The sequence below is a fragment of the Notamacropus eugenii genome, chromosome 4, assembly GCF_028372415.1.
Source record: "Notamacropus eugenii isolate mMacEug1 chromosome 4, mMacEug1.pri_v2, whole genome shotgun sequence".
NCBI classification, from domain to species: domain Eukaryota; kingdom Metazoa; phylum Chordata; class Mammalia; order Diprotodontia; family Macropodidae; genus Notamacropus; species Notamacropus eugenii.
Genome location: NC_092875.1, coordinates 82,174,106 through 82,246,194, shown reverse-complemented (window position 1 = coordinate 82,246,194; position 72,089 = coordinate 82,174,106). Strand labels below are relative to the sequence as shown.

The 72,089-nt window shown below is 38.9% G+C and overlaps 1 protein-coding gene and 1 pseudogene across 4 annotated transcripts; one reads left to right on the top strand and one right to left on the bottom strand.

Moving 5' to 3' along the window:
- The window catches only part of LOC140498188 (guanine nucleotide exchange factor C9orf72 homolog), a 1,094-nt pseudogene extending 911 nt beyond the window's left edge, over positions 1-183 (top strand).
- A 16,096-nt stretch (positions 184-16,279) lies between these two features.
- On the bottom strand, positions 16,280-65,149 carry LOC140500195 (myelin-oligodendrocyte glycoprotein-like). 4 transcript variants are annotated; one of them, XR_011965636.1, is made up of 10 exons: positions 64,968-65,149; positions 63,526-63,696; positions 50,381-50,464; positions 44,120-44,317; positions 34,627-34,719; positions 33,906-34,247; positions 30,877-30,984; positions 22,154-22,281; positions 21,409-21,546; positions 16,280-17,219 (listed from the first exon to the last, which is right to left on the bottom strand). XR_011965636.1 is itself a non-coding variant. In XM_072602541.1 (10 exons), the coding sequence occupies exons 5-9, from the start codon at positions 34,712-34,714 to the stop codon at positions 21,410-21,412; spliced, it is 792 nt and encodes a 263-aa protein (XP_072458642.1). In that variant the 5' UTR covers positions 34,715-34,719; positions 44,120-44,317; positions 50,381-50,464; positions 63,526-63,696; positions 64,968-65,140; the 3' UTR covers positions 16,280-17,219; position 21,409. The 4 variants fall into 4 exon arrangements, 3 of the variants coding, with proteins under 3 accessions (XP_072458642.1, XP_072458644.1, XP_072458643.1); XM_072602541.1 differs by having other exon boundaries at positions 22,165-22,281; positions 64,968-65,140; XM_072602543.1 differs by lacking the exons at positions 50,381-50,464; positions 63,526-63,696; positions 64,968-65,149 and adding an exon at positions 47,139-50,355 and having other exon boundaries at positions 22,165-22,281.
- Positions 65,150-72,089: the final 6,940 nt, after the last annotated feature.

Below are 72,089 nucleotides of genomic sequence, written 5' to 3'. Positions count from 1 at the left end.
GATATTCAGAAGGGAAAAAAGCCATTTAAATCTCTCTAAAACTTGAAGATGGATCTTGATTCAATAGCAGAGGACAGAATAACGGCTTTAACTGAGAAAATCAAACCAGGCCTACATTCGTTTATCTTTGGAAGACCTTTCTACATTAGCGTAAAAGAATGGGATGTACTAATGACATTTTAAAAGATGCACCTTTTAAGTATAAGTGAGAACTGCTCAGAGAAAATTAGTGTTATGAAAAACATCATTCTTTTGGTCATGCTTCCAAAGCTCTGCTCTGCACTTTGAAAGTTATTATATTGTAATCTTCATGACACAAAGTATTTTATAATTACTTTAACAGTTACATCATTACAAATGAGTCCTTTTTTGACTTGTACTTTTTTTGGAATAGCCTTTTGTTTATAACTGCAACAAATATTCTTTAATGTTAGGGTGATATGCAAATTTGACTGTAACCACTACTTTAACTGAAGATCATAGCTGAACCTTACAAATATTTGATTAAAATTCATCTCAGAGGACTATGTGTTAACTTTCCAAAAGTTTTTCAATAGCTTTCCAAACTATTTTTCTCTGGGAAAGTTGTTAGGTTGTATAGGATACTTTGTGTCCTATAAATGAACCATTTGAAAATCAGAGACGTTTACCAGAATCATTTATATAACAAAAAGGAAAGGTGAACATGATTAAAACTTTAGAAATAAAAATACTGATCAAATAACTAATAAACTATATAATGGTTAGATTCTACTTTAAAAGTGAGTCCTTCAGTTTTACTGAAAAGCTAAATAATAGTCAGACTCCATGACTGTCGAGGGCTACCCTACATTTTTCATTTTATCATCCAGGCTAATTGAACTGTGAATAAAATACAGATATTTGACAATTAAATTTAAGCTGCTCTTATGAATTTTTTAATAAAGCACTTTCCTTTATTAAGAGCCAGACTGAAAATATTTGTGCCTTTACCTCCTTGAAAGTCCAGTATAGGCTGCACTCGCATAGACCACTCCACTATCTGTTACAACAAATGGAAAAATTCTGAGTGCTGTGGATAAGTTCACTTATCTTGGTAGTATACTTTCCAGGGATGTACAAGTTGACAATGAGGTTGATACATGCATTGCCAGAGGCAGCTCAGTGTTTGAGAGGCTCCAAAGAAAATTTGGGGAAGGAAGAGGTATTAGACTGACTACCATACTGAAGGTCTACAGAGCTATTGTGTTGACCTCATTGTTGTAGGCCTGTGAAACCTGGACATTCTACCAGCGCCATGCCAGGAAACTGAATCACTTCCATTTGAACTGTCTTAGGAAGATTCTGAGGATCACCTAGCAGGATAAGGTGCCAGACACTGAAGTCGTTGCTCCAGCTGAACTGCCAAGCATTCAAACTAAGCTTCAGAGAGTCCAACTCTGATGGGCTGGCCACATTGTTCAAATGCAAAATGTAAGCTTGCTGAGAAGACTATCTTATGGAGAACTCGCATGGAGCAGGTGATCTCATGGTAGTCAGAAGAAGTGATACAAGGAGACTCTCAAGATCTCTCTCAAGAACTTTGGATTTGACTGTGAAATCTTGGAGGCACTGGCACAGGGCCTTTCAGCATGGTGTGCCCACATTGAGGTAGCACAAAGTAAACATAGGATGCACAAGTTTGGTGTATCCACCCCAAATATTCACACAAACAATGTGTACCTGACTTGTGGTAGATCATTCCAAGCTCATATTGGTCTGCTCAGCCACAGTTGGACACACTGCAACTTCATTTATCATGGTGATGTCATTTTGGTCCTCTTTGAAAATGAAGGACAACAACCAACCAACCAACCAACCATGGTCAGACAGTTGGACTTGTCTGTTGAATTAAGGCAGAGGAAGCCATGTCTATTGAGCTTTGATTTCTCTGTATTTTCTTTGAAATTCAATGTGCTGACTCCCTTGAACTAGATGAATGATATATGTGCTCAGTTAAAGGAATGATACATGTGCTTGATTAAAGTGATTGTTAACCCCTCAAAAGTTTCCTTTCCTTTTATGAATGTAGATGTAAGAACCTGTGGTAGCAAGCCCCCTCTGTATGTTATGGTACTTACTGATACAACAACCACTTACTGATACAACTACCTCTTTAGTGAGTTCAGCAGTCACCTGAAGGACAATCCTGTGATCCTACTTATGTAGACAGATGCGATTCTTAATTGGTGCAAAAACTTCTGAAAGACGATAGATAGGATGATCCAGGATTAGAAGAAATAATAGTGACTGGAAATGCCCCTGGAGCCTCTTGTGAGTAACTGATCAGTGGAAATATGATATATACACAGATAATACAAAGTGAAGCAGGAAGGACATAGAGGAAACATGAAGGATGGAGAATAAAAAGGGCAAAAGGCACTGAGGTGGGAGAGCAGAAGATACACGGTACAAGGACAGAGAATAGACTGATTTGGTGGGACAATAAAATATGCAGAGAATAAGAGGATGTCAGCCTAGAAAGTGTCTGATTGTGGAGGTTAATTCGATGCCACAGAAAAGGGGGAGGACAGTTTGGTCCCTAATCGATACCTCACCCAGAGATGGCCTTCTAGCCCACTGGAGGTCACTAGTTTGGCTGACTTGGGAAACCAGTTATGAACAGCAGAAAAATCACCTCTATACCATTCCCAAAAAGGAACCATCCAGCATTTACATGAATATTTCTCTGGAGGAAAGAAACTACTACCACCAGAGGCAGCCTATTTTACTTCTGGATATCTCTAATTCTTAGGAAACAGGTTTATTTTTCATTGATTGAACTGAAAACAGCCTCTGCCACTTTCCCCACTACTCCTATTTCTGACTTTCTTGGCCTGAGGTCAAACATAACTTCTCATTTCTTCTGTCATATTTGAGGATGCCCAACACTCCCACACAAGTTTCTTTTCTTCCAAGCAAAATTTAATTCAAGTCAAATTTTTTGACATTCATTCATATTTTTTCACATTATTTTTTATTTTTAACATTTGTTATTTATTTAATTTTTAATTTATGAAATAAAACAAGATTTTATAAAATAATAAAATAAAAAAGATGATTACACATGAAACTGTAAATCTGTTATGCATAATTTGCTGTTTCTTTCAAATATATAATGAAGCTATCATGTAAATTTCTTTTTCTCTTTTTTTTCTTCCCTCCCGCATCACAGAGATGGCTACTGTTACACACAAATAAGTGCGTATATATATATATATATATATATGTATATATATATATATATATATATATATACACACACACACACATATATATACATACATATATGTACGCACACATATATACATATATACATATATGTACGCACACATATATATACATATACATGTAAAATTATTCTAGATATAGTTTTATCAGTTCTTTCTTTTAATGCAGACAGGATCTTCCTTTATATCTTTGTAATTTGGATATTTATAATATTCAAAATGACTTATTTGCTCTAAGTTATCCTTTTTAATTTTTTTAAATTATAGAATAAAATAAGCACTTCCATAACATAATATAATAAAAAGTATGACTGTACATGAAACTGCAAATCTGCTATGTATAACTTGCTGTTCCTCTCAAATACACCATCAAATTATCGTATAAATTTCTTTTTTTCTTCCTTTCCCCTCCTGTAGAGATGACTACCATCAGACACAAATGAGCATATATATGTAAAATTATTCTATACATACCTCTATTTATCAGTTCTTTCTCTGGCTGCAGATAGAGTCTTTCTGCATACATCCTTTGTAGCTAATCTGAATATTTGTAATAGACAAAACAACTTACTTACTTGAAGTCTTTCTTAAACAAAGTTGCTATACCACGTTCTCTTCATTTCACTCCTTTCACTCTTCATTGCTTCACGTAACTCCATCCTTTTTCTAAAGTCAAAGAAGCTATCCTTTCTTACAGCATAGTAGATTTCCATCACAATCATACACCACAACTTCTTCGGTCATTCCCTAATTCATTTTCCATTCACACTCAGTTATGATTGCTATTCATGAACTTTCTTCCATCTTATTTTTACTTTCTATTTTCCTTCTCAAATCCTCTTTTCACCCTATTCCTGTTACCATATCTTCTCCCTTTACTCTCTTACTCCTTATTTTACTCCCCTTTCTAAAAGTCCTTTGCTTTTTATATAAGGAAATCATTAAAGACTAATTATAAGGCACAGATTAAAATCAAACTGTTTTATTCTGATATATGAAAATGTTAGCAGTCATTATTAGTAATAATATTTTTTAAATTGTTAACATTGTTAATGGAGTTTGAAGGAAAGTTTGGGGGGGAGGAGCCAAGATGGCAAAGTAGAAGGATGGACCTACTCTAGCTCTACTCCCATAGCCCATAAAATACCTGTAAAAAATAAAAAAAATTACTCTAAACAAATACTAGAGGAGCAGAAGCTACAAAATGACAGAGTGAAAGAGATTTCCAGCCCAAGGTAGCCTGGAAGGCCTACAGGAAAGGTCTATCACACTGGATTGGTGCAGAGCACAGCCCAGCCTTGACCTCACCACCCAACATGGACAGGACTGGAGCAAACTTCAGGACATGGAATCAGGGGAAGGAGCTGTGGTTCCAAGATTTCTCTCTCTTTTTTTTTTTCATGAAAGCTACTTTATTTTCAAAAAAATGCTAGCCATCATCTGAACCTTCAGGAAGTGGTAAACTTTTTATTCCCTTGATGCTGCTGGTTTCTGGCTGAGTAGAGTGGAGGTTACTGAAGGATGGGATGACAATTTCTTTTTTTTCCTCTTTTTAAATCTTTTATTTATTTATATATTTATGTATTTATTTATTTATTCATTCATTCATTCATTCATTTATCTATCTATTTAGTTAGTTAGTTAGTTAGTTTTAGTTTTTTGCATTCATTTCCACAAGATTTTGAGTTCCAAATTTTCTCCCTGTCTGTCACCTCTCCCCTCCCCAAGACATGGCATATTCTGATTACCCCTTACCCCAATATGCTCTCCCTTCTATCGCATCCCTCCCTTCCCTTATCCCCATCTTCTCTCTTTTCTTGTAAGGCAGGATAGAATTCTATATCCCATTACCTGTATTTCTTATTTCTCAGTTGCATGCAAAAACAATTCACAACATTCACTCCTAAAACTTCGAGTTCCAACTTCTCCCCCTTTCTCTCTCCCCACCCATCTCCACTGAGAAGACAAGCAATTCAATATAGGCTATACATGAATAGTTATGCAAAAGACTTCCATAATAGTCATGCTGTGAAAGGCTAACAATATTTCCCTCTAGCCTATCCTGCCCTCCATTTATTCTATTCTCTCTTTTGACCCTGTCCCTCCCCAAAAATGTTTATTTCTAATTACTCCCTCCTCCCATTTGCCCTCCCTTCTATCATCCCACATACACCCCACTTATTCCTTTCTCCCTTACTTTCCTGCAGTGTAAGATAAAATTTCATAGCAAATTTAGTGGGCATGTTATTCCCTCCTTGAGCCAAATGTGATGAGAGTAAGCTTAATTTTTTCCTTTTCAACTCCTTGCTTTTCCCCTCCATTCAAAAAGCTTTTTCTTGCCTCTTTTATGAGAGATAATTTGCCTTATTCCGTTTCTCTCTTTCTCCCCCCAACATATTCCTCTCTCACCTTTTAATTTTATTTTTTTAGATACCTTCCCTTCCTATTCAACTCAACCTGTGCCCTCTTTCTGTATATATGTATATAATCTCTCCAACTACCCAAATATTGAGAAAAGTTTCAAGAGTTACAAATATTATCTTTCCATATAGGAATGTAAACAGTTCAACTTTAGTAAGTCCCTTATGATATCTCTTTCCTGTTTACCTTTTCATGCTTCTCTAGATTATTGTGATTGAAAGTCAGATTTTTTTATTCAGTTTTGGTCTTTTCATCAAGAATGCTTGAAAGTACTCTATTTCATTGAATGACCATTTTTCCCCCTAAAGTATTATTCTCAGTTTTGCTGGTTAGGTGGAAATCAAAGTTTTAGGAAGGAATGTTGAGAATTGCTTTTGCATGCAACTGGAAAATAGGAAATACAGGTAATGGGGTATAGAAGTCTATCTTGCCCTAGAGGAAAAGAGAGAAGATGGGGATAAGGGAAGGGAGGGATGTGATAGAAGGGAGGGTAGATTGGGGGAAGAGGTAATCAGAACACACTGTGTCTTGGGGTGGGGAGAAAGGAGAGACGGGGAGAAAATTAGGAACTTAAAATCTTTTGGAAATGAATGTTCAAAACTAAAAATAAATTAAATAATAAGAAAGAGAGTTATAAAGTATACATTAAAAAAAGACAGTTTGGGGCTGAATTGTGTACGATGAAGTGATTTAAGAAAACCTAAATTGAGTAGAAAAAGGTTAAAAGGAATGCCTCATAGAAATGGAACATGAAAGGAAGAACTAATACATAGGAGGCATGTCGGGGTGGAAGGCTAATAATATTGGAATCTTACTCTCATCTGTGTTGACAAGGAAACTGCATATATATCTGCAGAGGTTTAGATATCTTCTGAACTTCTAGAGAACTGAGAAAACTGAGAGATAGGGTGACAGAGGGATTTTAGAAGGGTATATTCATCAAAGTTTTTCTTAAAACAATATGACCATTTCTATAAACATTCTCTTGGTTCTGTTCATTTCACTCTTCACTATTTCATGTAAGTCCATATTTTTCTAAAATCATTGAGCTCATCATTTCCTATAGCACAATAGTATTCCATCACAATCAGGTACCACAACTTGTTCGGCCATTGCTCACTTGATGGACATCCCCTCCATTTCTAGTTCTTTACCACCACAAAGAAAGGTGCTCTAAATATTTTACAGTATATAGACTCTTTTTTCCCTAATTTTTATTTGGAAATAGACCTAGTGGTGGTATTGCTGGGTCAAAGGGAATGGGCAATTGAATAACTCTTTGGGCATGATTCCAGATAGCTTTCCAAAATGCTTGGATCATTTAACAGTTCCGCCAATAATGAATTAATGTTCCAATTTTTCCAGATCCCCTACAACATTTTTCTCTTTCCCCTTCAGTCATTTTAGCCAATCTGATAGGTATAAAATGACATCTCAAGATAGTTTTAATGTGCATTTTTCTAATCAATAGTGATTTACAGGGTTTTTTCATATGGCTATGAATTGTTTTGATTTCTTTATTGGAAAACTGCCTGTTCATATCCTTTGACCTTTTATCAATTGGGGAATGACTCTTATTTTTACAGATTTGACAGTTCTTTATACATTTGAGATATGTGTATGTGTTCATCCTTTGTTGCCGAAAAAGATCATGCCATCAGAGAAATGATGACATGACTTGCACTTGACTTTGTTTTGAGGGAGAGAGGGCTGTGCAGGTCACCAGTCTCACTTCTCCTCCAGAGCCATCTGAATCCAGTGACCATATATTCATCAGGATGACTGGAGATGTCCCAGGATAAGGCAATTGAAGTTAAGTGACTTGCCCAAGGTCACACAGCTAGTGAGTGTCTGAGGTAAGATTTGAACTCAGGTCTTCTTGACTCTTGCACTGGTGATCTATCTACTGCACCACCTAGCTGCCCATTTGAGATATGAGACCTTTATCTGAGAAACTATGTATTCATCCCCTCCAAAAATTTTCTGGTTTCCTTTTGATCTTGACTACATTTGTTCTATTTGTACAAACCCTTTTCTAATGTAATCAAAATTGTCTGTTTTATACCTTACTTTATCTCTAATTCTTGTTAATTCATAAATTGTTCAACTATCCATAAGTCTGTTGGGTAACATGCTCCATGTTCTTCTAATTTTCTTGTAATATCTCTCTATATATTTTATATCTAAATCATATATCCAAGTAGACCTTATCTGGGTAAATACTATAAGATATTGGTCTATGCCCTGTTTCTACCATACTACTTTCTAGCTTTCCCAACAAATTTTAGCAAATAATTAATTCTTATCACAAAATCTTAAAGTTTTTACATTTCTCAATACAAAGTAATTATTTATTTATGGCTGTTAAACTGTATATCTATTCTGTTCCATTGAATGAACTTTATATTTCTTAGCCTGTATCAAATATTTACTGAATTATAGTATAAAATCTGGTACTCTAAACCTCTTTCCTTTACATTTTTTCATTAGTTCCATTGATATTTTTTACTTTCAGACTTTCCAAATGAATTTAGATATTATTTTTCTAATTCAGTAAAGTAATTTTTAAAATAATTTTATTTTATAATTTTATTTTTTAATTTTAATTGTATTTATATTTTTAACTAATTCAATAAATTATTTGAAATAATATGCAAAGAAGGGGTCCTACCAAATTCCTTTTATAAAAAAAATATGATACTTATAGCTAAACCAGAAAGAGTAAAAACACAGGAAGAAAAATATTAATCAGTTTCATTTATAAATATGTATATAAAATTCTAAATAAAATGCTAACTAAAAGAATATAGTAATATATAACAAAGATTATACATTATGCCCAAGTATAGTTTATACCAGGAATGCAGGGATGGTTTAACATGAGAAAAATATTAATATAACTGATTATATCAGTAATAAAAGTTCAAAAATCATGATTATGTCAATAGATGCAGAAAAAGTTTTTGATAAAGTTCAGCACTCAATTCTATTAAAGTACTTGAAAGTATATATATAAAGGGATTTTCCATTAACTCAAGGAAAAGTATTTGTCTAAAACCACCAGCAAGTATTATTTGTAACGGGTATAAGTTAGAAGCCTTCCCAATAAGACCAGATGTGAACAAGGATACCACTTTTATCAATATTATTCAATTTTGGCTTGAAAATCCTAGCACTAGCAATAATAAAAAAAAAATAGAAACAGAAGGAATCATAATAGAGAATGAGATAATAAAAATATTTTTTTTTCAGAAAAAAAATGATGGTGTACTTGGAGAATCCCAAAGACTCATTAGTTAAGAGAAAGATCCAAGATGGCAAAGTAAAGGCAGGAGATCACCTGATCTCCCTCCACACCCCCCCAAATATATTTTTTAAATTATTCTAAATAAATTCTAGAGCAGTAAAACCCACCAAAAGATTGAGTGAAACACATTTCCAGCCCAAGACAACTTGGAAGGTCAGCATGAAATGTCTGCTGCACCAGGGTGAGAGAGGAACACAGTCCCGTCTGGGACTGTACCAGCACAGCTCCAGCCCCAGAAAACCAGGAACATGTCTTGAGAGTGACTGAATTGGCAGTGGAAGCAGCTGTTTCTGGAATTCTCAGCCCACAGATGGTAAGAGGGTGAAACAATTGGTAAGCATGAGATTACAGGAGATTTTTTTGCTAGCACTGAGACAAGACTCTGTTGCTTTCCACATACTCAGATCCAGGTTGCAGTGCTAGGTGGCAGTCCCAGAATGAGGAGAAACACTAGCATATCAGAGCTTGTGACCAGACTGGAAGGGAGAAGCTATTCACAGTTTCAAGGCAGAAAGGAGTGCTTGTGGTCACTCACAGATCAGAGTACAGACCAAGAGAGTAGAAAAAACCTCTCCTTAGATCATACAATCTTGGAAGATCTGAAAACTTACAAGTCCCTAGAAGTATATCTGAAAGCAGCTGCACAAAACCCCTGAAGTTTGCAACAGTGTGCCCTCCACACTCGAAGCAGAGTCTTACTTTGACAAAGACTTAAAAGTCAAATATTAAGCTGGGAAAATGAGCAAACAATGCAAAACAAGCCTCTGAATATAGGAAGACACTATGGTGACAAGGAAGATCCACCCAGAAGACAACAAAGTCAGACTTCCTGCATCCAAAGCCTCCAAGAAAAATATGAATTAGTCTCAGGTCTTGGGAGAGCTCAAAAAGGATTTTGAAATTCAAGGAAGAGAGACAGAGGAAAAATTGGGAAGAAAAATGAGAATGATGCAAGAAAATCATGAAAAACAAGTCAACAGCTTGGAAAAGGAGATACACATCAAAAAATACTGAAGAAAATAGCACCTTAACTACACCAAATCGTAAAAGAGGTCCCAAAACCCAATGAGAAGAATGCTTTAAAAAGCAGAATTGGTCAAATGAAAAGGAGGTCCAAAAGCTAACTGAAGAAAAAATTCCTTGAAATTAGAATGGAGCAAATGGAAGCTAATGACTTTATGAGAAATCAAGAAATGATAAAGCAAAGCCAAAAGAATGAAAAAATAGAAGACAGTGTGAAATATCTCATTGGAAAAACAACTGACCTGCAATTTAGATCCAAGAAAGATCATTATAAAACTATTAAAATACCTAAAAGTCAAAAAAGAGCTTAGACACCATCTTTCAAGAAATTATCAAGGAAAACTGGTCTGATATTCTAGAACCAAGGGGTAAAATAGAAATTGAAAGAATCTACTGATCACTTCCAAAGATATCCCAAAATGAAAATTTCAGGAATATTATAGTCAAATTTGAGATTTCCCAGGTGAAGGAGAAAATACTGCAAGCAGCCTGAAAGAAACAATTTAAGTATCACTGAGCCACAGTTAGTATAGCACAAGACTTAGCAACTTCTACATTAAAGAGTCAGAGGGCTTGGAATATGATATTTTGGAGGACAAAGAAGCTTGAATTAAAATCAAGAATCACTTACTCAGCAAAAATGAGTATAATCTTTCAGGGGGAAAAATTGGATATTCAATGAGATAGAAGGCTTTCAAGCACCTTGATTAAAAAAGATCAGTGCTAAAGAGAAAATTTGATTTTAAAATACAAGACTAACAAGAAGCATAAAAGGTAAACAGGAACAGGAAATCATAAGGGACTTAATCAAGTTTAAACCATTTACGTTCCTACATGGGAAGATGATATTTGTAACTCATAATATATTTCTTTTTATTAGGGTCGTTAGGAGTATATATAGACAGAGCGCATAGATGCGAGTTGAATATGAAGGGATGATATTTTAAAAATAAATTTAAGAGGTGAGAGAAGAGTGTACTGAGAGAAAGAGAAAGGGAGAGGTAGAATGGGGTAAATTGCTTTACATAAAAGATGCAGGAAAAAACTTTTACAGTGGAGAGGAAGAGGTGGGAGGTGAGGGGAGAGTGAGTGGACCTTACTTTCATCAAAATGGGCTCAAAGAGGGAATAACATACACATCCAATTGGATATAGAAATCTATCTTCCCCTACAGGAAAGTAGGGGGGTAAGGAGAGGTGATAGAAGGGAGACTAGATTGGGGAAGGGAGTAGTCAGAAGTAAAACTCTTCTGAGGAGGGACAGAATGAAAGAAGAGAGAGAATAGAATAAATGAGGGGAAAGATGGGGGAAATACAGCTAGTAATAATAACTGAAAAAAAATTTTGAAGCAAGTTTCTCAGAAAGTCCTCATTTTTCAAATGCATGCATAACTGAGTCAAATTTATAAAAATAAGAGCCACAATTGATATATTATCAAAATATATGATCAGTTTTTAAATGAAGTAATCAAAGCTATCTATAGCCATATGAAAAAATATTCTAACTCACTATTCTTTGGAGAAATGCAAATTAAAACATTGCTGAGTTATTACCTCATACCTATTTGATTGACTAATAAGACAAAAAAAATGACAAATGTTGAAAGGGATATGGAAAAAATGAGGCAGTGCACTGTTGGGGGAGGTGTGAACTGATTCAATCATATAAAGCAATTTGGAACGATGCGCAAAGGTATATAAAACCATGCATATCCTTTCACTTAGCAATACCATTATTGTGTCTGTTTCCCAAAAAAGATGAAAAGCAAACAGGAAAAGGACCTATATCACAAAAATATTTATAGCAGTTCTTTTCGGGGGGCAAAGAATTAGAAATTGAGGGAATGGCCATCAATTAGGGAATGGCTCTCCAAAAAAACCTGAAAAGACTGGCAAGGGCTGATCTGAAGTAAGATGTACTGTATGCAAAGTAATAACAGTATTATAAGATGATCAGCTGTGAATAACTCAGTGATTCTCAATCATCTGTGAATGCATTAGCTTTTCTCAGTCACACAATGCTCCAAGACAACCCAGAAGGAATTATGATGAAAAATACTATCCATCCCCAGAGAAAGAAGGGATGGTATCTGCATACAGATTTAATGCTTTTTACAACTTTCTTTTTCTCTTAATGTTTGTGTGTGTGTGTGTTTGTGTGTGTGATTTCTTTCACAACATGACTATTATGGATATGTTTTACATGTCAACCATATGTATAATATGTATCAAATTGCTTAGGACCATCTTTTTTGGCTGTACCCGAAAAAGCCCTACACACCCCATTAGAAAGCCACTCCAAGGACCTTGCAGAAGATATTCAGAAAGAATGTATGAATAGTTTTCAGGCATGGATTGTGGCGTCCTGGTTGGGGAAAAGTCATAAACACAGTAAGAAATAAAAGTTGTAACTTAAAGTCTCTGAAAGGTGGAAGCCTCGACAAGGTGACCTGTTAAGATTATATTTCAGACACTGAGTCATAACTTAAATAATGTGTAAGTTAACAATTATAACACAAATATAGTGACCCATTTGTGACCAGTATGTGATCAATACACAAACCTGTGTTTGGGCGTTTTTACCCAACAACATTGACTTAACACCCCCCCTTTATAAATGACTCATCACTAAGCAGAAACCCAAAATATCCACCAATCAGAAGTCATGTGCTTTATTGTTCCATCTAAATTTGTTTGATTTCTGTAATTACCACTAGGCTTTCCTAGGGTCTTTGCAGGGATCCAACCTATAGTCTGGTCAGCCCCAGACTGATGACTATCAAATTCTTGACAGGAATCCATTATACCGCACCAATGGAAGTATCCAACTGATTAAATTACTTCCTATAATCAATCTGGAGCTCTTTGACCTCTTTCTTTGGTATCAAACTTGCCACTGTTTGAGAGGGAGGTGTTCCCTAGGTGGAGAAATTCTTGACTCTACACTAAACATTCCCAGTTCTTGAATCTTTGGGCTCTTCACTAACCCAGTCATTCTCTGAATCCTATTTTATTTTGGCTATGACCTTCCTGAAATATAGCACCCAGAACCAATGATAAGGCTCTAGATATTGCCTGAGCCAGACAGCTCACAATGACCCAACCCTTCCTATTTTCTGAGAACAATGTTGCTCAATACAGCCTGATTCCTCTCCATCCATTCTATCCTGCACCCTCTATTCCATGCAATCCTTTCTGGCTACTTTATTCCCTCAGTTTTGTAATGTTCATGGCACTTCCACTATCCCATTCATATACACATCCATCTGCTCTACCCTACTGCATTCGCTCCTTCTCACTAAGCCCATCCTGAATGTGGCTTTGTCCGCATCTAGCACTCAAGAACCAGGGTGGCTAGAAAGCTGTTCAGATTAAGGAACTATGTAGACTATGATTTTTATCTGATCCCTGGCATTATACCAACTGAAAGAGATTACCTACCCTTTCCCCAGGGTGTAGGGACCCAGAAAGAGAAAGAGCCAGTGTGAGTTAAGGGTGGTTGGGTTGGTAGTGCTGAAGGAGGAGGAGAAAGAGTGAGGCTAAAGATAGAAGCCAGACTTAGGTGTTCACCTATGTTGAGACTTAGGTGTTCACCTATGTTGAGCTGAACTAAGCTAAGCTGAAGGACTATGCTGACTACCTGGTTGCTTATCTGTGTGCAACGTCTCTTTTAAGTGCCATCACATAGGATATCTCCTAAATGTTGTCAGTCATGGTATTGTTTCGGTTTCATGGTGTATTTCGAAGTTGTCTCAAAAGAATTCAAAGACCCAGACCATCTCCAACCCAAGCAAAGGCATTTATTGAGAATTATGCCTTTCAGGAAGTGGGCTGAATTACAAGAAAGAATCAACAACTTCTCAGAGGAAGACAGGGGTTTTTATAGGGTCAAAGATGCAATAACAAAACAATATATGAATATTAAAAAGTTGGGAGGGGGTTGTCAAGGGATTAGATAGTATGGAGGAGTCTTAACCTTGGTGGAATTGCACATGCAATTACCTACACTGCATACAGAAAAACCCTTTGTGAGAGGTGGGGGGGCATTTGTATTTGATAATGATGTCATAAGCTTCTCCATGTCATAAGTTCACCTTAAGGACAGTTTTTGCTATTACTGCTCAGGTGCCTACTTAGTGAAAGTCCCTTCTATTGTTTTGTGATCCATATCCTGCTCAAGCATCCTGGTTGTGCTACTTTCTGATTGGCTGTCTCTTGTGATCCTGTCTAAGATTAGATGCATGGGGTTGTCGTTGAGTACATGGACACAGCTGCTGTTTCTGTGAGAAATATGAGGTCTGGGGCCAGCTAGAGGCAGTGGATGGAATTCCATCACATGGACACACCTGCTGTTCTAATGAGGCAGTGAGGCATATAGGAGGAAGGTAGGATATGGAGTCTGGGGGGCTGTGGTGTGGTTAAAGATAGATTGTTTAGTCAAATCATGACATGCCTGCTGTTCAGTGAGGCCCACAAGGAACTTAGAATATTGGGGCTGAAGGCAACTTAATTAGGATTCGATCAGTCCTCTTCTGGGACATTTCACTTCTCTCTCCTCTATCCACTCCCCATCACCTCCTCCTTTCCCCCAGGCAAGGCATGAGCAGACAAATTTACTCTCAAAAAGGGAGTTCAGCTACAAAAGAACCCAGATCGATCAAATTCCCACTCTGCCTTCTGAAACCTGCTCAGCCCCTCCTTTGGTGTCAGCTTGATGTAACCCAGACCACTACCACCGCAATACACAAATCTACATAGACTCCCTCCAGGGTTTATGTCCTGTGACTGCTCCTCTCCATATTTGTCTGTTCAGAAGATGGCCCTTTGGGTTGAGAGTTCCTTTCTTTTGTATCCCCAGACCTTTGCAGGGTGGAGGGCACATATGAGAGGTTTAATAATTCTTGATGACTTTACTCAACTAGGCTCCTTCTCCAGATATAACCCTCTTTCCATTATTATGTGGTGCTTTCCAAACTTAAAGCACATTTCACAAAAGACTGAGATTGATGATTCATTTGTCAAGTCAAAATCCTTTCCTTTTTTTTTGTTCTGGAACTATGATTTTTATCTGTTTAGAGAATGACTGATATAGAAACTTCTTCTGCTAATGCAGTTATCTTAGAGAGTGGCTTGGATCAATGAGAGGTTAAATGACTTGCCCAAGGTCACAGAGCTGGTGTGTGTCAGAGACAGGACTTTCTGAGCCCAAGACTGACCTCCTGGCCACTATATCATGCTGCGTCTTAAGATGTTTTATCATTGCATATCAATGTCTTACTCTTAGAGGCACAACTCTAATACCAGCCTATTAACCCTCTCAGTTTCAGGTTCAACGTTGGGACAAAATAGTACACTTGCAAGTCATTGAATATTTAACACCACACATTTTAAATCATTTGCCCTAACACATATGCAATAAGGACACAGTAGCACTTGGCATCTCTGGATACAGTCCCCTTTGTCTCCTCTGGAAATGTATCTGGTAAATCAGTTGCCAGGATATGATGACTCACATGGTCTCAGGCATCGACCAAGTCTGAGAGTACTGACTACACATGACTGGGACCTTTTCTGCCCCAAAGCTCAGAAGGAAGCTATATCAGGAGAACTGGGCCAATCAGGATTTGTGGAGGGGAGGAGGCTTGATCAGGAACTTGGGATAGCTGCCTCAGGAAATTCCTGGTCTTATCACACTTAGAAAGGAAAGGTTGGGATCTAGAATGAAACATGAATTTGCCAGAGCATGAGCAAGCAGAGGCATAAAGAGATGGATAAAACCAGAGCTGTCACTGTAAGATAATATGTCCTGATCTTAGGGTCAACATAGAAGGAAGGAAGGTGGGAGACAGGGTCAGCAATGATTCTTAGAAGACTCATACCCAATTCCACTGAGTTCTCTCCACCTCCCTCTAATACAGTAGATCACAGGCATATTCCCAGGAGGTTAGCTTTCTGAGCAGCTGAAGGTCATGCGATTTATGTGACTATTTTCCCCCGGGTAACTGTGGTGGGTTTTCCTTCTCTGATATGACAGGTAGAGAAATGCTACATATAACCTATGAGTGCTAGGGCACTAACCCCTCTCTTCTGTACTAAGCATGTAATTAACTTGGGGTTTCGTCCTCTGTAGCCTGGCCTCTAGTAAAAGAAGTTTCCTTTGGTTCACATGCATTACCTGACTAACAAATCTCTACCCTGAAGGCCAAAGAAATGGGATTATTTTTTACAAGTCTCAGTGTCTTACAAAATGGAAAAGTAACAAAGATAAAGTACAATATAAATCAGAAATGGGACAAGTAGTTTTTTCCTACTCACAAAAAGGAATGCTAAGCATGGACAAATCATAATGTGCTTTAACAATGTGATTAGAACAAGCTTCAGTAACTTATCCTTACATGCACACTATCCTGGGAGGGTAATATTTAAACTCTATCCAAGCATAAAGCAGTTTTTGTCTTTGTTGTTCAGTTCTTTAAGTTGTGTTGTGATCCCCATTTGGGATTTTCTTGGCAGAGGTACTGGAGCATTTCCTTCTCCAACGTATTTTCTGGATGAGAAACTGAGGCAAACGTGGTTAAGTCACTTGTCTAGGGTCACAGAGCTGGTAAGTATCTGAAGCCAGATTTGAACTCACAGAGATGAATCTTCCTAACTTCAGAGTCAGCACTCTATTCACTTCACCACCTAAGAGCCCTGTGAGGCAGTTTGCAATTCATTAAGTGGGAACTTTACATTTCACTTCTGATATTGTCAGATCAAATGCCAGGTTTGGGTCAGACATCTTTCTGGAAGCATCTTCTCTGATGCAGAAAAAGTCCTTTTTGGCATCCAGTTGTTCATGGGAACTCACAAGGTCCTTTAAAATCACAAGGTCCCAACCAGTGCTTGACAAATCCAGATTGGGGAAACTTATTTGGGAAAGTCAGGACAGAATAAACACAAAAGAGGCAGAAGTGCCCATGTGATCATAGATACATGGTGGCTGGGTGGAAAAGAGGACAATCATCCATTCCCCAACCTGATTCTCTTAATGCAACATTAAAAAAACCTCAAGCTTCAGGGCTAAAATGGAAGAGTGAATCAAGGAAGTTAGTTTGCTTTTTGTGTATTTAGTGAGGCATCATCTGTTCTGCCTCAACTGATCTACCATCACAGATCTCTCAGTGAGCAATCTCATGACTGGAGGATCCATTGCTCTCAAGTGTTCTTCCATGTTGTCACCTAGAAACAAGAATAATTATTAAGCATAACACCTGGCAGGGGGTGGGGAAGATAAAGGGCCCCTGTTCCATAAGTATAGACTAACGCTGCAGAAGTGACTAAAATAAACAGGAAGCACAAGAACAGGGTATAAAAGTTGTCAGGAGTAGGAAGGAAGGAAGGAAGGAAGGAAGGAAGAAAGGAAGGAAGGAAGGAAGGAAGGAAGGAAGGAAGGAAGGAAGGAAGGAAGGAAGAAAGGAAGGAAGGAAGGAAGGAGTGCTAGGGAGGAAGAGGAAACATGACTATTGTTCAGAGTAAAGTGTCATTCTCAACTCCTTAGTTTCTCTCACCTCACATAGCCAATCTGTTGATGACTGGTGATTGTGACATCTGTAGATTTTAGCAGGGAAAGTAGAAGGGTAAAGTGAGGAGAAAGAGAATTCCAGGCATGGTGTGTGTGTTCATCCTTTGTTGCCGAAGAAGACAGTGCCATCAGAGAAATGATGACATGGCTTGCACTTGACTTTTATTTTTTTGAGTGAGGGAGGGCTGTGCAGGTCACCAGTATCACTTCTCCTCCAGAGCCATCTGAATCCAGTGACCAGATATTCATCAGGATGGCTGCATATGACCCAGGATGAGGCAATTGGGGTTAAGTGACTTGTGCAAGGTCACACAGCTAGTGAGTGTCAAGTGTCTAAGATGAGATTTGAACTCAGGTCCTCCTGACTCCTGCACTGGTGCTCTATCCACTGCACCACTAGCTGCCTCCAGGCATGGTAGAGACAGTGGAAATGCCCAGTGTGAGGAGATGGAGTAAAGAATGAAAGGAATAGTCAGGAGGTCACTGTCACAGGATTGCAGAGAATGTGGAAGCAAGGTAAAAGAAGATTGAAAAGATAGGAAGGGGTCGTTAAGGTTTTTTTTTTCAAAGCTGAACAGAGGATTATATGTTTGATACTAGAGTTAATAAGAAGCCATTTGAACTTATTGAATTTGGTGACTTATATGTTCTATAGCAGTGTGGTAAGAAACTTGAGGGAGGGAGATCTACCAGCAGGCATTTGCAAGAATCCAGGTATGAGGTGATAAGGGTCTTCCGCAGATAGTAGCAGTGTCAAAGAGAAGTGACCATAGATGAGAGATATTAAAAAGGTAAAATTTAAAGGTCTTAGCAAGAGATTGGATATGGGGAAGGGGTCAGAGAGAGTGAGGAGTTAAAGATGACTCCTAGTTATTCACCTGGATGCCTAGGAAGGTAATGGAATATCATCAAATGGAAGAGGGAAGTTGGGAAAAGAGGAGATTTGAAGGGGGAGAAATAGTTCAGTTTTCAGCATATTGACCTTAAGATGTCTATGAGATATTGGTTTGGAGATGTCTAATAGGCTGTTGGATATACAAGGCTGGAAGTCAGGAGACAGACTAGAACTGAAAAAATAGATAAGAGAATTATCAGCACAGAGAGTATAATTGAATCCATGTGAGATGATTAGATGAAATAGAATAAAGGGAGTGAAATAGAGTAAAGGGAGAAGAGAAGACCCAGGAGAGAAAGCTGTGGGACACTCATGGTTAGTAGACATGGTCTGGATAAAGATCCAGTGAAGATGATTGGTCAGATAGGAAGGAGAACCAGCATAGAGAAGTATTACAAAAATCTAGAGAAAAAAGGGTATTAAGCAAAACAAGTGGCAGCTAGATGCTGCAGTGGATAGAGCACTGGACTTGGAATCAGAAGGACTCATCATCTTCATGAGTTCAGAACTGGCCTCAGACATTTACTAGCCATTTGACCCTGGGCAAGTCACTTAACCCTGTTTGCCTCAGTTTCCTAATCTAGAAATATGAGCTGGAGAAGGAAATGGCACACCATTCTAGTATCTTTGCCAAGAAAACTCCAAAATGGGGTTGCAAAAAGTTGGAAACAACTGACCAACAACAACAGGCAAAAGAAAAGGCATCAATAATATCAAAGGCTGCAGAGAGGCCAAGAAGGATGAAAAGTGATAAAAGACCTTTAAGTTTGACAGTTAGAAGATTGCTAGTCATTTTGAAGAGATTAGTTTTATTAGAATAATGAGCTGAGTAGCCAGACTGTAGAGCATTATGAAGAGTGAAAGGAAAGGAAGTAAGCACTTATTGTAGAGTTTAGCCATGAAAGGTAGAAGAGTTGTGATAATAGTGGCAGAGATAGATGCAGCAAATGGTGCTTTTTCTTTTTTTCAAATGGAGGAAACATGTTTATGTTCATAGACCAAGAGGAATCAACAAGCAAATATGGAGACATTGAAGATAGTTGAGAGAGTGGGGATGATAAAGAGAGAAATCTGCTGAAGGAGACCAAATGGAATGGCACCACCTGTACACATAGAGGGTTTTGCCTTGGAAAGGAGAGCCACTTCATTCTATGAGATGGAAGTGAAGGAGATAGTGTCAAGAGACATCTGAGTGATGTAAGATGAAGAAGAAAGGAGAAGAGAGATCTCATAGTAATTTTTAAAAAAGAGATGTTTCTCAATTTTTTAGTTAAATACAAGGCTAGGTTTTCAGCTGAGAGGGTGGGAGGAGATAGCTATGGGAAGTCTAAAGGGATAAAAATGTTTAGAAGAGCCACTGTGGTGGATGGTATAGTGAAATAATTAGGGAAGCTTTGCAGCAGCGAGAGCCCAAGTTGAGACAATGTAACACAAATTTATAGTGGACCCTGTCCGCATGTCTTTGTGATTTTGTCCAGCTTCTGTTAACTGCAGGTATGTAGGAGCAAAGGTTGGTGGGAGTGATGAAAAGCTGAGGCTTTGCAAGGTAACTTAGGCAGAAAGGTAAGAGGGCAAGGAACTCAAGAGAAGAGGAATGAGAAAAGTTGAACCAGTTTTCCATGGGAAATAGGGAATAGAATAGGGAAAAGAAGAGTGCAGAAGTGAGGGGCTGATGGATGGAGGTGATGTGAGAATGAAGAACAGAGTCTCAGGTTGCAGGGATGAAGATCTCATATAAAATCCTCTGCTTGGCATTTAAAGCCCTTTATAACCTGCCACTCCCTTCTAGTATTCTTACAGCTTATACCCTCCATGCCATGTAATCTGTGATCCAATGATATTGACCTTCTTGTTCCTTGAACAAGACACTCCATATACCAGCTCCAAGGATTTTCACTGGCTGTCCTTCATGTCTGGAATTTTCTCTCTTCTCATCTTACCTTCCCAACTTCCCTGGCTTTTAAGTGCCAGTTAAAATCACACATGAAAACATATTCTTCCTCCCCATTAACTCTAGTGACTTTCCTGAGTTGATTATCTCCAATTTATCCTGTATATCACTTGTTTGTACATAATTATTTGTATGTTGCCTCTCCCTTTAGACAGAGAGCAAGGACTATCTTGTGTCATTCTTTGTATCTCCAGGGCTTAGCACAGTTAGTGCCTAGCATATAGTAGATGCTTAACAAATACTTACTGAGGGACTGATTACCATGAGTCATAAAATTTAACCCATAGGAAGGGAATGCAGATAGTGAGTGACTGAGAGGGTTGGCACTGATTATCAAGGGCTTTAAGCAAATCAAGGACTGGGAAACCATCCACTAGGCTAGAATTAGAAGACAAAGGGGTTTCACCTCCCATACAACCCCACCCTCAACTCCCACTACAACTTAGAGAACTGGACATAGTATCAGTCTACTTGATCTCACTCAGAAATAAAGCAGGGGAAACAAACTTGTGTACTAGATGAGGTTGATTAGGCATTTGTTTGAGAAGAGGATGCATAGAGAAAAGGAGAGGGGGTTGAGGAAAGAGAGAAGTATATATAGAGGGAAAATAGAAAAGGGAGATACCAAAAGGAAGCAGAGAAGGAGAGAAGAGAGAGATGCCAGGGAGGAGAGGTGACAAAGGGCCTAAAGAAAACAGGAGGAAAGTGGGAAGAAGAGTGACCTCTCTTTGACCTCCCTCTTATGCCCCCCTACTGCCCCAGTCTGAGGCAAGTCCAGCGCCTTCCTCAGTCTATCCTTTGCCACCAGGCCTCCCACTCATCTTCCTGTGAGGATTCTTTTCTTCCCTTTCAGCCTTTTTAAACTCCTACACCAAGCTAGCCCCACCCCCAACTGAGCAACTGAGCACCCCTACCCCTAGGCTCAATTTGGTCTCTCATCAGCTGCCTGTGGGGATATTCACCTGTAATTAAGTCAAATGCTGGCCCCACCTGAAATTACCTTATTGTGACTCAGGGGACTGGTTGGGTATGGTGACAAATCTTCTGAATAAGGTTGCTAAAGAAATCTTTGTTATTGGCACCATAAACATTGTCACCAAAGCTATCCAATCATACAAATTCCGGTCATAAAGATAACCTGTAAGTGAAAAGTTAACCAAGAGTTAATGCTTAGGGGAAATATCTGTTTCTGGCTCTTTCACAGTTCCTGGGTCCTCTGAACCATCTTCAACTCCCTCCCTGGGTTCCAGTTATGTCCTATGCACCACATTCAATTTGAATTATTTAGGACTTAGAAGGGTCCCAGTCCTCAATACTTTAGGTAAATCCATAGAAGGGAGGGACACTGAACTCAGGACTACACAGGGACTAGGTCACACCTGAGTCAAGACTCTGTGAAGACCAGGAAATTTATATCAGTTTTACAAAGAGAATAAGGAAAAATTCAGGGTCAAGAAACTCTTAGAATGATGCCTACACATGAACTGGTGTTCAGGGGGTTCAGAACTATGAAGAGAGTGGAACCCAATCATAGTTCAGAACAGTACATGGGCTGAGGAGTATACAGGTTTGAAATGTTCAGAGTTGGGGGTGGAGGTGTAAATATAGACCAAGGCTACACTGAACTAGAAGGGGTCAGGACCGCACAAAGACTAGTGGACCCTCAGCATCTGGGCTACTTAAGGACTGTCCAGCTGAAGATTTATTAACATTCCAATATTCCATCACATTGCTACCCTACTTACCTCCTTCTTACCTATGCATCTATGGTATACCCATAGGACATAAAAGGATACTTCAACTTCAAGCGCATAAATCACAATCAGGATTCCATTGATCTCGCACAGCCCAGGAACTGACCTGGTAAGATAGACTGAAAGAAGCCCCTACATGAAGCATTCTGGGAAGATGGCACACCACAAAATGAACACAGAGCAGCAAAAATAAAGGGGCAAAGCAATGGTCCTCAGGGGATCTTAGGAAAGACAGGCCCTCCTGAGGCTAAGGTTTGGCTTGAGTGATGTATAGATACCTCCAGGCCAACTGTGCTGAATCAACAAACAACAGGCCCTGGAGGCAACTCCCTCAGCAACTAGACTAGACCTCAAGAAATTTCATCTCACAAAACTTTCACCTCACAAACTTTCAACTAACAAAAACTGGGAATGAAATGGCTGAGCAGGGGAAGATTGAAAGACCCCTGCTATCTCTGGACACCAGGCCTTGCTATGCTGACCAGACATGGTGTTTGACTGTTACTGTGGACAAGGAAGAGCAATGTCATGCCAGTGAGTGAGGTACCTCAGGAAGCAAGAACATCTTCAGGATGTGACTAGGGAGCCTTAACTGTGGCTTAGGGGAGGAAAGGAGGTATCTGAGGTTGAGAGTTCAGAAAATAACAGTAAGGAAGACCTCAGGCCTAGGGCACCATTACCCAAAAGTCAGGATTAAAACCTAATTACAATAATAAGCTGAAAAAAATAAAATAAAATGAGATAAAAATGAGTAAGCAAAGGATAAAGAGTTCCAGTATAGATCGCTACTATGGAACAAAAGAAGATCTGGGTTCATATTCAGAGGAAGATAGTGAGGTAAAAAAAAAAGCCTCTCCTACCCCAGGGAACTACATCAAATGGTCACAAACTCAAAAAGAGTATGTGGAAGAACTTTAAAAAGAACTTCAAAAACCAAGTAAGATAGACTGAGGAAAATTAGAAAAAAAAAGCAATTCAAGAAAATTATGGAAAAAAAATTAACCAATTAGAAAACGAGCCCCAAAATCTTAAATAACTTAAATAACTCCCTGAAAAAATAGAATTGGGCAACAAGAATCAGATGACTCTAAGACACCAAGAAACACTAAAACTTTAAAAAATAGAAGAGAATTTAAAGAATCTCAGAAAAAAAAAATGATCTAGAGAATAGATTGAGGAGAGACAATATAAGAAATGTAGGACTACCTGAAAGTTGTGATCAAAATAAGAATCTTGATACAATGTTATAAGAAAATATTAAAGAAAATTGCCCTGAAATTCGAGAACAAGAGGGTACAGTCTGTAGATTCCAAATCCATTCTATTTTCAGGGTATCACATTCTGGCCTATGAAATATTGCAGATAGGATATCTCTCTGGTGAGGTTTTCTGTTTCAGGTTGAATCTGTCTTCCTCCTACATCTGGAAGATTTTTAGAAATCAGAGATGGAAGCCCAGCGGAGGGCTGGGCTTTAGGTACATTCTAGTAACATTCTGGCTGTGAGACACCATGTAGATGCTACACACTCAGGTAGAATTTTTAACAAAATACTGAAGCACACTTTACTGTGGGGACTTTTGGTCCATCTATTTGGAATTTACTCTGAGTGGTACTCACAAACACTGCCTCAAAACCAAGATTTGGTGGTGACTTCTAATCTTGTCTCAGACTCTTACCACTGGTAAGAGTCTTACCACTCTGCAAGTCACCTAACCTCTGTCATTCTTACTTTCCTTTTCTGCAGAATTGGGACAGATTGTTGTGAGGATCAAAAGATATACTACATACAAAGTATTTTACAAACCTAAACTCTTTAAGGAACTATATGGAGTTAACTATTATTATCTAGGCAAATAAATTTTATCATGAGTGTGGCATGGGTGACCCTAGGGTCACTCCCTGAGCACCTGAATCATCCACAGGAAGTCCCATATAGGGAGAAGTTAGGAAGGCAGAAGTTAAGATTACATGAATAGCAAAAAGTTTATTTCCAGAAACAGTCTTCTGATTTATTGATCAACCTGTTAGGGCACAGAGCAGAGAAGCAGTTACCTGGCAATGAGCCAGGAACTAAATTCACTTTCTTTGACAACAGTGAGATAAGGCAAGTTAAAACATAGTATGATAATTCCCCCTATAACTTGGAGGTTGGGAGACTTGAAAGGGTTATTTTTCAAAGAACTCCCCTTTCTCTATAAGTGTTAGAAAGATATGAAGCAGGGGAAGTTGTGAAGATTTGGAAATTCATCTTTAACATGAGTGGATGTGATTGACTGTTCAGAAATTTTATTACATTTTACTTTTGCTTTTTATGAAGTACAGATGTCTTAGACTGTAGGCTGATTGGTGAGGCTGAGAAGGAAAAAAAGATGTGATTCAAGCAGGTGGGAGCTATGTAGCCAAAGAGAGTTAAGACTTGTTATGGAATATTGAAACCCTTAGAGAAGAACTCAAGGGTATAGAAAACTTGTGTAAGGAAAAGCTGGGGACAACCTGGAACTGGTAAGAAGAAAATCAGTTTAATTAAGCTTTCAGTGCTACCTGGTACCTCACACAAATACAGCACACTGAGCAACTAGCCCAAACCCACTACCAAATTTAAGACAGTCCACCCCAAACTGGATTTCAAACATAAAGGGGGACCACTCCAGCTCTGCCCACTTTTCCACTGTGCTTTCTGGAAAGTTTTTCCTTAATCTTTTTCTTCTATTTCTTTTCCTTAATTAACAAACCTTCCTCTTTCTTTCTTCATGTTCCTCAATTAATTCAAAAAATGACTATGATTATTGATGTCTTTCATTCATTCTCCTTCCATCTTCTAGCACTTACCAAGACCTAGCCTTTCTTAGAGGACACAGCATTCCTTGGATGTCCCTTTCAATACTGGTTGCAACTTTTCTCACATCGCTTAACCTCACTCGTCCTTGAGAGGGAGTCAAAATACTATTCATTCCCATTGTCCCTTTCTGCTACTATAGAACACTTGATAATCCTCTCCTATTTTGAGTTTCATTCTATCCAAATACACAATCCAATTGGTTGGCAGTTATCTACTAGCCAGGTCATTCTCCCTCCTTTTTATGAAAGTTCAGTACTTGGCTCACATTATTGATGTCAACTCCAACTCCTGTCATACTAGGGCATATTACATGTATGTTGATATTTCTTCAAATACTACAGCCTCTCAGTTTCTCAATCTTCTCAACTTCCATAACTTAGTCCTCCATACCAACTCAGTCACACAAAGGCAGAGATGGGAGTACCTTTGACCTTGTCATCACTAAAAATTTCCACCTCCATAATCAAGAATTCCAAAATTCCATAATCAAATCATAACTATCATAGAATCTCTCTCTATTTGTCACTCCTCCTCACTCCAAAGATTTTCCTTCTTAGCTTAGTATTGGTCTCTACCATAAGTTCCAGTCCTTTCACTGCATAGGACTTTCTCAGGTCATTGCCCATATCATAGTTTCACTTGTTTTCCCTCCTAATCTTGACTATTTTAATTAATTAAATATCACACTGTCTTCTGCTCCACCATCCCTTTCCCTTGCCTCACTAGTGATCATACTTTACTAAGCCTCATCTCTGGTTTACTTCCACCGTCTACTTCCTCTGTTCTTACTCATGTGCTGATGAAAAGATCTAGAGGAAGTTAGAAAAAATGATTGAATAAGTCCACTATAAATTTGTATTATTTGCAATGAGCAACCATGATTTCAGACAACCCATGGAGAAACATGCTATCCATCTCCTGATGGAGAGATGATAGACTCAGGATACAGATTTAGACATCAAATTTTGCATAGAAGTAATACAGGATTCTCTCTCTCTCTCTCTCTCTCTCTCTCTCTCTCTCTCTCTCTCTCTCTCTCTCTCTCTCTCTGTCTCTCTGTATCTGTCTCTGTCTCTGTCTCTCTCTCTCTCTCTCTCTTTCTCTTCTCTGTGTGTCTGTGTCCCCTATATCCTCTCCTGTTGTTTATAAATATGCCCAGATTTTCCTCATCTTTAAAAAATGTTCAGATGTGGAGCCAAGATGGCAGGATAAAGGCATGGACTCCCCTGAGCTCTCCCCCAAATCCCTCCAAGTATCTTTAAATCACAAATCTAAACAAATTCTAAAATTGGGAAAAGAAAAGACAGTGATACAAGAGAATCATGAAAAATGAGTCAACAGCTTGGTAAAGGAGATACACACACAAAAACAAAACCAGAGTGAAGAAAATAAGACCTTAAAAAACAGAGTAGGCAAATGGCTGAAAAAAAATTTAAAGGTAGAAAAAGCCAGTGAGGAGAAGAATGCCTTAAGAAGCAGAACTGGCCAAATGAAAAAAGAGGCACAAAAATTCACTAAAGGAAAAAACTCCTTAAAAAGTTAAGTTGACCAAATGGAAAAGGGGATACAAAAACTTACTCAAGAAAATAATTCCTTAAAAAATATAATTGAGAAAATAGAAACTAATGACTTTATGAGAAATCAAAAAAAAAAAAATAAAACAAAATTAAAAGAATGAAAAAATAGAACACAATGGGAAATACCTCATTGGAAAAACAACTGACCTGGAAAATAGATCCAGGAGAGATATTTTTTAAAATTTTGGGTTACCTGAAAGCCATGATAAAAAAAAACAAACAAACATCATTTTTCACAAAATTATCATGGAAAACTAGCCTAATATTCTAGAACCAGAGGGTGAAATAGAACTTGAAAGAATCCCCCAATCATCTCCTGAAAGTCATCCCAAAATGAAAACTTCTAGGATTATTGTAGCTAAATTCCAAAGCTCTCACGTCAAGGAGAAAGTATTGCAACCAGTCAGAAACAATTCAAATATCTTGGAGCCACAGTCAAGAGAACACCAGATTTAGCAGCTTCTAAATTAAAGTATCAGAGAACTCTGAATATGATATTCCAGAGAGCAAAGGATGCAACCAAGAACCACATACCCAGCAATACTGAGCATAATCTTACAGGGAGGAAAATGGACTTTCAAGCATATTAATAAAAAGACCAGAGCTGAATAGAAAATTTACCTTCAAATATAAGACTCAAGAGAAGCATAAAAAGATAACTAAGAAAGGGAAATAATAAGGGACTTAATAAGGTTTAAATATTTGCATTCCCACATGGGAAGATGGTACTTAAAACTCATAGGAACTTTCTCAATATTAGGGAAGATGGAAGGAGTATATATAGACAGAGGGCATAGATGTAAGTTGAATATGAAGGAATGATATCTAAAAATAAATAAATAAAATTAAGGAGTGAGTGAGGAATGTCCTGGAAAAAAAAGAAAGTGAGAGGTAGAATGTGATAAATCATCTCACATAAAAGAGGTAAGAAAAAACTTTAAAGTGGAAGGGGCAGTCAGGGGGATGAGGGTGAGTGAGTGAACCTTACTCTCATCAGAAATGGCTCAGAGAGAGGATAACATAAAAACTCAATTGGTTATAGAAATCTCTTACCTTACAAGAAAGTAGGAGGGGAAGGGGATAAGAAGAGGAGAGGGTGACGGAAGGGCAGATTCAGGGAGGGGGTAATCAGAAGCAAAATTCTTCCAAGGAAGGAGGAAGTGAAAGGAGAGAGAGAGTAGAATAGGGTAGGAATAGGATGGAGGGAAATATAGTTAGCAATAGTAACTGTGAAAAAATTTTGAAGCAAGTTTCCTTGATAAAGTCCTCATTTCTCAAACATATAGAGAATCAAGTCAAATTTGTAAAAAGAAGAGCCATTTCACAACTAATAAGTGATCAAAAGGTAGGTTTTCAGATGAAGTAATCATCTATAGCCATAAGAAAAAATGCTCCAACTCACTAGTGATTAGAGAACTGAAAATTAAAACAATTCTGAAGTACTACCTCATATCTATTAGATTGGCTAATATGATAGCAAAGGGAAATGGATGGTGGTAGAGATGTGGGAAAAAATGAGTCATTAACACACTATTGATGGAATTGTGAAATGATTCAACCATTCTGTAGAGGAATTTGAATCTATGCCCAAAGGGTTATAAAACCATGCATACCCTTTGACCTAGCAATACCACTACTGGGTCTGTATCCCAAAAGAGATAAAAAGAAAAAAAGGGAAAGGATGTATATGTACAAAATATTCATACTAGCTCTTTTCTGGATGCAAAGAACTGGAAATTGAGGGAACGCCCATCAACTGGGGGATGTTTGAACAAATTGTGGTATGTGATTGTGATAGAATACTATTGTGCTATAAAAAATGATAAGCAGGATGCTTTCAGAAAAACCTGGAGAGTGTTGGATGACTTTATGAAAAGCAAAATGTGCTCTGTACTAAGTAAAAGCAATGTTGTAAGATGATCAGTTGTGAATGACTTAGCTATTTTCAGCAATATTACAATCCAAGACAACCCAAGGTCTTATAATGAAAAATGCTATCTATTCCCAGAAAAAGAACTGATTGTGTTTGAATACAGATTGAAGCAAACATTTTTCACTTTATTTTTCTTGAGGGTTTTATCTTTTAGTCTATGTTTTCTTTCACAACATTATTATCATGAAAATGTTTTGCATGACTACAAATGGATAACCTACATTGAATTGCTTGCTTTCTCAGTGGGGCAGGGGAGGGAGGAGTGACAAGGGAAGAGAATTTGAAATTTAACATTTTGAAAAAGAGTGTTAAAAATTGTTTCAACATGTAACTGGAAAAAATAAAATCCTAAATAAAATAATTCATTTCATCCTGCCATACCCTCAAGCTATGTCCTATATGTCTCTCTAATAATGTCTCAGGAAAAACTCCTTGTCTTCATGATCACTGAAATATTTCACTTTTAAATCTTAAATCTTGCTTCTGCTCTCATCACTGCAATGAAATTTCTTATTCCAAAATTACCAAAATCTCTTAGTAGACAAGTCCATTGTTTTGTTTTCTCAATCTTAACCCTTTTTAACCTCTCTGCAGCATTTGACACTATTGACCTTCCTCTTCTCTCCCAGTTTTCATGAAATTGCTCTATCTTGGCTCTGGCTGGCCACTCTTCAGTCTCCTGTGTTATATCATGATCTGTAACTTGCCTCCTAACTGTCAGTGTATGCTTGGGACCTCTGCTGAGCACTCTTCTCATATCTCTCTCTACTTACTCTGGTTTTGTGACTTCATCAGATTTAATGCCTGTATTTTCTCTATATAGACAACTGACATGTTTGTGTATCTTTATGTACCTTGTCTCTCTCTAGAACACCAAAACTATATCACCAAACAATCTTTTGGACATATCAAATTGGATTTTTTGTAAGCATTAGAAATTCAATATATTAAAAGCTGTCCTTTTCTTTCTCTCCAAAGCAACACCTCTTCCACAGTTCTCTACAGCTGACAATTTCTGCTGGATGACTCTCTATAATTATCATGCATTTCTTGTGTTTAGGCTTATGAGGTGTGTATTGTAAATCCTGATGGAATGTAAGTTCTTTAAGAGCAAGGATTATTTCCATTTTCTCTTTTTATCCCTAGTACCTAGAGTACCTAGTACCTAGAGTAGGACCTGACATGCAACAGATATTTAATAAATGTTTCTTGTTTGTTGATTGATTGTTTCCTGTATACTATGTTCTGACCAAACTGTACTAATTTTTGCCCTTCCTCCCCATATTGCTCTTTCCCTTTCCTTTTCTTTGCTTTGAAAATAGCCTCTAAGCTATCCCTAACTCTGCCTAAGTCCATTCTTCCTTCAAGACCTATCTCAGGGGCCACATCCTCCTTGAAGTCTTTCTTTACTCCTTCCCACAACCAGGTAAAAGTGATTTCTCCCTCCTCAGATTTCTCACAATATATTGCCTGGATCTCCCTATAGTTCTTATTTCACATTTGTATCCATGACTCACTCTCACTTTGCAGCTTCATGAAGGCAAGTACAGAGTCTTTCTTTTCTTACTAATTTCTTCAGCCCAGACCATAAGGCAAAGTTTGTAGAAATATGTTTAAAATTCTCACTGATTTAAAGTTTTTTTTCAATTTCTTTAAGAAGTCAAAGATGATCCTTATTTAGATTCCTACTTCTCCAAACTTACCCAGGGCAGGGATTGGGACAGAAGGAAAGGAAATAGTTGTCTTTTAATATAACCTAGAAGAGGGTAGCTAGGCGGTGCAGTGTATGATGTGCCAAGGCTGAAGTCAGCAAGAGCTGAGTTGAACTCTAGTCTCTTGCTTGCTGTCTGACCCTGGGCAAGTCACTTAACGCTGCTTGCCTCAGGTTCCTCATTTGCAAAATGATCTGGAGAAAGAAATGGCAAACACTCCAGTGTCTTTGCCAAGAAAACTCCAAATGGGGTCATGAAGAGTTGGACATGATCATAATAGCTGAACATCAACAACCACAGCATGACACATGATTTGCACATGGTACATTCTTCACCAATATATGATGGATGAAAGGTGAAAGAAAATCATGAAATGGGAATATAGAGTAGGGAATGGTGTAGGAAGGAAATTCATGGGGTTATGTGACTACAAGGGTAGTTGGGAGGAGCAGGGTTCTACAGGTGGTCATTTGGAGATGAGTGACCTTGAAGGGCATAGACCGGGGGACAGTGTACTCCAGAGCAAATGACCAAGGACTGGGCAAAAGTCAAGCTCCTAAGATCCAGGGTTACAAAGTTTTGTCCCCTCCCAAACCAGACATGCTTGATTAACCAGATGGGAAGGGCTTTCTTCAGATTTCTCTAATAATTACCTCGGAAATTCAGAAGCAACTCTGAAGTTATTAAAATCATCAGGAGCGAAAACATTAAAAAGAGGAAAAATAATTCTGGTGTCATATCCAGTGACTCAGGTTCATCATCTAAAATAAAATTGCACATAAATATCAGAACCAGGGCTCTCATGAGGATCCTTGTAGTATCTTTTCTCCTAGTCTCCAATTCCCATATCCCCACTAAGTAGAGAACAAAGCCATAGATGTAGCCAAATTATCAGCCCTTTTAGGCTATTCCCTGCCCCAACCTTTGTACCTTCTAGCAGACAATCTCTCCCTTCTACCAACAGTATTATCATGTCCATATCTTGTTTCTGCATCCCTAGATCAGGCCATACCATCTGAAGTTAGTCTCATTTACAAGCTACAAAAGTAGGCTGTATTGGTGAGGATACCATGGAGTAAAAATGGGATAGAGGGCCAATTTTTTGTACTTTTTGGCTAGGTTTATACTGGGAGGATCTCAGAGATAAGAGGGAACTCAGAGGCCAATCTTATTCAACACACACTTAAATCAGAATCTTCTCTAAGACTCTCCCTTCAATTGTTTATCCAATCTTTGCTTAAAGACTCACAGGAAGAGATAGCTCACTATCTCCCACAATGCCCCTTTCACTTTGATATGACTAATTTTTTAGGAAGCTTTTCTGTATATCAAATCTAAATTTGCCTTTTTGCAACTGGTGTTCCAGAAGAAGAAATCTGCTGTAGGCCTCTAGGTAGGATAGGGATTTGGGACTGTTTTTTGCTCCGAGCTACCTTGAAACTGAGAAGAGCTGACTGTGCTGTTGCTTCTGTCTCTGTAGAGTGCTTTCTTTTCTTTATTAGGTGGGGTCTTGGAGATGATTACAATCTTGTGAACTCCCAAAGATACCATCAGAGTATCTAGGGGCTAGAACCCTTGCAAAGATTTGCCAAAAGTCATACAGTAAAAGGTAAAATCTCAAAGAACCTAAATGACCCAGGTCAATTGTAGGATAGATGTAGACTCATTCATTCATAACTTATACCATTTTTGAAAGTCAATTTGGTGGGAACTATGCTATGTAGAAACTGTTTTAAGTTTGATTTGACTTCCCCCAGGGACTGAAGTGGAACAGGAAAGATCGAACTCCAGGTGTTGGGAGGAAATATTTGTAATTATGTTCTTGCAATATTTGACTAAACATCCCTTTCTAAAGACTTAATTGATATCAATTGCTTAAAAGCAACTGGAGCACTAATCACTACCAATTCATAGTGGTGAGAACATAATGGGACAAGGAGGTGAGCTAAAAATCTTAGAAAAAGATTCCTTCACTGTTTCTCAATGGTATCCTAAAATCATTAAAAGAGATGAAACCAGTCTCATTATAGAAAAATAAGGTGAGAGAATAGCTACATATAAAATGATCATACTTATCATATGATCATAGATTTAGATATCAAGTCCAACCTTCTAATTTTACAGATAAGGAAACTGAGGCACAGAGATCCAAAATCATTAATCCAGTAATATATAACTAGTAAGTGCTTGAGGTAGGACTTGAAATAATTCTTTTCTGATTTTGGATACAGTTCCCTATCCACTCTACCCTGAATCATGGTCCTTTACTAAAAATATAGAACAAGAAGGGACCTTGGAGACAAACTAGTCCAACTTTCTCCTATTACAAATGAGGAAATGAGGCCTGTAGAAGCCAAATGACTAGTCTAAGATCACTCACATAGTAAATAGGAGGCCAGAACTTGAAGTCCTTTGACAATAAATCCACTGTTTTATTGCCTTCTAAAATTAAAGTCATCTTCATGTGATTTGGATTCAAGTCAAGGGTGATTCAGTCACAACACAAAATACGATATCAAAATAGTCTTGATTTTCCTCATGGTCCTCCCATTCGATGATCCTAACCCACCTTACCATAGGGATATTCCATGCTCCCAGGTCCCTGGGACCAGAGTTTATAGATTGTCCATATTTATCAAGCCCCAAAATGTTCTTAAGCAATATTAGTTTGAGAAGCACTATTCTTCCTCATCCCCCATATCTACTCCTCTGGTCATTTTATTTCAGTCTGTCTATATGTACTTGATATATATGGTCTTAAGAAGTAGAAGCCCAGGGAGGAGTATTAGTGTGTGGAGGAAGGGGAGAAAGGATAGGAACAAAATGGTGTTCCTCCTTTTACAACCCCCTCTTACCAATTCCAAATTCCTTCCCTTTGCCACTTTCTTTTCTCCCACTTTCCTTCTCTCCCTTTTTCCTAGCCAACCTTCCAAAAGAGACTGCTTGGAATTTCTCCCTTTATGTGCTCCCCAAGCCTTAGCAATGCCTATCATGCTCCTTCTGTCCCATTACCCAAGTCTGTTAAGTCTGAAATTTTTGGAAGAGAAAGAATATGGAGATTCCCAGAGCAAAGCTGGCAAATAATCCAAGGGAATCCAGGGGAGGATGACCAGGATAGTGAACAGCTTTGAGATTATGCTATAAAACAAAACTGGTAAAGTTTAGCATTCTCATTCTTCCAGTTTGGTGATTATCATATTCTGGAGAAGAGAAGACTTAGCCAGGGCATAATAATTGTTTTCAGGTTTGAAGAACCAGGCTTTGGAAAATGGATAGACTTCTTCTGATTGTCCACCTGGAACAGAACTAGTAGCAGTGGGTTGAAGCTGCAGAGGATGATTTCAGTTTGAAGTCAGCAAAAACTTCTTAAGGATGAAATTTATCCAGAAGTAAAAAGGTTGCCTCCCCCAGGGAAGTAACATGACTTCTCCTTAGAAGTCTTTAAGGAAAGGCTGGAAGCTCTATTAAATTCAACAAGCATTCTTTAATTATCTTCCATTTGCAAGGCAACAGGTGAGGAGCTAAGAATGAAAATAGCTATCCACTGGGCAAGTGGGGAACATTTCATATTCACAGAGGCATTGGAATAGATGGCCTGGGAGGTCCCTTTCAACTAGGAAAGAAGTTTCTCCCCATCCATATATGCATATAACCATGCCCAGTACAAGTCCCAGCTCCTCACCTAAGACCTTCAGCTCCATATTAGCTTGCTCTTGACGAAAACCGTCTGCAATAAGACATGTGTACTTTCCTGCATCCAAGAGTCTCACATTCAGTATCTTCAGGGTGACATTCCCACTTGTGATAGCATCTCTCACCAGCTCAGTCCTCCCTCGGTAATCAGGAGATTGGTCTCCAAACTGATCCTCTCCATTTTGATAATTATGTACCACCCTAGTGGATTGCAACCAGACCACTTCCATGTGCTGAGCACTCTGAGGTGGGAACAGGTAACATGGTAACTCTGCCTCTCCCCCAAGTGAGGCCTGGATAGGTCCTACAGGTCCAATCACTGAGAACTGCCCTGTTCAATCAGGCAGAAAGAGAAGATAAGAGGTTAAAGAGGAGAACAACAAATGGAAGATAGGGTCAGAGTTCAGGATGTTAAAAGGGACAAAAGAAAGGAAATTTGAAGTAGGATGGGGAGGAAGTATGGTGAGAGATTTCAGAGAGAGAGAAGTAAGGAAGGAGGGGATAGAGTATGAAGATAATGAGAAAGCCCTAGCAAAGAGAGCATTGGGAAGTTGAGAAAACCTCAAGAAAGGACTAGGAGAATATCAAGTGTATGACTCAGGAGAACATGGAGAGTAGGGTAGGACAGAATCTATATATACTCAACCGTCAGTCTTCAAAGTTCCTGTTCCAGGCCAGAAGAAACCAAATAAACAGAAGCAAATACTTACCTAAGACCACTTTGGGCATCATGTGAAGAAGGAAGACAGCAATGAGAGAATTAGAGAGACGGGCTCCTAAAGAACTGAGAATTTCCATCACACCTGAGAGAGAACACATGGAAGGAGGAAGAGAGGTTAGTGACTGTGGTAGGGAAATGAGGATGGGAGGAAAAATTATTTTAATGGGGAAGTGGGACAATATCTGTGACAGGGACATGAGGGCCCATTGAATTCTGTGACATAAGAGGACCAGTGTATATGACAGGAATGTTCTGTGATTGTCTAATTCATGGCTCTTTGTCTCTTAACTTTGTTCAGAAATTCAGCTCATCTGCAATGAGTCAAGTTTAGAAATCCAGTTCAAATTGCTAATTGCAGTTCTAATTGCAGTTTCCTCAAGGAAGTCTGTTGTGCTTGAGGAATGCCAAGCTCTGTGCTTGATGCTAGGGATACAAAGAAAAAAAGGAAACCATATGCCTTCAAGGAACTTACATTCCAGTGACATCAAACTGATCCCCTAAAAAGACCCAGTACTCCTTTGCTGGATGGCCCTCTGGTCTGTGAGTAACCACAAGCACTTTTTTCTGCCCTGGAACTGTGAGCAGGATTCCCTCTCCACAACCACCAAGAATTCTGCCATGCAAACACTCCTCCTCGCCCCAGCACTGTCACCTAGGACTGTACCCCAGATCAGTCGTTCAATTCCCCACTGTCTGTAGGCCGAGAGCAGCAGTCCACTTTTCTTGGTTACCCATCCAGTAACTGCCATGCAGACAGTGTTTGGGCTCATCCCAATGTGTCTCTCCTTCCCAGGTTTGAACTTGCCCTTCTGGTAATTCATAATTCACATATTACTGAAGATGTGCTTACAAGAATCTTAAGCATAGCCTTGCTTGCACATGAAATGAGTGCAATTTTTTGGTAATTCAAACATTCTTTGATATTGCCCTTCTTTGAGATTGGTACATAATTTCATCTTTTCCAATCCAGCAGCCACTGTTAAATTTTCCAAATTTGCTGACATATTGAGTGCAACTTTCATGTTCATTGTTTAGCTTCATCTTTTAGGATTTAAAAAAAAAACTCAGCTGGAATTCTGTCACCTGCACTAGCCTTATTGTTAGCAATGCTTCCTAAGATCTACTTGACTTCATTCTCCAGGACATCTGGCTCTAGATCAATAACTATATCACCATGGTGGTGAGTCATGTTAAAGATCTTTCTAGAGGGGTGGAGCCAAGATGGCAGAGTAGAAAGACACACATATGCAGGGTCTTCCTACACATCCATAAAATACCTGTAGAGAGGAACTCTCAACAAATTTTGGAGCAGCAGAAGTGGAGAACAACAGAGTGGAGGAGATTTCCAGCCCAGGGTGAACTGAAAGGCCCACGGGAAATGTCAGTGGCACTGGGAGCAGAGTGGAGCCTAGCCCAGCCCAGCCTTGGCCGCGGCACACAGCTCAGCAAACAGCCCTTGGGGGCGGAATCTCCAGTCTTGGAATCCCCAGTTGCAGCAGTGGCGGGTCCGCAGATCCCTCAAACCACAGGTCCCAAAGGTCAGTGATGGGGTTTTTCCAGCTGGCCAGAAAGCAAGAAGGGCTTTCCATGGCGCCAGCCTCAGGCAGCGGCCCTCAAAGGCCAAATCGAGCAGGCAGTAGCAGTTCTCACAAGCCCCTTCATCAGCCTGCATACATTGTTGGATCATAAAATCCCTGGGGGCACTAAGGAGCTGAGTCTTACCTCAGCCCTTTGTAAAGCCCCTGAGAGAGTTGGTCTTTGTCTTACACTGAATGGCAGCCCTACCCATCCAGCTTCTCTGAAAATCAGCCCACAGTTCTGACTTGGTGGAACTGGAGGCCAGGTGGCTGTGGAGAGGTAACTGCTAAGATTCTGGAAACAAAAATCTCTTCCTGCTTCCAGATCAGTGTGCACACTTGACTGTGCCACCTTGGAGGAACTGATATCTTACAGATCCCCAGAGTATACCCTACTCCTGACAAAGGACCCAAAAGTCAAATAACTGCTTGGGAAAATGCCCACAAAAGGGAAAAAAAATAAGACTATAGAAGGTTACTTTCTTGGTGAACAGATATCTTCTCCCATCCTTTCAGATGAGGAAGAACAATGCTTACCATCAGGGAAAGACATAAAAGTCAAGGCTTCTGTATCCCAGACATCCAAAATAAATATTCAATGGGCTCAGGCCATTGAAGAGCTCAAAAAGGATTTTGAAAATCAAGTAAGAGAGGTGAAGGAAAAATTGGGAAGAGAAATGAAAGAGATGCAAGAAAAGCATGAAAAATGGGTCAACACCTTACTAAAGGAGACCCACAAAAATGCTGAAGAAAATAACACCTTGAAAACTAGGCTAACTCAATTGGCAAAAGAGGTTCAAAAAGCCAAAGAGGAGAAGAATGCTTTAAAAATCAGAATTAGCCAAATAGGAAAGGAGATTCAAAAGCTCACTGAAGAAAATAGTTCCTTAAAAATTAGAATGGAACAGATGGAGGCTAATGACTTTATGAGAAACCAAGAAATCACAAAACAAAACCACAAGAACGAAAAAATGGAAGATAATGTGAAATATCTCATTGGAAAAGCAACTGATCTGGAAAATAGATCCAGGAGAGACAATTTAAAAATTGTGGGATTACCTGAAAGCCATGATCAAAAAAAGATCCTAGACATCATCTCTCATGAAATTATCAAGGAAAACTGACCTGATATTCTAGAACCAGGGGGCAAAATAAATATTGGTAGAATCTACCAATCACCTCCTCAAAGAGATCCAAAAAGAGAAACTCCTAGGAACATTGTGGCCAAATTCCAGAGTTCCCAGATCAAGGAGAAAATATTGCAAGCAGCCAGAAAGAAATAATTCAAGTATCATGGAAATACAATAAGGATAACACAAGATCTAGCAGCTTCTACATTAATGGACTGAAGGGTGGAATATGATATTCCAGAAGTCAGAGGAACTAGGAGTAAAACCAAGAATCACCTACCCAGCAAAACTGAGTATAATACTTCAGGGGAAAAATTGGTCTTTCAATGAAATACAGGACTTTCAAGCATTCTTGATGAAAAGACCAGAGCTGAAAAGAAAATTTGATTTTCAAACACAAGAATCAAGAGAAGCATGAAAAGGAAAACAGCAAAGAGAAATCAAAAGGGACTTACTAAAGTTGAACTATTTACATTCCTACATAGAAAGACAATATTTGTAACTCTTGAAAAGTTTTTTGTGTATCTGGGTAGTTGATGGGATTACACACACACACACACACACACACACACACACACACAGCACAGGGTGGATAGAATAGGATGGGATCATATCTTTAAAAAATGAAATTAAGCAGTGAGAGAGAAATATATTGGGAGGAGAGAGGGAGAAATGGAAGGGGGCAAATTATCTCTCATAAGAGAGGCAAGTAAATGACTTTGCAGAGGAGGGACAAAGTAGGGAGGTGAGAGAAAAAACATGAAGCTTACTCTCATCACATTTGACTAAAGGAAGGAATAAAATGCACACTCATTTTGGTATGAAAACTTATCTTACAATACAGGAAAGTGGGGGAGAAGAGGATAAGAAGGGTGGAGGGGATGATGGAAGTGAGGGCAATGGGAGGAGGGAGCAATTAGAAGTCAACACTCTTGGGGAGAGACAGGATCAAAAGAGAGAATAGAATAAATGAGGGGCAGGACAGGATGGAGGGAAATATAGTTAGTCTTACACAACACATCTGTTATGGAAGTCATTTGCAAAACTTCACAGATATGGCCTACATTGAATTGCTTGCCTTCCCAAAGGGAATGAGTGGGGAGGGAGGGATGAAGTGAAGTTGGAACTCAAAGTTTTAGGAACAATTGTTGAGTATTATTCTTGCAACTAGGAAATAAGAAATACAGGTAATGGGGTATAGAAAGTTATCTTGCCCTACAGGACAAAAGAGAAGATGAGGATAAGGGAAGGGAGGTCAGATTGGTGATAGGGGTAATTAGAATGCTTGGTGTTTTTGGGGTGGGGAGAAATGGGGAGAAAATTTGTAATCCCAAAATTTTTTGAAATGAATGTTGAAAACTTAAATAAATAAATTTAAGAAATAAAAAAAAAAGATCTTTCTAATATAGTTCTTGTCTCTATGTGCTTACCTCTTTTTCTTACTCTCTTCTGTTTCTGTTAAGTCCCTACTATTTTTGTTTTTTATCAGGCCTATTTTTGGATGAAACATTTCCTTTGATAGCTCTGATTTTCTTTAATAGATTTCTTTCCCTTCTGTTGTTTCCTTCTATTTCTTAGCATTGCTCCTTATCTCTCATTGCTATTCTCTGGAATTTTTTTTAATTATTAATTTTACTTATTTTCAGTGTTCTACAATCACTACCATATAACTTAGATTTTTTTCCCCTCCTTCTCTCCTCCCTCCTTGAGATGGCATACAATTTTATATAGGTTCTACACATACATTCCTATTAAATACATTTTCACCATAGTCATGCTGCATAGAAGAATTAAAATGAATGGAAGAAATCATATAACAAACCAAAATGTAATACACAAAAAAAAATGATCTGCTACATTCTGTGATTGAATTCCATAGTTCTTTCTCTGGATGTGGAAGGCATTTTGCCTTAAAAGACTATTGGGAATTTTTTTTAAGTCCTTGCATTGCAATGAAGTTCCAAGTCTACCAGAAAAAACTCTCACACACTGTTGTTTAGCTGTGCACAAAGTTCTCCTGGTTCTGCTCCTTTCGCTCAGTATCAGATCATATAAGTCTTTCCAGGCCTCTCTGAAGTTTTCCTGTTCATCTTTTCTTATAGCACAATAGTATTCCATTGCATTCATATACCATAATTTATTCAGCCATTCCCCAATTGATGGGCATCCCCTTGATTTCTGGTTTGGGGCCACCACAAAGATGCTGCTATAAATATTTTTTAACATGTGGAACCCTTTCCCACTTTTATGATCTCTTGGGGATACAGTCCTAGATGCAATATTGTTGTTACAAAGGATGTGCATATTTTTGTAACCCTTTGGGCATAGTTCCAAATTGCTCTCCAGAATGGGTGGGTCAACTCACATCTCCACCAACAATGAATTAGTGTTCCAACTGTCCCACATCCTCCCCAACATTTATCATCTTCCTGTTTTGTCATGTTTGCCAATCTGATAGGTATGACGTGGTACCTCAGAGTTGTTTTGGATTTGCATCTCTCTAATCAATAGTGATTTAGAGCATTTTTTCATATGATTATAGATAGCTTTAATTTCTTCCTCTGAAAACTGCCTGTTCATATCCTTTGACCATTTATCAATTGGGAAATATTTTCTGGAATTCTGCATTCAGTTGGCTCTTTCCCTTTCTCCTTTTATTTTTTCTTTCCATCTTTCCTCATCTATTAGTATGGTAGCTGACTGATGCTTTTGTCCTCATTGAAGGCATTTGCCATCATATTAAAAAGCATGGGAGAAAACACACACCCCTATTTCACTCAACTGGAGACTGGAGGAAAGTGTGAGAGCATTGTCCATCATCCAGAACCTGACCAAGCATGTTATCATGAAATTGATGTACAATGTTGATGAATTTTTTTTGGCAGTCAAATTTTGATGAAATTTCCCATTAGCCCTCACAACAGACTTCATCAAAGTTCTTAGTCAGATGTACAAACATTGTGTACAGACCTCTGTTCTGCTCCTGGCATATCTCTTGGAATTGTCAGGCAGCAAATACCATATTGAGTGTTCCTCGGCCCTTTCTGAAGTCACACTGGCTATCAAGTGGATGACCATCTTCCCGGTGAAGGATGATTCTGTTAAGTAGGACTCTGGCAAAAATCTTACCAGAAATGACAGGGAGAGAGACCCTCCTATCATTGTCACGGAACAATCTATTTCCTTTAACCTTATACAAATGGACAATGCAGGTGTCCCTGAACTCCAAGGGAATAACCTCCTCTTGCCATATGACCTGAAAAATTTCAATCAACTTTTATATGAGCAATGGAACCCCCACCTTGTAAATCTCAGCTGGAACAGAATCATCACCAGATGCTTAGCCACACAAAAGGAGGCTAATGGCATTCAAAACCTCTTCTTCAGTTGGAACTTCAGCTGGGGAGGGATTGACTTCAACCAGAGGCAAATGGTCAATGGCTTTAGCATTGCTTGATGATTGTCAGTTGGGAACATTATAGAAGCATTCAGTCCAATTCTCTTGGATTATGTCCTTATCATTAATCAATGTGACCACAGTAAAGGGGAGCACTGTGAAGTTGGTGAAGGTTTTGAAATCAAAACTAGTCTACTCAACAAGTTTGTACGCCTACCAAAAGGAGTAAATGACAGATTCATGACAATGTAATTGGCACTTGGAGGAAAACATCACTCCACCATCATCAGTGCCTATCTTCCCACCATGACAAACTCTGATGAAGTCAAAGAAAATTTTTATGAAGACCTGGAGACTCTTATCATCAGTACGCCAAAAAGAGTTCAAGCTTATAATTCTGAATAACTTTAATGCTAGAGTAGGCTCAGACTATCAGACTTGTCAGGAAGTTCTAAGGAGGAATGGAGCTGGAAACAGCAACAGCAATGGTCATTTGCTGCTGAAGATGTATACATCTCATGACCTTCTCATCACTAATACTGTCTTCCATTTACCTAAATGCAATAAAACTTCATGGATGCACCCTTGCAGCAAACACTGGCATTTAATACACTATGTGATTGCAAGGAGAAGAGACAGATAGGATGCAAGAGTGAAGTAGGCAATGCGTGCTGCAGAGTGCTTAACTGAACGTAAACTTATCTTTTCCAAGCTAAATAGATACAGCAAAAGCAGTAGCCCCAAGGAAAAATGCTTACCAGGAGAATTAACATCAACAGATAAGAGCTATTCTCTGAGAGGGAACAGTTTGCTGCTAAATTGGAGAGGAGTTGAGTCAATCCACAGTTGGCAACAGTGGAGCAGAAAAGGAGTGAGCAGCTTTCAGGGATTTGGTGTACAGCACTGCATTTGCTCATCTGGGTCAGAACACTTGCAAATAACAACAGTGGTTTGATAAAAATGATGGGAAAATTCAGAAGCTGCTAAATGAAAGATGAGAACTCCAAAGGGCTTAACAGCAGGATAATTCATCTATCTCTAAGAAAGCAACATTTAATTCCATCAAGGATAAAGTACCAGCAAAATTTAGAGAGATGAAGGATTCTTGGTTCAGTAAGAAGCCAGATGAAATTCAGTTTTATGCTGATAGTAACAATCCAAAGAGCTTTTATGGTGCCCTAGAGGCTATTATTGGGCCCCAAACCTATAGTGTATCAGCTGTTTGTAAAGTCCCATCAGGCAGTCACTTTGCTTTCTCGCTTTTCTTTTTATTTGAATTTTGTTGTTCTTGAGGATGTCTTCAATACAATACTGCAAACTCTGTCCAGTGTTCTTCAGGTACTTTAACTTATCTTATCACTGAAATCTACTTATCACTTTCATCATATTCATAAGGGAAATTATTTAGGTTATATCTGTACCTCTACCGTCTGATGATTTTCTCTACTTTTTAAAATTTAAGTCTGAATTTTACAATAAGAAGCTCATGATCTGAGCCACAGTCAGTTCCAGATCTTGTATGGAGTTGTATGGAGCTTCTCCACCTCCAGCTGTACAGGATATAATTAGTCTGATTTTGATATTGACTACCTGATGATGTCCAGGTGTAAAGCTGTTTTTTGGATTGTGGAAAAAGAGTGTTTGCTATGACCAGCAAGTTATCTTGACAAAACTCTGTTTGTTTCCATGCCACCTCTCTGAGAATGCTTTCTATTCATTCTGTCTATACATTTTGTGTATCCCTAGGTATTTACATGCTGTCTCCCCTATTAGAAAGTGAGTTTTTTGAGGATAGAGATTGTTTTTGTCTTTCTCTATGTCCCTAGTACTTAGCACAGGCATATCACAGGCACTAAATTAACGTTTGTTGACTGACTAATGATGCACAGATCTGAATATATCACATTTCTGTTCAAAACTTTGCAGAGCACCTACTGTTTAAAAATACAGACTGCTTTGCCTGGCATTCAAGATCCTCCACAGTTTGGGAACACCCTCCCATTCTAGTCTTATTTCACATGATGCTGCTTTACACACTCATGCGACCAACCTATGCTATTAGCTATTCCCCAGTCTTCATGCCATCTCTCACCTCTGTGCATTTATCCAAGCAGCACCCTTAGACCTTAAACATTCTCCTTTCATCTTCTATAACACTTCTCTTTTTACAAGAACTATTTCAGGTGCCATTTTTTGATCTCCCAGCTGAAAATATTTTGTCCCTCCTCAAATTTTCCAGTAAAGATAAAATCATCAAGGTATACATGAAGGAATGAACGAATGAATAAGGCTATAGGCCCCTTTTATGAATAAAGTACTGTGACAAATTCTGGGGATGTAAATAGGAAAAAAACAAATAATGACAACTCAGTAGAAATGGAAGGCAAGGTTTTGAAAACGAAGACTCAAAGATGACTGTGAGGTTGCAACCCTGAGTGAAATAGAAGGTGTAAACTTAACAGAAATAAGGAATTTGGGAGAAAAGACGAGTGCAGGAGAGATGGAGAGGAGAGTATAACAAATTCCATTTTAGACATGTTTCTAACATTAACATACAGGTGACGAATGGAGTAATGGGAAGAAAAATGACTGACAATGTCAAAGACTACAGAGACATAAAGGAGAGAGATAGAGAAAAGGTTATTAGATTTATCAGTTAAAAGATCATTGGTCACTTTGAAGAGAGCAGTTTCAATTGAATGACTTTAGAAACTAGATTGGAGGGCATTTAAGAAGAGAGAGAGACAAGTGGGAGTGGAGGCAACAGGTATAGACTGAGGTTCACTAGAATATCCTAGGGGTGAATTGAAGCCAATAGCATGCAAATCTTTCAGCAAGTGGTTTTGGAGGACTGAAACCCTACTGAGAGAATGGATGGTGACCAAGTAGAACACAGCAGTGCCTGGGACTCAAAAGAGTGAAAGAAGGGAAGATTCAGGACAGACAATGAGACCAAGAAGTATTCCTTGACTTTATTCTGGCAAGATGCCCCCGAGTCTCCAAATGGAGAAGATCTTTTACATGCCTGCTTGCTGACCACTCAACAGAATACCTACAGGAGCTGTTGCAGAGGTGGGGCTGATCCATGGGACCCCTGGAAGGTCAATCATGTGAGTTACAGAGTGACAGGCTGCTACATATGCCCAAGGGAGATAAAGAGGAATGAGGCAGGGGAGAACTGACCCATATGTCCTATGGGGGGAGACACATTCCCAAGTAATCTCTGAAAGACAGGACACACTTCTCTGAGTCCTGGGGAGGCAGTGTTAGCTGGGGGAGGGGTGGGAACAAACTAGTATGAGGTCTTACACGGAAAGGTGTATATGCTGGAGATGTTGGGGGTAAGGGGGGAGGGCAGGAAACAAACCTAGCACTTACCTGGGGTGATTTCAGATGGCCTATCTCTGGATCTCTGAGTTTCCAGAGGGGATGAGTCCGCCGAAGGGATGGACGAGTCAAGGCTTCATCCTCATAAACACTTGAGGGATCGTGTCCAGGCCTGGAGGCTTCTGTTTGGGGAATCGCTCTGTAGAAGGAAGGGACTCTGCTGCCAGCGCAGTCTCAAAGGCAGGTTAGCTGCAGGGACCCAGAAATTCAGAGACAGTGGAAAGCGGGCACAAAAGGTACTCCAGATCCTGCTTAGAATTCAGCTCAAGTCGCGGGCTCCGCCTCTCTCACTAACCACACCCACTCTCCTTTCCTATCTAGTCATGGCCCCACCCCAGGCCTGCTCCTTCTCTCCGCCCCCTCCCTACGGGACTTTGCTTCTACCTCCTTTTCTCTTAGCCCCTCCCCTTCCAGTACTTTGGATCCTCTGAATACACAACTTAGCTCAGTCCCTCTGTCCCCTTCTAGAGGGGATGCCCTGCGCATCCTCCCCAACAAGGCAGTCGCTGTTGTGAGTAGTGGCACCGGCCAGAGAAGGGAGTAGGGACTAGGTGGACTCTGGGGCTAGGGTCTGAGGGTGCAATTCTGGTCAGACGTCTGTTGTAGGGAAGGCTCGTGCCCACTCAAGAGGAAGCCCAGTGAGGGGCCTGACCATGGTTGAGCCTCGGCCCCCAGCCTGCCCAGTTCGACCAAGAGAGGGCCCCTCTGGCCCTCTTAGTTCCACATCAGCTCCTTCTTCTCCCCTTCCTCTTCTCTTTTTCCCCTCTCCCTCCTTCCATCTTGATCCCCCTCAGTCTCCTACTAATCTATCCTCCCTTTCTTCGACTCATCTCTGTACTTCTATACCTGCTCCTGAAAATTAAAAAAAAAAATACAATTAGTGAATGTTGCAAGAACCCCCTCATCTCCAAAAAACAAAATGACCCCAAAGAAGAGATGTGAGAAGACTCATCCTTCCATCCTTTGTAGAGGTGGAAAGTTCACAATTGTGGAACAATGTATATTTTTTCAGACTGTTCTTCATAAACTGATCATGTTTACTATTTTTTTTCTCTTCCTATATTTTTTTTCCTTACAGATATTCTTTGTTGTATGGTATGGCTCTCTGTGAAAGGGAAGGATACTGGGAGAAATTTACATATTGTAAAAAAAAAAAAGATACAAAATAAATAACTTTAAAGATATTCAAATTTTTTAAAAAAAATTTAGAAATCGTTTACCTCTCATATCACTACTCCCAAAGAAAGGCATAAACTTTGTTAACTACTCTTCATAGAGTTCAAAACCTTTGTTTGGGCAGTGGGAGTTTTGCTATTGATATGGAGCACTTGAACATAAAGTATATTGTCTTTTGTTTCTACAGGTTTCTACATAATTCTATGTAATTATTTCCAAAGATATTATTGAGTAGCATGGCTTTCTGGAAAAGTACTGGCATTCTTAGACCAGTCACATCCAGAGTAAACAAAAAAAATAAAAAAAAACACTGAGGAGGTGTTGAAGGGGTTCCCTTCTTTTCTTTTCCTATTCTTACCACCACAGTGTGTATGTAATGCCTGTCCCAAAGCCTGTTGGTATGGGACTCTCTCCTCATTGATGGAGATGAATACCCTGCTCTATATGGGGAACAGAGAGGAGTTGTCTAAAACGGGAGAATTCCAGTCTTCTTCAAGATTTCAAACTTTTGAGACTCTTCAGGGACTTCCAACTTTGGAAGGGGCCACCAAACTTCAGGTTGCTAAATGAAAAGACCCCGAGAATACATAAGTAGAGCTGGCATTCTGCATCATATCCCTATCTCCAACTTGCTACACCAGAGACTTTGGAGAGTTTCCCCTTAAATGAGATCCAAGATTTTCTCCTGATTTTCTTCCAGTGATACAGCTCCTTAGCTGTAAAAAAGGTGCACACCCTTTGATCCAACAATATCATTACTAGGTCTGTACTCTAAAAAGACCTATATGTGCACAAATATTTATAGCAGATCTTTTTGTAGTAGCAAAGAATTAGACATGGAAAGGATGCCTTTCAGTTGGGGGAATGGCTTAACAAGTTGTGCTATATGATTGTGATGGGATACTATGCTTCTATAAGAAATTATGAGTTTGCTGGTTTAAGAAAAACATGGGAAGATTCATATAAACTTATGCAAAGTGAAGTGAGCAGAACTAGCAGAACACTGTAAACAGTAACAATATTGTAAAGATAATCAGTTGTGAATGTCTTAGCTGTTCCAATCAATAAAATGATCCAAGATAATTCTGAAATGTACATATAAATCCACCTGATCCTGTAGTTCTGTCCTAGTCTTTAGAATTTTGATGATGCCTTGTTCAATTGCTCTTTTTTGGCATTATTTAAATGATCTATACCTCTCTTCATCTCTGCAGTTACTTATATTTTTGTAATTATTCATCAATTACATCATTCATTCAATAGTTTTGTTGGCATATAACTGGACAAACGAGTCTAATAATTTCCTTTGTTTTCAATTATTATGGATCTTCCATCTTAATTTTTGATAGAAACAACTTGGCTTTCACTCTCTAATTCTCACCCTCTAACTATTTCTCTTTTACTGGTTTTAAAAGGTAATTCCTAAATTTATTTATACACTCCATGTAATTTTTTATTTCAACTCTGTTCATCTCTTTAGGTGATTCCTCCTCAAGACACTAGGCAGAGTCTGCCCCTGGGACTAAGAGGAAAAGGAGGAAACTAATTATATCCTAATCTGCCTACTCTAAATTTATATGGCCATCAGTGATGGACACTAGGATGGTAGGCCTCAGAAAGTCAGTCTTCCAAGTCAACTGCCTCTGTATTTTCATCCTTCTGACTATGTCAGACTGATCCCCATCTACTTAAATCTTATTCTTTCTCTTGCCTTCTTGGTTACCTGATGTTGATGACTCAAAGGAAGGAAACTTGCTATGAGGGGTATGTTTCCACCATTTGGTAAGAAGTGAGTTTGATCTTGTCTCAATTAATGGGTTCATCCATTGCTTACCTACAGAGGGGATTGTAGGATGTGTTCAGGGAGGATCAGTACGTTGGTGTGATGGCTGCCAAGCCCTTTTGGGGGCTCTTTTCACCTTTGGTGTTCACATGTTCCACCAAACTCTCACCTGTGGCTCCAAGAAGCTGCAGCATGCACAGTGGCGACACCCCGGTAAACCACTTCAGCAGACGGGTCAAACCTCTCCAAATTGTAGAGGGTAAGCAAGGGGTCTCAAACCCATTGGTGACTTAAGAGGTTGCCTACCCCAAGCATGTGAAGACTTCCTCTGGTGGAATGGGCAGATGAGAATAATTTGTTCCAATGGCCATGAAGCCAGCTGAAGCAGGCAATGTGGAGTGCTTAGAGCTTGGTTAGACACCAAAGATGCCAAGGTCATCCACTGCAGCCTTAGCCATTGCCAGCTGCCTTGGATCTGTCCTGTCACTGAATTATGATGGCTCTGGAGGAGAGAGTGAGGCTGACAACTTCATGCAACTTTGCCTCACTTAAATCCAATTTACACATGAATCAAAAGACATTACCCATACCATTTTACTATTATGCCTCAGAGTCCTGAGGGGACAGGCAAATGATGAAGCAGCAGCAGCAGATACATTGGAAACCATAGTCACAAGCCTGCACACAGGTGGCCCAGGCCATAAGGTCGTTTCTTACTGGAAGCAACAGTGGGACTCGGCAGCCCCCTGGGCGTCTCAGCAGACTTTTAAGGATTGCACTGCTCGCCTCCTGGTGTGAGGAAGGGGGTTAAAAAAAGGTGCCCTAAACATTGTCTGCTTACCCAACCCTGGCCTGATTACTGCAGCAGGTGAGGTATCCCACTATGCAGTTGAAACACAAAAAAATGTACAAAATGTACAAAAACATCTGCAAAGCACCATCGGCACATGGAACATGCACACACTTAAAGACTACACAAAATCCAGTAGACATGAAAAACAAACTGCTCTTGTTGAAGGGACCTCCAAATATCAGCCCTGAGTGAAAAAAGGTTGTCAGATGAAGGTCAACTTGTTGAAGTTGAAGCTGAATGCACATTTTTCTGCAGTGGGCACAGTGAAGGGGAGTGCTGTGAAGTTGAGGCGGGTTTTGCAATCAAAACTAATCTAGTCAGCAAGCTGGTATGCCTGCCAAAAGGAGTGAATGACAGGGTCATGACAATGCAATTGCCATTCACAGGAAAACACCATGCCACCAACATCACTGCCCATGCTCCCAACATGATGAACCTTGATGAGGTCAAAGAAAAATTTATGAAGACCTAGAGACCCTTATTGTCAATGTGCCAAAAGAGGACAAGCTTATAATTCTACATGACTTTAATGCTAGAGTGGGCTCAGACTAGCAGACTTGGCAGGGAGTGCTAGGGAGGAATAGAGTTGGAAATAGCAACAGCAGTAGTTATTTGGTGCTAAAGACTTGTGCATCGCATGACCTTCTTATCACCAACACTGTTTTTCGTTTACCTAAACACAGTAAAACTTCATGGATGCACCCTCTCAGCAAACATTGGCATTTAATAGACTATGTGATTGTAAGGAGAAGAAATAGACAAGATGTGAGAGTGACAAAGGCAATGTGTGGTGCAGAGTGCTGGACTGATCATAGACTTATTCTTTCCAACTAGATTCTCACATTCATCAAAAGTGCCACCCCCAAGGCAAAATGACTACCAGAAGAATCAGTGTCAACAGGTTACAGCACTTCTTTGAGCGTGAACAGTTTTTTGCTGACTTGGAGGGAAAGTTGAGCCAACACATAGTTGACAACAACAGAGCAGAAAAGGAGTAGGCAGCTTTCAGAGATTTGGTGTATAGCACTGCATTTGCCCTTTTGGGTCAGAACATTCAGTAACACCAAGACTGATTTGATGAAAATGATGGGGAAAGTCAGAAGCTGTTAAATGAAAAATGAGAACTCCAAAGGATTTACCACCAGAATAGTTCATCCATCTCTAAGAAGGCAGCATTTAATTCCATCAAAAACAAATCTTAGAGAGATGCAGGATTCCTGGCTCAGTAAGAAGGCAGATGAAATTCAGTTTTATGCTGATAGTAACAATCCAAAGTGCTTTTATGATTCCCTGAGAGCTATTTATGGACCAAAAACCTATGATGCATCACTACTCAGTGCTGATGGACCCATATTGATTAGTGATAAGGACATAATCCTAAAGAGATGGGCTGAACACTTCCATAGTGTTCATCAATCAATTCTGAGACCATTGATCATTTACCTCAGGTTGAAGTCAATCCCTCCTTAGCTGAACTTCCAACTGAAGAAGTAGTTTTGAGGGCCATTAGGCTCCTTTCATATGGCAAAGCACCTGGTATTGATTCTATTCCAGCTGAGATTTACAAGGTAGGGGAACCATTGCTCATACAAAAACTGACTGAAATTTTCCAGGTAAGAGGAAGTTATCCCCTATAAAGGTAAAGGGAATAGAATCTCCTGTGAAAATCACAGGGGAGACTCTCTCTTAATCATTGCTGGCAAAATCCTTGCTAGAGTCCTCTTTAATAGTCTGAACTTTCACCTGGAAGATGGTCATATACCTGGTAGTCAGTGTGACTTCAGAAAAGGCCAAGGAACAATCAATATGGTGTTTGCTACCTTCCAACTCCAGGAGAAATGCCAGGAGCAGAACTGAGGTCTGTACACAATGTTTGTAGATCTGACCAAGGCTTTTGACACTGGTAGTCATGAGGGCTTATGGAAAATTATGTCAAAATTTGGCTACCCAGAGAAGTTCATCAGCATTGTACGTCAATTTCATGATGGCATGTTTGCCCAGATTTTGGATAGTGGACAATGCTCTTGTGCTTTCCCAGTCACTAATTAAACAGGGCTCTGTGCTTGCTCCTATGCCTTTTAGCATGATGTTTTCAGCCATGTTGTCAAATGCTGTCAATGAAAATGAACACAGCATCAAGGTCAGCTACCATAGTGATGGTAAATTCCTCAATTTGAAAAGGCTAAAAACCAAGATCAAAGTGGAGAGAGTGTTGGTGCATTATTTTCTGTCTACAGATGACTGGGGCCTCTATGTAGCCTCTGAAGCTGAGATGCAACAAAGTATGGACCAATTCTCTGTTGCCTGTGCTAATTTTGGTCTAATAATTAACACCAAGAAAACACAGGTGCTCCATCAGCCATCACCACACCACCCATATGTGGAAGCATCAGTTACAACAAATGGACAAGCTTTGAATGCTGTGGATATGTTTACTTACCTTGGTAGTGTACTTCCCAGGGATGTATACATTGACAATATGGTTGATGCACACATTGCCAGATCTAGCTCAGTGTTTGGAAGGCTGAGAAGAAAAGTTTGGGAGAGAAGAGATATTAGACTGACTACCAAACTGAAGGTCTACAGAGGCATTGTCCTTGTGAAACAAGGACAGTCTACCAGAACCATGCCAGGAAACTGAATCACTTCCATTTGAACTGTCTTAGGAAGATTCTGAGGATCAGCTGGCAGGATAAAGTACCAGACACTGAAGGCCTTGTTCGAGCTGAACTGCCAAACATTCAAACTGTGCTTCACAGAGCTCAACTCTGATGGGCTGGCCACATTGTCAGAATGCAAAATGTATGCTCTCCAAAAAAACTGTTTTATGGAGAACTCACATGGGCAGGTGATCACATGGTGGTCAGAAAAAGTGATACAAAGGACACTCTCAAGGTCTCTCTCAAGAACTTTGGATTTGACAGTGCAACATGGGAGACACTGGCACAGGACCACTCAGTATGGTGTGCCCATATCAGAAAGAGTGCTGTGTTCTTTGAACAAAGCAGAATTGAGACAGCACAAAGCAAAAGTAAGATGCACAAATTTGGAGAGTCCCCCCAAATATTCACAGAGATTATCTGTGACCAACCTATGATAGAACATTTCGAGCTCTTGTTGGTCTGATCAGCCAGTTGGACATACCGAGACTTCACTTTATCATGGTGATGTCATTTTGGTCCTCTTTGAAAATGGACAACAACTAACCAACCTACAGAGAAGGCTAGAATCGTTAATTCTTCAGTGTTTTTATCTTTAACAAAATTATAATTATTTTTTGAAACATTCAAATGCTGATTGAATCAAAGCCCTCAACATGTAACCTAAGATTACTTTAGATTTTGGTTATCATATTCCACTGTGGACTCATACTAAATGTTAAGTTACTGAAAACTCTTTCGTCTTTTTTTCAAAAGCTATTGTTGGCTCTACTTCATTCATTATATCAATGTAAAGTTAATTTCTTTTAGTACAAATGAAAACATTACATTTATCTTTATCAAATTTCAATGTTAGATCTAACCTTTTTCTTTTCTTAAATTGCTTTTACTTGTTTTGTTAAATATTTTCTAATTACATGCAAAATTTTTTTTAATATTTTAAAAAAGTTTGAGTTTCAAATTCTCTCCTTTCCTCTAATTCCTCCTCTCTCCTTGAGAAGGAAAGCACCTGATATAGATGTATATAAGTGAAGTCATGCAAAAAGATATTTAGCCATGTTGCAAAAAAAAAAGTAAAACAATAAAAATAATTCTTAAAAAGAATACTTCAATTCGCATTCAGAGTTCATCAGTTCTCTCCCTGAAGATCGAAAGCATTTTTCATCATATGTCCTTTGGATTTACCACCTATAATTATCTTGATCAGATTAGTTAAGTCTTGAAGCTGATCGTACTTACAACATTGCTATAACTGTGTACTCATGTTCTCCTGGTTCTGCTCACTTCATTATTTTTTTTATTTTTCTCTATTTATTTTTAGTTTTCAACATTCATTTCCACAAGATTTTGAGTTTCAAATTTTCTCCCCATCTCTCCCCTTTCCCACCTCAAAACACAATGCATTCTGATTACCCTTTCCCCCAATCTACCCTCCCTTCTACTACACCCTTCCCTTCCCTTATCTCCCTTCCCATCTTCTCTCTTTTCTTGTAGGACAAGATAGATTTCTATACCCCATTAACTGTATTTCTCATTTCTCAGTTACATGCAAAAACAATTCTTAACATTCACTCCTAAAACTTTCAGTTCTAACTTCTGTCCCTTCCTCCCTCCCCACCCATCCCCACTGATCAGGCAAGCAATTCAATATAGGCCATATATGAGTAGTTTTGCTAAAGACTTCCATAATACTCATCTTGTGAAAGACTACCTATGTTTCCCTCCATCCTGTCCTGTCCCCCCATTTATTCTGTTCTCTCTTTTGACCTTATCTCTCCCTAAAAGTGTTTATTTCCAATTACTCCTCTCCTCTCATGTGCTCTCCCTTCTGTCATACCCCCACACACACCATTTATCCCCTTCTCCCCTACTTTCCTGTAGTGTAAGATAGATTTTCATACCCAATTGACTGAGCACATTATTCCCTCCTTACACCAAATGTGATGAGAGTAAGCTTCACTTTTTCCCTCTCACCTCCACCTTTTCCCTTCCATCGGAAAAACTTTTTCTTGCCTTTTTTATGAAAGATAATTTGCACCATTCTATTTTTCCCTTTCTCCTCCCAATATATTCCTCTCACCCCTTAATTTTATTTATTTACATATCATCCCTTCCTATTCAAATCATCCTGTGCCTTCTGTCTATATATGTGTGTGTATGTATGTGTGTGTGTAATCCCTCCAACTGCCCAAATATTGAGAAAAGTTTCAAGAGTTATAAATATTTATCTTTCCATCTAGGAATGTAAACAGTTCAGCTTCAGTAAGTCCCTTATAATTTCTCTTTCCTGTTTACCTTTTTATGCTTCTCTTGTTTGAAAGTCAAATTTTCTATTCAACTCTGGTCTTCTCATCAAGAATGATTGAAAATCCTCAATTTCATTGAAAGACCATTTTTTCCCCTTGAAGTATTATACTCAGTTTTGTTGGGTAGGTGATTCTTGGTTTTAATCCTAGTTCTTTTGATTTCTGGAATAACATATTCCAAGCCCTCCTATTCCCTAATGTAGAAGCTACCAGAGCCTGTATTATCCTGATTGTATTTCCACAATACTTGAATTGTTTCTTTCTGGCTGCTGGCAATATTTTCTCCTTGACATGGGAACTCTGGAATTTGGCTACAATATTCCTAGGAGTTTATTTTTTTGAATCTATTTCAGGGGGTGATCAATGAATTCTTTCTATATTTATTGTACCCTCTGGCTCCAGAATATCAGGGCAGTTTTCCTTGATAATTTCATGAAAGATTATGTTGAGGCTCTTTGTTTCATCATGGCTTTCAGGTAGTCCCATAATTTTTAAATTGTCTCTCCTGGATCTGTTTTCCAGGTCAGTTGTTTTTCCAATGAGATATTTCACATTATCTTCCATTTTTTCATTCTTTTGGGGGGTTTTGTAATTTCTTGGTTTCTAAGAAAGTCATTAGCTTCCATCTGCTCCATTCTAATTTTTAAAGAGGTATTTTCCTCAATGAGCTTTGAACCTCCATTTCTAATTGGCTAATTCTGCTCTTTAAAGCATTTTTCTCCTCATTGGCTTTTTGGGTCTCTTTTGCCATTTGAGTTAGTCTATTTTTAATGGTGTTAATTTCTTCAGTACAGATTTCTGGTTTCAGAAGCCAAGATGGCAGAGTGATCAATAATTGCTATCTCCCTCCCCTTGTTGACCTTGATGAGCCCAGAAAATATCTCCCCAGGAAAAACTCTGGAACTGTGGGAGCAGCAGAAGGGGCAAATAGACTCTCAGCCCATGAGGCTAGAAAGATTGCTAAGGAGGGTTCTTCTTGTTGTGGTCAAAGGCAACCAGTGCAGGATTAGAGCTGTCCCAGACAGCCCCACCTCACCAAACGGAGAAGATCCTGAGCCCCAGGGGGGTGAAGCCAGCAACTGTCAACACCAGGACCCCAGGCATGCCTCAGCACACCAGGGGAATTGGGAAGACACTAACTCAGACAGCTGAGCTTGCCTATGCTCTAGCTCAGCAGAGGAGACCTCCTGGGTCCAGATTACCACTCCCCACACTGAACGACCTAGCTCCAGGGTAACTGCAGGGAAACCCAAAAAGACCTCACCTGGCCTCTGCTTTCCAATACCAGTCAGCTCAGCACCAGGTAAGCTGCAGCATTTTGGCTTCTAGCGGAAAGAACTAGAGACCACAACACAAAAAGCTTCAAGTTTTTGGCACATGAACTGTGGGACAGAGCTCCCTGTGCCACAGATGCAGAGATCTACTTTAAAAGCCAGGAAAAGAGTTATTATCATGAGTAAGAAGCAAAGCAGAAAAGAAAAGACCTTAGAATCTTCCTGTGGGGACAAGGACCAAAACACAATTACCACAGAGGTCAGCATTGAGAATGTACTCCCATCTGAAACTTCAGAAGGGAATATGAACTGATCTGAAGCACAAAGAGTCTTTTAGAAGAGCTCAGGAAGGATTTCAAAACCGAAATTAGAGAAACAGAAGAAAAACTGACCAATGACTTTAAAAATATGAAAACAGAAGAAGAATTGAAAAGGAAAATTGGACAAATGAAAAAGAATGTACAAAATCTAACTGGTGAAAATAAGTCCTTAAAAGGAACAATTGGATGAATGGAAAAGCAGATGCAAAAGTTAACTGAAGAAAATAATTTGATAAAAAAATAAAATCAGGCAAGTAGAAGCTAATGAATCTATGAGACATCAAGAATCCATCAAACAGAATCTAAAGAATGAAAAGATAGAATAAAATGCAAAATATCTAACTGGACAAGCAACTGACCTGGAAAATAGATACAGGAGAGAAAATCTAAGGATTTTTGGTCTACAGAAACCCATGATGGAAAAAAGAGCCTGGACAATATCATCCAAGAAATCATCAAGGAAAATTCCCCAAAAGGCCTAGATCCAGAGGGCAAAATAGTCATTGAAAGAATCCACCATTCACCTCCTGAAAGGGACCCCAAACTAGAAACAACAAGGAATATATTGTTGGAAAATTCCAGAACTATAAAGTGTAGGAGAAAATACTGCAGGCAACTGGAAAGGAACAATTCAAATATCAAGGAGCTGCAGTTAGGATCACACAGGACCTTGGATCTTCTATATTAAAAGATAGAAGGAATTGGAATATGATATTCTGTAAGGCAAAGGAGTTTGGACTGCAACCAAGGATTAATTACCCAGCAAAGTTGAACACAATGTTTCAGGCAAGAACATGGACACTCAATAAAATAAGGGATTTCCAGAGCTTCCTGATGAAAAGGCCAAAACTCAACAGAAAATCTGATCTTCAAATACAGATCTCAAGAGAGGCATAAAAAGGTAAATAGAGAGGAAAAAAACTTGTTACACAATACAGGCAAACTGTTTACGTCCCTACAAGGGAAGATGATACTTTGTAATCTTGATAACTGTATGCTTACTATGAAATATAAAAGAAATATACATAGATAGAGGGAATGGTTATGAATTAAATGATGTGATAATAACAAATGTGATTTAAGAGTGCAAAGTGATTCTAATGGAAGATGTGAAAAAGAGGAGGCAGAAAAAAAATAAATTCTATCATAGAAAGAGGCACAAAAATATATTACAGTAGAAGGAAAGAGGGGAGGGAGATGAGCGTTGTTTGAGAGGTACTCTTATCTGATTACAGATTCAAGGAGGGTACAAGAAACTCAATGAAGTATAGAAATACAATTAGCTCTAAAAGCATTAGGAGGTGAAGGGAGAAAGAAAAGGGAGGGGAGGCTAAAAGGGAGGGAAGAAGTAGTAAGGGAAAAGAAGTAGTAAAAGAGAAGGGGGCTGAAAGAAGGAAGGGAAGACTGAGGGAGGCAGTGGTCAAAAATTAAAATTCTATTGTGGAAGGGAAGGGAGAAGAGAGAACTAAAAGCATAAAAATTGGGAAAGGGGATGGAGGGAAAGACGCAGATAGTAATCATAATTGTGAACATGAATGGGATGAACTCTCCCATAAAATGGAGACAGATAGCAGAATGAATTAAAAACCCTAATCCAACAATATGTTGCTTACAAGAAACACATTTGAAATGGGGAAATACACACAAGATAAAGGTAAAAGGTTGGAGCAGAACATTTTATGCTTCAGTTGATGTAAAAAAAAAAAAAGCAGGGGGAGCAATCCTAATCTCAGACAAAGCAAAAGCAGAAATAAGTCTAATCAAAAGAGATAAGGAAGTAAACCATATCCTGCTAAAAGACACCATAGACAATTTCGCAATTTCATTACTAAACATATGTGATCCAAGTAGTATAGCTTCCAGATTCCCAGAGGATAAGTTAAAGGAGTTACAGGAAGAAATAGACAGCAAAACTATACTAGCAGGGACCTCAACCTCCCCCTCTCTGAACTTGATCAATTTAACCTCAAAATAAAGAAGAAAGAAGTTAAGGAAGTGAATAGAACTCTGGATAAGGCAGATATGATAGATCTCTGGAGAAAATTGAATGAGGATAGAAAGTAATATACCTTTTTCTCAGCAGTACATACAAAAATTGACCATGTACTAGGCCATAAAAATCTCACAATCCAGTGCAGAAAGGCAGAGATAGTCAATGCATCCTTCTCAGATCATGATGCAATAAAACTTATATGTAGTGAAAAGCCTGAAAATACAAACCAAAAACTAATTGGAAACTAAACAATTTAATCCAAAAGAATGAGTGGGTTAAACAACAAATTATTGAAACAATCAACGACTTCATTCAAGAGAATGATAATAATGAGACAACCTACCAAATCTTAGGAGATACTGCAAAAGCAGTTCTTGGGGAAATTTTATGTGTTTGAATGCCCACATGAATAAAATAGAGAAAGAGGAGATCAATGAATTGGGCATGCAGCTGAAAAAGCTTGAAAAAGAACAAATTGAAAATCCCCAAGTAAATACCAAATTAGAAACATTGAAAACCAAAGGATAAACTAATAAAACTGAAATTAAGAAAACTATTGAACTAATAAATAAAACTAAGAGTTGGTTTTATGAAAAAAACAATAAAATTGATAAACCTTTGGTCAATTTGATTAAAAAAAAAAAGAAAACTAAATTACTAGTATTAAAAATGAAGAGGGTGAACTCACTTCCAATGAGGAGGAAATTAAAACAATCATAAGAAGTTACTTTGCCCAACTCTATGTCCACAAATTCAACAAGATAAATGAGATAGATGATTATTTCAAAAGATATAAATTGCCCAGATTAACAGCAGAAGAATTTGAATACTTAAATAACCCCATCTCAGAAGAAGAAATTGAACAAGCCATCAATGAACTCCCTAGGAAAAAATCTCCAGGGCCGGATGGATTCACAAGTGAATTCTATCAAACATTTAACAACAGTTAATTGCAATACTATATAGAGTATTTGGGAAAATTGGGGAAGAAGGAGTCCCCCCAAATTCTTTTTATGGTACAAATATGGTTTTGACACCTAAACTAGGAAGAGCCTAAACAGAGAAAGAAAATTATAGACCAATTTCTCTAATGAATATAGATGCAAAAATTTTAAATAACATTTTAACAAAAAGAATACAGCAATTTATCATGAGAATAATACATTATGATCAGGTAGGATTTATACCGGGAATGCAAGACTGGTTCAATATTAGCAAAACTATTAACATTATTGATGATGTTCGTTGCCAAAGAAGACTGTGCCATCAGAGAAATAATGACATTACTTGCACGTGACTTTGGTTTTGAGTGAGGGAAGGCTGTGCAGGTCACCAGCCTCCCTTCTCCTCTGGAGCCATCTGAATCCAGTGACTAGATATTCATCAGAATGACTAGAGATATCCCAGGATGAGGTAATTGGGGTTAAGTGACTTGTCCAAAGTCAAACAGCTGATGAATGTCAAGTGTGTGAGGTGAGATTTGAACTCAGGTCCTCCTGACTCCTGCATTGGTGCTCTATTCACTGCACCACCTAGCTGCCCCATTTATTGGTGATATTAACAACAAAACTTGCAGAAACCGTATGATTATCTCAATAGATGAAGTAAAAGCTTTTGACAAAATACAACACCCATTCTAATTGAAAACACTGGAGAACATAGGAATAAATGGAACCTTCCATAAAATAATAAGGAATATCTACCTAAAATCTTGAGCAAGCATTATATGCAATGGATATAAACTGGATGAATTTCCAATAAGATAAGGGGTGAAATAAGGATGTCCATTATCACCACTATTATTCAATATGGTACTAGAAATTTTAGCTATAGCAACAAGAGAAGAAAAAGAAATTGAAGGAATTAGAATGGGCAAAGAAGAAAATAAATTATCACTCTTTGCAGATGATATGATGATATACTTGGAGAATCCCAGAGAATCAAGTAAAAAACTACTTGAAATAATAAACAAATTTAGCAAAGTTGCAGGTTACTAAATAAACCCACACAAATCTTCTGCATTTCTATATATTACTAACATAGTCCAACAGCAAGAGACAGAAAGAGAAATCCCATTTAAAGCTATGTATGGTAGATACTACAAAATATTGGGAGTCTACCTGCCAAAACAAGCCCAGAGACTATATGAACACAATTACGAAATATTTTTTGCACAAACAAAGTCAGATTTAAGTAAGTGGAAAAACATCAGTTGCTCATGGATGGGTCAAGTCAACATAAAAAAAGACAGATCTACCTAAATTAATTTATCTATTCAGTGCCATACAAATCAAACTATCAAATAATTATTTTGTAGAGCTAGAAAAAATAATATCAAAATTCATCTGGAAGAACAAGTCCAGAATATCAAGTGAACTAATGAAAAGAAATACTAGGGAAGGTGGCCTAGCTCTACCAGATCTCAAATTGTATTTTAAAGCAGCAATTACCAAAACCACTTGGTCCTGGCCAAGAAACAGAAGGGTAGACCAGTGCAGTAGGTTAGGTGCTCAAGGCACAGTAGTCAATGAATATACCAATCTACTGTTTGAAAAACCCAAGGATCCCAGTTTTGGGGATAAGAACTAACTGTCTGACAAAAATTGCTGGGAAAACTGGATAACAGTGTGGCAAAAATTAGACTGATGCCTGACACCATACACAAGAAAAAAGTCCAAATGAGTACATGATCTTGGTATAAAGATTGATACTATAAACAAATTAATGGAGCAAATAATAGTGTATTTATCATATTTATGGAGAAGGGAAGAATTTTTGACTAAACAAGAGATAGAAAACATTATGAAATGTAAAATGGATTATCCTGATTACATTAAATTGAAAAGTTTTTGCACAAACAAACCCAATGCAAACAAGATTAGAAGGGAAGCAGAAAACTGGGAAAGAAATTTTCAACTAGTGTCTGTGATAAAGGCCTCATTTCTAAAATATATACAGAACTGAGTCAAATGTACCAGAATACAAGTCATTCCTCAACTGATAAATGGTCAAAGGATATGAACAGGCAGTTTTCAGAGTAAGAAATTCAAGATATCTATAATCATATGAAAAAATACTCTGAATCACTATTGATTAGAAAGATACAAATCAAAACAACTCTGACATACCATATAACACCTATCAGACTAGCTAACATGACAAAACAGGATGATGATAAATGTTGAAGAAGACGTGGGAGAATTGGAACACTAATTCATTGTTGGTGGAGCTGTGACCTAATCCAGCCATTCTGGAGAGCAATTTGGAACTATGCCCAAAGTGCTACAAAAAATGTGCATACCCTTTGACCCAGCAATACCACTTCAAGGGCTGTATCCCCAAGAGATGATAAAAATGGGAAAGGATCTCACATGTACATAAATATTTAAAGCAACTCTCTTTGTGGTGGCCAAAACCTGGAAATCAAGGGGATGCCCATAAATTGGGGAATGGCTGAATAAATTGTGGTACATGAATGCAATGGAATGCTATTGTGCTAAGAAATGCTGAATAGGAAGACTTCAGGGAGGCCTGAAAAGATTTGTATGAACACTGCTGAGTGAAAGGAGCAGAACCAGGAGAACTTTGTACACAGCAACAACCACAGTGTGTGAGGATTTTTTCTGGTACACTTACTACTTCATTGCAATGCAAGGACTTAAAAAATTCCCAATGATCTCTTAAGGCTAAATGCCTTCCACATCCAGAGCAAGAACTATGGAATTTGATTGCAGAATGTAGCAGATCATTCTCTTTTGCATTACATTTTGGTTTGTTTTATGATTTCTCCAATTCATTTTAATTCTTCTATGCAACATGACTAGAGTGAAAATATATTTCGTAGGAATGTATATGTAGAACCTATATAAAATTGTATGCCATCTCAGGGAGGGAGGGGGGAAGTAAGGAGGAAGAAGGGGGAGGGGAGGAGGGGAAAAAATCTAAGTTATATAGAAGTAATTGTAGAACACTGAAAACAAATAAAATAATAATTAAAAAAAGAAAAAAATTTCTTCAGTGTTTTTTGAGTCTCTTTTAGCAAGCTGTTGACTTATTTTTCATGATTTTCTTGCATCACTCTCATTTCTCTTCCCAATTTTTCCTCCACCTCTCTTATTTGATTTTCAAAATTTCCTTTGAGTTCTTCCATGGTCTGAGACCACTTTATATTTATTTTAGAGGTTAAGCCTCGACTTTTACGTCTTCATCTGATGGTATGCATTGTTCTTCCTCATCTGATAGGATGGAAGAAAATACCTGCTCACCAAGAAAGTAACCTAGTATTGTCTTATTCTTTTTCCCTTTTCTGGGCATTTTCCCAGCGAGTTACCTGACTTTTGAGTTCTTTGTCAAGGGGAGAGTATACTCTGGGCACCTGTAAGTTCTCAGTTCCTCCAAGGTTGCACAATCAAGAGAGAGGAGTTTATTCCTTTCCTGGCCTGCACTTTGGTCTGTAAGCAGGATTCTCTCTCCAGAGCCTCCACCAGCTCCTCCACACCAACCAGCACTCCTTCTCATCCCAGGGTCACCACTTATGGCTAAGATCAGATCAGCTGCTCAACTCCCCCAGGGGCTTTATGTCAGGGCTCCAACAATGGAAACTGCTGCTGCCTGGGGTGAGGGCTAGACCACTGCATTCCTTCTCACCCAAGTGAAAGAGCTTTCTCACTGATCTTTGAAGCTGCCTTAGGCATTTGTGGGTTGAGGAATCTGGGACCTGCAGCTGCTGCTGGTGGTGCCTTGAAGCCCATTCCAATCCTGTCCTTGCCTCGGCATGGCCCAACACATGCTGTGCTGCACTCTGCTCCATGCCTGGTGTGATACACCTTTCCTGTTGGCCTTCTGTTGTTTTATGGCTTCTGCTGCTCTAAAATTTTATTGGGGGGGCATTTTTTACAGATATTTTATGGGCCCTAGGAGGAGAGCTTCCAGAAGTGCATCCTTCTACTCAACCATCTTGGCTCTGCCCCCCATGTTCACTTCAGTTTGCATGAGTTCATACTTGTAAGGTTTTTCTGAAAACATCTTGCTCATCATTTCTTACAACACAATAGTATTCTATCACAACCATATATCACAACTTGTTTAACCATTCCCCAACTGATGGACAACCCCTCAATTTCTAATTCTTTGACACCATGAAAAGAGTTGTTATAAATATTTTTTGTGAAAACAGGTTCTTTTCCCTTTTATTTGACCTCTTTGGAATACAGACCTAATAGTGGTATTGCTGGGTAAAAGGATATGTACAGTTTTATAGCCTTTTTGTTATAGTTACAATTTGTTTTCTGGAATAGTTGAACTAGTTCACAACTCCAACATTAGAGTATCAGTGTCCTGATTTTTCCATATCTCTTCCAGCATTTGTCATTTCCCTTTTGTGTCATGTTAGGCAATCTTATAAGTATGGATTTAAGCTTTTCTTCTAGTCCTTCAATATCTTTTTGGGTCCTGACTATCATACAATGTCCTAATATTTATTTATCATTTAGCTCTAAGTTTACAGCTTTTCCTTCATTTATGGCTTTGTATAGTTACCTCAGTTGGTAAGGTTCAGGCCTACCATTTTCAAACTCAGTTTCTTCTTTCCACTAATAACTGGAAATATCATCCAACCTCTTCATTTATACTTGAGGAACTAAAGCTCAAAGAGGTTATGTGACTTGTTTATGGTCACAAATGTAGTTAATGGGATGTTACACACTTTGCAAATTTCAATGATAAATTCTAGCAACAGCCACCTCCACCACCACCATCATCATCATCATTATTAGCTGATATATTAAGTGATATAGTTTTAATCTATCTTTCCACAGTCCTTTGTTGCATATAATTTTATTGCATAATGATGCAAAAGGGATGCATTTAATATTTTTGCTTTTCTACATTTGATTTTGAGGTTTTCATGTCCTAATACATGGTCAGTTTTTGTGTAGGTGCCATATGGTGCTGACAAAAAATGTGTGTTCCTTTCTGTTACCACTCAATTTTCTCCAAATATCTAACATATCTAACTTTTCTCATTTTCTATTTACCTCCTTAGTTTCTTTCTCATTCATTTTTGGTTTGATTTGTCTATTTCTGAGAGGGAACAATTGAGGTCTCCCATTACTATAGTTTTGTTGTCTATTTCTTCCTATTCCTCATTTCACCTCTCCTTTAAGAATTTGGATGCACACACTTGGTACATAATATGTTCCGTATTGATGGTGCTTCATTTTCAATGGGACTTTTTGGAAAGATGTGGTTTCCTTCCTTATCTCTTTTAGTTGGGTCTATTTTTACTTTTTTTGTCTGACATCAGAATTGCTACCCCTGTTATTTTTTTTTTACCTCAGCAGAAGCACAACAAATTCTGCTCCAGCCCTTTGCCTTTACTCTGTGCATGTCTCTCTACTTCAGGTGTGTTTCTTATAAATAACATATTATAGGATTCTGGATTTTGATCCACTCTCCCGTCTGCTTCCATTGTATGGGAAAGTTCATCCTATTCACAATTACAGTTATGATTGTTACCTATGTATTTCCCTCCATCCTATTCTTCTTCCTGTTTGTCCTATCTCTCTTTTCACCCTTTCCCTCCTCACCCGTGTTTTCCTTCTCTCTGTCACCTCCTCTGATCAGGTCTCCCTTCTGCCAGTTGCCACCACATCTCCCCTTTACTTCATCTCCTCCCCTCCTACTTCCCTGTCAGGTAAGAAAGATTTCCATATTTCCATTTAGTATATTATTCCCTCTTTGAGCCAATATTGATGAAAGTAAGGTTCAGGTGATGTCCATCGTTCACCCTCCCATATTCCAGACCAGATGCAAATTCTACCAAACATTTAAAGAATCACTAATTCCAATACAACACAAACATTTTCGGGAAAAAATAGAAAAGAGGGGATCCCATCAAATTGCTCCTATGATGCAAATATGATATCAATACTTAAACCAAGGTAAATCAAAACATAAAGAAAACTATATATCAAAATCCCAACTTCTAGAGATGTTTGAGTCTTCCCATTCTGTCTACCCACTATGGCTTACCTTACCAAGCAGAAACAGGGCACAGGACAGAGCAGAAGATGGCAGAGAGTGGAGAGGAGACAGATGTTGGGAAGAAAAAACTTGTTGCTGAGCCAGCTCCTAAAACTGGTCTTCCTTTTTATCTTGAGCTGCCCAGCCTCTCTGTCCTTTGCTTATCTCCGTGGCATAGACCTGACACACAAAGCCAAAAATGTCATGGAGTATCTTGGCTGACTGTAGAGCTTTGGGAACTGTGAAGTCAAAAAAGACAGAGGGAGAAACTTGCCTGCTCTAAATCTATGATCTTGTGAGCCTAGGAGCTGAGGTCACTGAAACGATTTGAGGCAATGAGGACCAGGGGGCCAATGGCACTGAGGAGTTTCTTGAGACTTTTGGTGCTGAAGGGATTGACAGACTTAAGAAGGAGATTAGGCATATTCCATGAGAACATAACCATCCTTTTAGCTCAGGAAATTTTAATGTTTCTTGTGACCTGGGCCTATTTGGCAGACTGGTGAAGCCTATGGACCCCTATATTTGGCAGCCTCCATTAATAATTGAAGGAAATGCTAAATTTTAGGTAGAGATAAGTGAAAATATATATGTATCTTTTTTTCCTTTCCAAGTTTACAGATCTCTTAAAATTTGTCCATAGACCTCCAAGGTGACTCCAGATTAAGAATCTTTGATTTAGCTCTCACAGTACAGTCTTTTCCCTTCTGGCTATTTAAGTTTAAAGGACATAGAAAACCTGAATGAGCTTGTGGGAGAAAAGGGAGAGCTGGAAGGACAGGAGGGGATAGTCGCTTTGGAGAGTGGTAGCATCAGAGACCAGAGGAAGACAAGGGTTACCTACTGGGGACCATGCAGAGGTCTAGGTTTGGATTTGCCAGGACCAAATCTCCCTAGGGCTGACCAGAAGTCTTCATATGATGGCTCAGGAGGTAAAAATAACATACAGGGAAGTTACAGAGAGGAGACGCCCATCAATTATGGCAGGCAGAGAGCTGAACTCCTTCATGTTCTCATGTCTTCCTTCTTATCTTGAGCTGCCCAGTTTCTCTGTCCTTTTCTTACCTCTGGCACTGAAGCTCCTGCCCATCCCTATCCGTATCCACTCAACTTCTCTCCCCTTCCTGTACATTACATATAGGCAAGATGCAGGTATACAGAGGTAACAGCAGTGCATCAGTGAGTACAGACCCCCAGAAGAAACTGCAACTAATTCATATTATTTAATAATTTAATTATTCATCATTATTAATAAATCAATATTGGGGTTTACTGTGGATATTAAATTACAGACTAGTACTGCATAAAACAATAGGCCTGATATTTTCTAGAGTATTTTGAGAATAATTTGAAGACAAGTTCAAGACCTCAAATGAAAGAGGGAGGGTGGAACAGAAAAATAAGTAAGCAAGGATAGCAAGGGGAGAGCAGAAGGGAGAGATCTATCCCACCTCTGTGCTTAGTTGCCTTTCCCTTTTGACTGTCAATGCCACTGGCATTGAGTGCCTCAATCTACCATCTTGTCCCCCTTTTCTTCTCCCAGTTGTCTCCCCACACTCCAGATGATCAGTGTTTTGGTTCTTTTCACTGTTATTGAGAAGGAAAAAGTGAATATACAGATTTATGTTATACTGACCAGGGAAATAATTTTATGACATCCAGACCATTTATAATATACAGACACAGAAAAGGACATTAGACATAAGGACAAAGAAAGAAATATCATCAGTGTTTTGGTTCTTTTCACTGTTACTGAGAAGGAAAAAGTGAATATACAGATTTATGTTATACTGACCAGGGAAACAATTTTATGATATCCAGACCATTTATAATATACAGACACAGAAAAGGACATTAGACATAAGGACAAAGAAAGAAATATACTGAATTCCACATGGAAAAATGTACACTAGATCTAGTTTAGCCTCTGCCGATTCTTTTTTGGCATAAAGAGATTTATCTTCCTTGGACACTCACACAAGCATCATTTATCTCATTAGGATGCCCCCTGAGAAGATTTGGAATCCCCTTCCTCACCTCACCTCTCTATCCTAGACAACCAAAATGGTCCTCATTCTCTAGCTACAAGCTCATTCTCAGATACCAAAAAAAATTTTTGATAGTACTGATGAGGTCTCCACTGCCCTTTATTGCTACTGCATAGTTTGGCCAACTGGGCATCTTATCCTTCCTCTAACTATAGAAAAATTGATCACATACAACTAAAGTTTTCCCCCAAAAGAAAAAACATCTAAAAGAGAATGCAACATCTCCCCTCCCTAAAATATACAAAACAGCCCAACTACTGTTACTATACTCAACACAATTATATATCCTTCCTTTAGCATACTCTATAAAGTCTAGCATCATTCTCAGAAAATTCCCAGTCATTTGATCCAGTGGTACCCTTAGCAACCCCTGTGACAAATACTTTCCCAAGGATCATTCATTTTCCCCAACCATAACATCAAATACCATAGTTATCTATGGGCTCCAAAGACACATGAACATTCCCAGCACTTTTTAGATTTTCATTCATCAAATGTTCATTCTGCAAACGGTGAACACTGAGCAGTAAAGTGAAGGAACCAGAACTATATATCAGGAATATTGTTTTAGCAGTGATGTGAAAGATGGATGTCAAAGCCTATATAAAGTAAACATAGTAGGAATAAAACATGGGAAGGGAGATGAGAAATTTCGAAGGTAGAATTAATAGAACTTTGACGTTGGTGCTTGGGTATGAAGGGAAGGAAAAGAATCAAAGAAAAACAGATAGTTTCACACATATGGGTAAACAAAGTTAGGAGGAGGCAGGGATTTTGAGGGGGAAATGTCAAGTTCAGCTTCAGGAATGTGGAGTTATCAGTCATCAGTGGATTATTTTCAGTCAAGAAGTTCAAAAAAGAACCTAACCTCTCTCTTTAGGGGCCAGGTTCTGCTAGGAATGAATTTAGTCTGCTCAAGAGCCCAGAGCCAGAATTCCTTAGAGGAAGAAAGCATTTATATACTGGGAAACAACAGACCTGATGTTGGACCAACTCTGGGCTTCCAAGGGACTGAGTTCAGACTGTTCCCCATAAATGAATATCAAGCTCTTTCTTCTTGTTTATTGGACTTTACTCCCCTACTCCCAGGGCCCTCAGGGGAAAACGTTGAAAGTTTCAGTTTAGCTCATGTCTAAGGTCTCCCCAAAAGAAAGTGTAGAGGAAATTAGTATAAAATGTGGATCAATTTAGAGTAGCTATTTGTTTTTTTCACACAAAAGAAATGCTTAAAAAACAAGTGTCATAGGTGTGCACTGGCAAAGACTTAAAACATTAAATATAACCCATAACTTCAATGATATTCTCTCAGAAGCCTGATATTTGAAGGAGCTATTTCACTTTCTCCTTGACTCTATACTGTCCAAACAATTACCTCAAGGCCCACGTCTTCAGTAAGTCTGCCAATATTTGGCCTCATCTTCCTATCACTGGTAATTTTCTGTGAGCCAGATGTAGCTGCAGAAAACTCTTTCTGCTGCCAATCAGTTCCAACTAAGGGCCCCAGGACGTCTTAAAGACCCCTCTGAGGACCATTATTGGTCAGTTTTGCTTAAGGATAGAAACATGAAGCAGAAAGAACCCGAGAACCAGTTTCAGGCTGGCCTAGGTAACTAATGCTGTCATATGTGAGCAGTTACCATTGCTGCCAAGGTGGCAGGGTTTAGGAGATGCCCTTCTCATCCTTTCATAAGAATCCCTGGAAAGAAAGAGTTCTAAGCCATAATTTCAAAAGAGTAGAAGAAGGGAGCAGCAGTGATAGTTGTCTGTCCTTTTAAAGTCTATTGAATGGGATGCTTTTCCTGGCTCAGTGGCCAATCCTCTTTGAAACATCCCTCTGTTTCTGTCGCCAACACAAAGACCATGAGATTACTGCATCATTCCAGAATATTATAATTTCTCACTCCCTCGCCCACTCTACCCCCCAATACTTTATCAGAGGAAATGAATCAGAGAATTTTTTGGCTTTAGAGAAGACTTCCTGGGATGTCCCTGGGGTCTGCTGGGGGAGGGGAAATGTGTGTGAATTTTCAGTGGAGGGGGGGAGGGATGCCAGTGAATGGAGCAGAGATGAGGTAGTGGATAGAGAGTTAGAATAAATCAGACCTGAACTTACATTCCCCTACTGACACTAACTCTGTGACTATAGGAAAATCCTTTAAACTCCTTGATACTCAGTTTCCTCATCTTTAAAAATGGGGATAGTAAAACTTGTACTTCTCAGAAGTCTAGTGAGATTTACTTGAAATGATGTCCATAAAACGTTTTGAAATTTTCAAATTGAAATACAAAAAAATTATCACTATTAGTATTATTGAAGAGAAAAGACCAGGTATTAAACTCTTGTCTTTGTGAGATACAAGGACATACAATATCAGATAATTCCAAATGGATACAAAATATGTAATTCTTCAGGCTTCTGAATGGACAAGAGGCCTTAGGACCAAAAACGGGCTAAAGGAATTTGAGAACTGAAGGTACTTCAGAACCAAGGGGATTAAAGGGACTCAGGAAAAGAGGGACTGAAATAATGGAAGATGATTGGTGCAGTTCATTTCCTGAAAGCTCAGAGCAAGTAAGAAAAGATAATGAGACTGTGGGAAGAGCCCTACAGGGGAAGCCATTAACTAGTACTAGGGAACAATCAGTCCAGTAGCAAAGTAGCAGTTGCAATGCCAATCACACCCAGTGCTTAGAACAACCCTAGGAACTTAAGGGCTATCATTACTCCCATTTTACAGTTAAGGGAACTGAGGCAGACAATCAAGACAATAAAGAGCCAAAGTGATTTGCATTTAAAGGCATAGTCAAGTAGCTCTATTTGGATTCCATTTGGCTTTATCAAAGCCTGGTTTGTCAGAGCTATACTTCAAGAAATCAGGAATGAAAACTACATGAGGCAAAAGAGTTAATTGTCCTAGTTTTTATTTTTTTTTTTAAATAAGATGGAAGAAATAAAATAGGGAAGAAGAAAAAAAGTCCAACCCAAGATAGTTTTCAAAGTATAAGCAATCAAAATCACATGTAAGGATACGACAGTCCACATGGACAGCAGGAGAAGAGAAAGAGAACAGGAGAGGAGGATGAAGAGATAGAGGAGGAGGAGGGAGGAAATAGCAGCATTACCCAAACAGAACTGCTCAGTTGGGTCCCCAGGGGAGCAGCTACTACTACTTACAGATTGTTGTTCTCCCTTCACTCTCAAAGATGACCAGTACCTTCAAGAGGGTGATGTCTTGACTTGAAAGTGAATTGGACTCAAGTGAGGCAGGGCTGTGCAAAGTCATCTGCCTCACTCTCTTCTCCAGAGTCAATGGAATGCAGTGGCAAGACATTGGTCAGGATGAAGAGTAATGGCTCCCACCTTCTCAAGATCATCCCCAAAAGACGAGAAGAGATAGCCAGGATGGATGGGTTAAGTGATGGGTTTTTGAGGATGGGCACTGGTAAGCAAAAAGGAAGGAGTCAGTAGACAGAGTGAATTTGAAGATAAATGAAGGAGTGGGGATCATGGAAAGGAGCAATCTGCTGAACTAGAATGTGATCACTTGTTCGTGAAGAGAAGTTTTTTCTTTGCAAGGAAAAGGATGGAGATGGTGACAGAAGGCATTTGAGTAGTATGAAATGAGAAGGAGGACTGAAAAGGGAGCTATGTATGAATGACCTCCATTTTTTTCCCCGTAAAATATGAGTTAAGGTTCTCAGCTAAGAGGGTGGGGGAGGGAGGAGCCATGGGAGGATGGAAGAGGTATAAGAAGGTTTTGAAAAGTCATTACGGAGAGTGGGCTAGTGAGTGGACATGGGAGTTATAAAAGGATTGCCTTACTTAAGGCCCAGTTGAAGTTATATAACATAAATTTGTAGTGAACCTAGTGAACAGTTTCATTATTTTCTCTAGTTTCATTTAGCAGTAGTGTGTAGTAGACAAGGAAGCAAAGAGTGGGTGGGAGTGATCCAAGGCTGAGATATGGAAGGGCAAGATTTGCAAGAGGGTGAGGGGGTAAAGGACTCAGGAAAGGAGTACAATGTAGATTTAAACCAGTTCACCAAGAGGTCAAGATGGGGAAAGGAGAGTGTAGCTAGTAAAGGAGTAATTGCCTGGGAGAGAACTGAGGGGCTGAGAGACTAGGGGTCATAATGCAGATGAAGAACAAGGTCAGGGGTTGAAAGGCAGAAGGAAAGACAAAATGATAACAGATTATGATTAGGTAAGGGAATTTAATGCTCATGAGCACAGAAGTGGTACATCTGTGGAAGCAGAAGATCAATGGCATGATTTTGTGGGTGATTTAAATGGTGTAGAGGAGTAATTGGTCACTGGGGATGAATAAGTTGAGGAACTAGGAATTTAGGGTGACTGAGAAACTATCTGTACGTAAGTATGCATGTATGTGCATGTATATTATATATATACATATATATGTATGTATATGTATATATATATGCGTGTGTATATATATATACCTAGTTAGCTAGCTAGCTATATATGTTGAAGTCTCCTAGTTTGAAAGTGAGTTGAGGAGACACTGTGAGTCAAGCACTGAACACATGAAGTAAAGAAGGGGAGTGTCTTGGAGTTCTGTAGACAATAACTACCAGAAATGATTCAGTGACAGATATGGATTGAACAATCCTTAACGGAGGAGAGATAACTGAGTCATAGTAGTATAGAGAAAATCTGGAGACCATAACAGTGTGCAAGAAGTATTGCAACTCTCCCATTTTAACCAGTTAGTTGGAAAAATAAGTGTAAGTGCAGCTAGTGTTGAAAAGAGTGGCCAGGGAGATTCTGTTATCAAGAGAAAGCCAGGTCTCAGTGACGGCAAAAAGATGGAAGGATTGGGAAAGAAAAAGTTTGAAGATGAAAGCAAGTTTGCTGTTTCTCAAGCAGGAATATCAGAGAGGATAGTTGAAGGAGTGGGTAATTGCAGAATGGGAAACTGGGTGGACTGAGGAGAATGTGAATAAGGGATCAGACAGTGGGGGGTAGAAAACGAGGTTTAAATGTTGACTGGGGTTTAGAAACATTGAGATGGGAGAGGGTGAAGGTCAGAGGGGAGTTTATTAATTTTTGAAGAATAAATTTAGGTAGATTTTCATTTCCCATAAGAAAGAAGGAAACACATATTTATGAAGTACCTGCTATGTGCCAGATACTACTAAGGACTTTTTTAGATATCCCATTTGGCCCTCACAACCACACTAGGAATAAGTGCTATTGTTATCCCCATTTTACAGTTGAGGGAACTGAGACAAAGGTTAAATGACTTGTCTAGGTTCACATAGTTAATACGAGTCTAAAATTATACTTTATCTTCTGTATTTTTTGCAAGACTTTGGGTCTAGTGCTCTATCCACTGCACCACTTAGGTATTTCTGTTCACATTGTGGTTTAGAGTCCCTTGAAGTGGAGTTCTCTAAAAGAGGTTAGGAAAAGGGTACCTGGAACTGAAGGAATAGTGTTATTCCCCTTTCTAAAGGCAAGAGACCAGGCTGGAGATTTGGTGGAATGGTCTCCAGTGGTCACACATTTTCAAAATTGGATATGATAACTCTAGAACACCTACCCTGCTCTTAGAATCTCTTCTGTCTGTCAGTTAAACCTCCTTCTCACATTCAAAGGACACAGTTACTCAGCATACTGTGCTGAGTCATATAGTGGTCACATAGTTAACAATATGAAGCAAAAAGAAAAAGAAAAGAATTAAGTGTTTTCATGTAGAGCTCTCTACCCCCACCCCCACCCCAATCTGCTTCCATACTCACAGGTACTGAATAGGATGAAAAACCGGTATTGAATGTCTAGTGTGAGAAACATGCTCACTCTAAACAAAGAACAATACTCATTATGAAGTCAGCAAATGTCTTATTTTAGTTTAGCCAATTATTTTGCATTCCTAGTGAATGGTTCTCTCCTAAATGGAGAGTACATTTGCTTCAGACAACTGCCAAGCATATGTGCCCTGCTTTCTTTTCTTTCTCTTTTTCTAATTAAATGTATTTATTCTCAATGTTCAACATTCATTTCTACAAAATTTTGAATTTCAAGTTTTCTCCCCATCTCCCCCTACTTCCACCAGAGGACAGAGTGTATTCTGGTTACCTTTTCCCCCAATCTACCCTCCATTCTATCACCTACCCTTCTTATCTGCTTCCCTTCTAGGGAGGGAGGGAGGAAGGAAGGAAAGAAGGAAGGAAGGAAGGAAGGAAGGAAGGAAGGAAGGAAGGAAGGAAGGAAGGAAGGAAGGAAGGAAGGGAGGGAGGGAGGGAGGGAGGGAGGGAGGGTTGGGATGGGATGGGATGGGATGGGATGGAATGAAAGAAGGAAGGAAGAAAAGAAGAAAAGAGGAGAGGGATTGACAAAGGGAGGAAAGGGAAGGGAAGGTTGGAAGAAAGGGGGAGAATGGAAGGAGAAGAAGGGAAAGAAGAAGTAGGAGGAAAGGAAAAGGCAAGAAGATAGGAAAGAAGGAAGACAGGGAGGAAGGGAGGGGGAGAGGAAGGGGGAGAGAGAGAAAGGGAGGGAGGAGG

Bases quoted from the DNA above. Each gene is read 5' to 3' on its own strand.
- LOC140500195 (XM_072602541.1), bottom strand. From the start codon at position 34,714: ATGGAAATTCTCAGTTCTTTAGGAGCCCGTCTCTCTAATTCTCTCATT. The intron at 34,248-34,626 runs GTAAGTATTTGC...CTGATTGAACAG, and splicing joins GATGCCCAAAGTGGTCTTAG to GGCAGTTCTCAGTGATTGGA. The intron at 30,985-33,905 runs GTGAGGAGCTGG...ATTTTATTTTAG, and splicing joins TATGGAGCTGAAGGTCTTAG to ATGATGAACCTGAGTCACTG.